This window comes from Emys orbicularis, chromosome 1 (genome assembly GCF_028017835.1).
Source record: "Emys orbicularis isolate rEmyOrb1 chromosome 1, rEmyOrb1.hap1, whole genome shotgun sequence".
NCBI lineage: Eukaryota > Metazoa > Chordata > Testudines > Emydidae > Emys > Emys orbicularis.
In genome coordinates, this window is record NC_088683.1 from 105,464,378 (window position 1) to 105,527,967 (window position 63,590).

At 42.9% G+C, this 63,590-nt stretch overlaps 1 protein-coding gene across 1 annotated transcript; it reads left to right on the forward strand.

Moving 5' to 3' along the window:
* Window positions 1-899: 899 nt before the first annotated feature.
* PAH (phenylalanine hydroxylase) lies at window positions 900-55,320 on the forward strand. Its single transcript, XM_065402738.1, has 13 exons — window positions 900-935; window positions 10,724-10,831; window positions 26,358-26,541; window positions 36,050-36,138; window positions 38,280-38,347; window positions 41,389-41,585; window positions 42,009-42,144; window positions 44,694-44,763; window positions 48,151-48,207; window positions 49,785-49,880; window positions 51,609-51,742; window positions 54,486-54,601; window positions 55,277-55,320. The coding sequence occupies exons 1-13, from the start codon at window positions 915-917 to the stop codon at window positions 55,318-55,320; spliced, it is 1,320 nt and encodes a 439-aa protein (XP_065258810.1). The 5' UTR covers window positions 900-914.
* The last annotated feature ends 8,270 nt before the right edge of the window (window positions 55,321-63,590 follow it).

A 63,590-nucleotide genomic window follows, 5' to 3' on the forward strand; every position in this document is an offset into this window, starting at 1 on the left:
TTTAGGTATATAGGTCAAAATCAGCGTAATCAAAATGCACCTGAATATTGCTCCTGTTTTCTTGTATAGGGCCCTGGCTCTGCAGCATTTCCTCATCCCCCATTCTCATTGTTTCCCAGCTTGGTCCTGTGCTGTTCTATGCAGATCCCATTACCAATCACAGCCCTCCTCCATGATTCTCTTGTCATATTGATCCATCTCACATAGTCCCTTCTCAGTACTTCAACACCCTAGCACTCTGATACTCCTGTGCCCTTCATGTCAGCTTTCACAGTTCTCTTCCTATATCCTCTCTTTGTGGCCTTTCTCTATGTTCAGGGTATCTCCCTAGACACACTTGCTTACTAAAGTAGATCCAACTGTAAACAGAAAATGCTGTAAATTCCGTATAATGTCAAACAGTGTCTAATGCTCACACAAGCCAGGGATCATCAATGTACGGATCAGAAACTGCTTAACAAAAGATGAAGCCCTTTGCACAACTAAAATGAACATAGCATACAATATTAACCAAAAGGAAGGGATTTTAATTCAAACCATGCCATCTGTCCATGTTGGTCACAGATAGATACCATATGCTAGAGTGACTAACAGGACACTCCTGGAGAGGCTTGAATTCTGCTGCTCTCACTGCACACATGTGAATTGTTTGAGACTCTGGTGCCAGAATTTGGCAGGGGGTGGAAAGGGGCGTGTAGGGAAGACGCCCCCTCTAACCACACACAGCTGGAGAAGGAGGGGGGGGGGAAGCGTGAGGAGGGGTTGGACCTGCCTTTCATGCTAAACTTTAAATACCTTTGCACCGCACAGATCTGTCAAACCTAGTAAGGTCAGAAGGCTTTCTCTACAGAGAGAAGAGTGCATTGCAGCCTGAGTATTACTAGCTTTAAAGCCTGGATACAGAGGTTTGCAAAATGAATGGAGATCCTTTTCAGGTAAGTAGTGTGGTATAGGCAGGTGTATCTGGTCTGGCAGGTGAAATGATGCTGCTATTTGGGGAGGATGGATGGCTTTTGCTCCTCTGATTTTGTACTGTGTTTGTGAGACACGGCATATTATTATTCACTTATGGTATGTGAGGAAACAAGGCTACTGTATCAGTAGTTGTGGTGCCTAGTCTGCTCCCTTTTGGACAGTGAATGCACTTTTCTGCTGTAAATTATATTTATATGTGTGCAGTAGTAACAAAAATCAAACAGTAAAACAGAGATGAAGGAGAGCCATTATAGCAACATCCTAAGACCACCGCCAATGTATTTATGTATATATGGCAAATAGAATAAGAAAAGAAGTGACCAGAAAGAAACTGGAGATCTCAAAATATGTGTTAGAAGAAGACAGTGCCTATTATGATAGCCAATTTCTTTACTGGTTTTGAGGGATTATTTTGTTAAATTCTGGGTTTTTATTGTCTCTCGCTACTTTTTTTTAAAGTTCTGATTGTTGCAGCTATTTTGAATCCGTTGCTTCCGAAAGTAGATGACAATCTGCTGAAGCACATGCCATTAAGCTGTGGGAAATATTTTTACTGTAGGAACAAGTGAGAGAAGTAGTCCATGATCAGTGGTATAGGTACATTATTGGGGCCAAATTCTGTACTTATTTGCCCTAGTGCAACTGTATCAAGGTCAGAGAGGAACTGCCAAGAAAATGAAAAGGTGCAGCAATTTAAAAACGGAAATTCACAGAAGATCAAGGCAGGGTACAATTTTCAATAGTACTCAAGTGACTTAAAAGTCTAACTCCCATTTTTTTCAAAAGTGCTTGAGGAGCATAAGTGTGTGTCTACACTGCAATTAAACACTCCTGGCCAGCCTGTGCCAACTGACTTGGGCTGGCGGGGCTGTAAAATTGCAATGTAGACATTTGGGCTCTGGCTGGCACCTAGGCACTGGGAACCTCTCCCTTTGTGGGGTCTCAGAGCTCATGCTGCAGCCTGAACTCAAATATCTGCACTGCAAATTTACAGCCCCACAAGCCCAAGTCATCTGAGTCGGGCCAGCCGCGGGTGTTTAGTTGCAGTGTTGACGAACCTAAGTCTCCTTGAAAGTCAATGGGATTTAGGCTCATAAGTGCCTGAGTCACTTTTGAAAATGAAACTTAGACTCCTAAGTCACTTAGGTATGTTTGAAAAATTGAACTTGTGTCATGTTTTGAAGTAGGAATATATTTCCATTTATAAATATTCCAACTCTGGAGTTTGGTAACGTTGGGTGAAATCCTGGCCCCGGTGAAGTCAAAGGCAAAACTTCAATTGTGTTCCGTAGGGTTGGGATTTTACTCTTCATTCTTAATTTAATGAACTCTAAAATGTCTGATAATGAATGGCAGATTTCAAAATGAGTCATATTTTTCCTCTGAGATGTGCATTGTGGATCTCCAAATTTTGGAACATCATGTGTGCCTGAAAGGCCAACAGCAGCCTCTAAGCAAAACATTCAACCTATTGGTATTACACTTTCTTGCAAAATACTTGGGTCCAAACAACAACATGCTGTCTGCATTAGGGGTGGTGGCTTGGTCCAAAATGGTATTTAAGCCAACCATCTTGTTTTTATTTTACTGTCTTAAAAGGACAGAATGGGGAGAAAATTGCTGAACTTAATTTATTCTAGAGCTCTTTTGGATTGTCCTTAGTCTCCACAGATGCAAATTAATTAGGACTGGTTACCTGTGTGGAGTGTTTTTTTTTTTTTTTTTTTTTTTTTTTTTTTACACAGGTAACAATAATTTAAGGCTCCAAATGCAAAATCTTCTCCCCAGGACCATCCAGTGGATTTGTGGCATGCTCTTAGGGACTTGATCTCATAAGCCCATGAGGCATATAGACAGTCATTTGTGACAGGTTTAATATAATTCAACTATTATTCATATTAATTAAAGGAAAACAAAGTTGCTGTGCTTAGCTATCTGAGAATTCAAAAGATAGGAAATACTCGTTAGCATGAATAAACTGTGCAAAGTATAAGAAAACGAAGTGCTCATACTTACATTAATACACACACATTAATATATTTTTAGGAGCATCTTTCCTAATAGGACCCAGTGTTGAGAGAGCAATATGGAACATAATTGTTTCACACTTACACCTAGAATGAGGAACAAGCTTTCTAGTTTTCAATCTTTCAGACACTTAGGAATGTGCTTAACTTTATGTATGTAAATGGTTCCACTGAGTTCAGTGAGATGACTCATGTGCATAGAGTTAAGCATGTGTCAAAGTGGGCAACAAAATGGCAGATGAAAATCAGTGTTGATAAATGAAAATCAATAAACATTGGAAAACACAATCCCAACCATACATACAAAATGATGGGGTCTAAATTAGCTGTTACCACTCAAGAAAGAGATCTTGGAGTCATTGTGGATAGTTTTCTGAAAACATCCACTCAATGTGCAGCGACAGTCAAAAAAAGCTAACAGAATGTTAGGAACCATGAGGAAAGGGATCGATAATAGGACAGAAAATATCATATTGCCGCTCTATAAATTCATGGTATGCCCACATCTTGAAAACTATGTACAAATCTGGTCTCCCCATATCAAAAAAAGATATATTAGAATTGGAAAAGGTACACAGAAGGGCAACAAAAATCATTAAGGGTATGGAACAGCTTCCCTATGAGAAGAGATTAAAAAGACTGGAACATTCTGGGTTGGGTGGGTCTCCCTCTCTTTTTGATTTTAAAAACAAACCAAAACTTCAAAAGGTCTCCTTTTCTTCTGAGAGCAGAACGGGAAAACTTTTGAAATCACTAAAGGTTCCATGAAACAGGAAAACAGTTTCCCACCCAGCTGTAATGAGGTTAGACTGAGGGCAGGGGCATAAGCGCCAACTTTCCCCAGCGCCGGTGGGTGCTCGCACCCCCTGGCCCCGCCCCGACTCCACCCTTTCCCTGCCCCCATTCCAACCCCTTTCCCAAAGTCCCTGCCCTGACTCCGCCCCCTCCCTGCCCCTATTGGACTCCTTCCCCAAATCCCCGCCCTGGCCCCGCCTCCTCCCCGAGCGCGCCGCGTTTCCCCTCCTCCCCCCTCCCTCCCAGGGCTTGCCATGCAAATCAGCTGTTTCGCAGCGCAAGCACTGGGAGCCAGGGGGGGAAAAGCGGGCACGCGGTGCGCTCAGGGGAGGAGGCAGAGCGGAGGCGGAGGTGAGCTGGGATGGGGAGCTGCTCGTGGGTGCTAAGCACCCACCAATTTTTCCTCGTGGGTGCTCCAGCCCTGGAGCACCCACGGAGTCGGCGCCTATGGGCGGGGGGTCTGGCTGGGGTGCAGGGGTGTGTGTGTGTGTGTGAGACAGAGAGAGATGTAAAAGGGTAGGGAAGGCTCAGAAAGGAGGAGAGAAGCCTTGGCTAGAAGTAGAGCACCCAGCAGCTTCAGCTGAGCACCCAGCACCTTCAGCTCCAATTTACTCTTGTTCCAAGGCTTCAGTTTTCTGGTTCCCCACCACTTCTTCCTGAGCCAGGGAGCTCTGCCAGTCTCTGGCCTCGCTAGTGAGGTCTTTCCCACAGGTCTCCTCCTGGCCTGGTCTCTAGACTCGCAACTTGTTCCTCCGGGTTAAGGGAGTCCACAGCTGACCTTCCTGGGGCTGAGTTGTGATTGAAGCAGGCTTTTCCAACCCACCAGAATCCAGGCCCTGAAAACAGCTACCCATCAGAATTTGCTATTCGTAGCAGCTTCTGGTACTACACTCAATTTTTGCTTCCACATCAGTATTAGTGACCTCCAAGCTTTCTCCCATAGGTCCCTCTTTCTAACAGATGGGGACCTCCTCTGTCAGATTGAGCTACTCTTCTCTCTCCCTCTCCCCCTGCTACACTTAACTTTAGCTGCACCCCCATGCACACATTTTGTGCCATCGGTAGTTCATGGGGTATCTGAAATATGGATATATGTAACAGGATTTTTAAAAATATAAGATACGGAATATATACACAAGTATATTACTTCATATGTCAGCATTAATTATAAACAAGCATACTTTTCTTTAAACAAGGGAACATAAGTTCATAGTTTGGGGCTAACTGCACTTCTGACCCCTCTCAATCTCCTTAAAGGCATCCTTTTTCGTTTTAGGCCTCTCACTATTACCTCTCTATGGGTGGAGACCTCTTCCTTCTTTCTCTAGGCTGGATGTGTTGGCTTGCAGACCCCTGCAATTCATTGTGATTATCTCAGCAGATCAGATCACAGGCCAACATCTGCACTTTGCCCTTCTCTGCACCTATTCCAGTCTGAATTCATCTCACTTGAACTTGGTTGACTAGAATTGTATATATTATTCCAGATGAGGTCTCACCAGTACCTTCTACAACAGCATTTTTTGAGTCTTCTCACATATGAACACTAAAATACAACTTCTATACATAGAGTATCATTTGTATTTTTAAGTGTGCAATTTCTTCAAAACTGAAATATTTACCTTTACAAAATCTGGCTTCAGTAGGTATGTCTAACAAAGTAATTATCTGATTATTTCATTAAATAAGTCACTGTTTTTCTTCCATACTTTTGTTAGGGTGTCTTCTGTGGTTTCAACATTGCTACTATCTCCATCTTCCAGATACATTTATGCAAACTAATAGTTTATAACTTATACATAATTAAGAACTAACAGTCAAAATTTGGCATTGCATACTTTGAGGATGAGTGCCCCACAGTTATGCCCATCCTGCTGTCTCTTGTGTAGAGGAACTTTTGTTGTCCAAACTTCCAGTTTCTTTATAGAGGAAGGATCTGAAATTCATAACACACATTAACTATCCAACCTCATATGTTGGTTTCATTACTAAGATGACTGGTAAAGATTTCAAAGCCTTGCCCCTTTTCTTAAATGAAGGGTTGTCCAAGTAATAACAAAATATTTAATGTTAAAAAAACTTTATTGATTTTTAGCAGAACAAAAAGTAAACTTTCCAGAATGAAAACCACCACTGAAATGGATCATATTAGAACTTTCTAGTGCATAAGAGGGGTTTCAAATAAGATAAAGTGTCCTTAGTGAATATGTGGGAAGTAAGATCTATGCATAAGTGATGAAATTAAAAAAATATAGACCAAAATAACAGCTGAGAAAGGAACTTCTCATTGGAAAATCAAAGGAAACTGAAGACAGAGTATCAGAGGCGTAGCCGTGTTAGCAGGGCTCCAGGCACCAGCCCACCAAGCATGTGCTTGGGGCGGCACCTGGAGGGGGGCGGTGCGGCGCAGCGCTCCGGCTGACTGGGCTCGCCGCCCTCCCCGCAGTGCTCCGGCCGCCGGGGAGAGCGGAGCCCCGGCCGGGCTCTCCGCCCTCCCGCCGGCGCTCTGGCCGCCAGGGAGAGCGGGGCCCCGGTCGGGCTCTCCGCCCTCCTCCCGGCGCTCCGGCCGCCAGCGGAGCCGCGGCGGGCTCACCGCCCTCCCCTGCTGCGCTCCCCGCCGGGGGCGGGAGGGGGGCGGCGGGAGGCTTTTTTGCTTGGGGCGGCAAAAAAGCCAGAGCCAGCCCTGCGTATTAGTCTGGATCTGTAAAAAGCAACAGAGAGTCCTGTGGCATCTTTAAGACTAACAGATGTATTGGCATAAGCTTTCGTGGGTGAATGCCCACTTCATCAGATGCATGACGAAGTGGGCATTCACCCACGAAAGCTTATGCTCCAGTACATCTGTTAGTCTTAAAGGTGCCACAGGACTCTCTGTTGCTTTTGAAGACAGTGAATTTATCATATGGGGGGGAATTAAAACTTTAGAAATAAAAATTGAAAATTACAATAACAAAGTGCTATGCTAACACTGTGAGATGTGATAATTTGAGAGAAGTCCAATTCAGGCAATCAGAATAAAGAGAAGACAAATTTGAGAAATGCTATAAAGCTATTTACAGACATGTTGCACTTATGAAAACTGACAAGGAATTCTTTGAAACATTAAAAAATGTATGAAAATGATGAATGTTTGTGGGGTGCGTGTGTGTAAGTAAACTATTCCACTGAATCAAGTCTCCTAGAGCTCAAATCCTCAAGGGTCTGGGCTCTAGGCTACACTATGCCTTTAACACCATGCCTTTAACATCATGAGGAGGGGGTGCTGATATTAGGTTGACCAGATAGCAAGTGTGAAAAATCGGGACAGGTGGTGGGGGGTAATAGGAGCCTGTATAAGAAAAAGCCCCGAATATCGGGACTGTCCCTATAAAATTGGGACATCTGGTCACCCTAGCTGATATGGACCATCCATAGAGGAACACAAGCCCCTCTGCCACCCACATCCTACTTTGGCAACCACTGCAGGTGGCTCACCCTATTTCCAGCAACCTTTAACCCCTCACTCTCCCAGAGTTTCCCCTTCCCTGCCACTGTCTGGCAACACAACTCCTCCTGCTTAAACCTTGGCTCATTCATCCTGTCCCCAGTGTTGCCTATCTGCTCCTCTTCCTCCACTCCTTCCATCCTCTTTACCCTCCTCTGTTTGTTTGGCTGCTGCACAAATTCTGCCCATCCTTCCTCATCCAATTTGCCTCCTTTCCCTCCCTCCCGCTTCCACCCCGGTACCCTCATTTTCAACAAGTAGCAAATTCTGAGGGCAGTTAAGGGCAAAATGAGCACAAGGGATTCAGGAGATGTCACTGAGATGCTCAAACTGCTTGAGCAGTGACATGCTCAGGAACATCAAGGTAGCTAATTCTGCTGGGTTAGCCAATGTAGTTAATTTTGACACAATAGCTCCCTTGTAATTCTCTTCTGCAGGCTATCTCCCCTCTCTCTCTTGGAGTCACTTAACAGCTGGGTTCGATTAAGTTAAGACGGTAGCTACCTGACGACTGAGACTCCTCTGGCTAATCTACTGCTCCCTTGAATACCTGTTTCCTTAAAGGAGCCTGTCCAGTATTCACTACCCCTAAAAGGGCACAGCCTACCCTGGTCACAGTATACTCCTTCCCACAAGCTCATGTACCACCAGTGTTACATAAGCCACAGTTTGGGAACCTCTGGTCTATTGCAACACGTCTGAGGTATAAAGACCTGCACACTGCAAAACAATTTTACCAATTTCCAAGAGTAGAAAACCCTCTGTTCCTAGTTTAAAAAAAAAAAAAAAAAAGACTTGATTCAACACATTAAAGTTAAGGGCCAAAGGGAATTTATTAGGGTTTGAGTACACGGTTGAAGTCACATGATCTAAAATGATCAGTTTTATAGTTACTGTGCAGGTTTTGCACCTCTGATTATATACCATGCCAACTCACAACTTCCTCCTTTGTCAGACATATTAATCTGAGCCTATTACGGAGATCTGTACAGGGTTCTAAATATTATTTTAATTGCACTGTTGCCTGGATCTGAAAATGTTTTAGAACACAGGCTTTTAAAGTTAAATGTCCTCTCCACTTGCCTGACGTTTGTGTAATGGATTTGTTTTTTCCCAAGAAAAGCTGACTTGCATACAGAACATCAAACTCATCTGGTGCTAATATTTTAGAATTGTTTCCTCATTGTTAAAATTTTTCCTCATTAAATCGCGCAGAATATTGACATTTTTCTTACACAAGTGCTTCTTGTGTGAATGGCTTTCATTAGTCTGCTGCCATACTGTCTACTACTGCTGTTTCCCTCAGGCTTCACAAGCTAAGTAGAGTTGGAAGGGGTCAGTATTTGTATGAGAAGCCTCCAGAAAACACACATATTGCGGGAAGTGGTGTTGATGATTCAATAGATGGCAATCTTTCCTTTACGCTGTAGTCTTTTAGCCTGTCTCTCTACACATGGTTTGTACCCACCCCTCCCCAAACCATCCAGACCCAGACCCCTCAATCACATGCTTATTTGCGCTATGATCCCATGCTCATTTGCGCAACTGGGGGGATGAGTTAAAGCTGGAACAGTTTGCCCTGGTACTGGTATTTTTCACATCCCATCCTAAACTATTACCTAATGTTGTTTGTGTGCTATGAAACAGCTACTGGTTTACCCCCTAATGGCGTGGTGAAGTGACCTCTCTATATCCCTTACTTACCATGCAATAGTGTCGTAATCTAAAGTTAGTTAATGATTGTAAGGTGTTTTGAAAGCCTCATCTGAAAGGTGCTATATTATTTGTATTACTGTAGCACCTAGCAGCCCCAGTCCTGGACCAGGACCCCACTGTGCTGGGCACCGTACAAACACAGAACAAAAAGACAGTCCCTGCTCCAAATAGCTTACAATCTATACCAGCCCTTCGCCCTCTGGAGACTCCCCATACTGGGAGAATCCTCTTTGTGCCATTTGAGCATCCCAAAGGGAGCGGCACCTGGCAGAAAATGTTCCCTCAGCCTCTGGTGATCAGTGCACAGTCTAATACAAGTACAAAAGCTGGTCTGGAGAAGTAACAATATTTTATTTTTAAAATGAACATTGTTCTGTGTATCACTGCACCAGAAAATATTGTCCCTCATGAGTCCTTCCCTTTTGACTTCAGGGGCAGTGTTGGAGGCCCAAGGAAAGCCAGATTCCCTTGCTGAACCAAAGGCTGCAGACTCTGCCTTTGCTATTAGCAAGGCCTCTATCCTGGCATTGTTTTTCTCTTACACCGAACTCTCATTGATTTTTAGTAGAAGTTCTGCATGAGGAAAGATATCTGGAGATGACCCCGAAAATACAGTTCTGAAGAATATCTTAGAGAGAGAAATGGAAGGGATGGTCTAGTGAATCGGGTGCTAGTCTGAGACTCCTGGGTTTATTTCTCTGCTCAGTCACAGGCTTCTTGTGTGTGCCCTTGGGCATGTCACTTAGTGTCAGATTTTTCCAAAGGCATTTAGGCACCTAAAGATACAGATAGGCACTTGGTTAGGTGCTTTCAAAAATCTCACTAAGTTAAGTGCTGAACTCCTATTTGATTTAAATACCTTTGAGGATCTGGGACTCTGTGCTTCAATTTCCCCCCTGTAAAACCAGGATAATATTACTTTCCTACCTCAGAGGCATTTTGTGAGGACAAATACATTAAAGATTGTGAGGTGCAATCTCCCCATGGTAATGGGGGCAAGGCACACCTTAGCTAGTGCATAGCAGAAATTGTGCTTAATTGTTTGAGGAAGAAAACTTAATATGTTATGAATGAATATAAATGAAAGCATATCTTACCATCTGTCACTATTCATTCAGCCTTTCACTGACTTTTTACATTTGCTGCACCATGTCTTTAATTTTGGTACCCACCCTGGGAGAAAGTCATCTCTGAAGTGCTATTTTGAGGGTGTAAGTGGTGCCTAGTCCTTGTGATGGCTCTATGCACTGCATGTGCATGTGTGTATGTAGTTCTGCTGAATCCTAAGGGGATGATTTAATGAAAGGAAAATCTAAAAGAAAGTCTTTTCGCAATATATAAGAAAAAAGAACGTTAAATCCTCAAGTGTGCATGAAGTGAGCTTGGTGTGTCTGAAAGGTGAAGTGGGACATTGTTGGGGACTTAATGACACTAATCGTGGTACTTCCTTGAAGGGGTGGCTCATCCCCAGCATATATCAGAGTAGCCACAATGCTGTTCTAATTTACATGAGCAGAAGCAGCTCCCTATGCTAACCCGGGATGGGAAGAGTACACTTTGGCTCTGCCGTGGCACACCCCCTATGCTGGGGTAATGCTCAGATGTCTGTTTAAGGCAGCAGTAAGTCCACTTTGAGTCACTGGAGGAGGGCAAAGAGGACTTACTGCAGAGCAGAATAGGGCCCTACCTGTATAGTTGAATTTAAAAGAGTTTGTTTATCTTTCAGGAGACTATGTACATTGAAGAAAACACATATAAAAATGATATGATCTCTTTGATTTTCTCGCTGAAAGAAAAGGTTGGGGCGTTGGCTAAAGTTCTGCGCATATTTGAGGTAAATATTTTGCTTTTCTCTATGTCTTTAAAATGTCAGCCCTTTCAGTGCTACCCCCTGTTTTCACATGCTCCTGACTTAAGGGCTGGGGGATGTTTCTTTTCTGGGCTCAAATTTTCCTTGTTTAGTTTCAGCTGAGAGATGACTTTTTAAAAAAAAGACCCTCAAAACCAACTCTTCAATCATTTTTTAACTTGTGCAAGGGTTAAAAAAAATCTGCTCCCCCCCATTCTTAGAAAATGATTTAGCAAACAAAATATGTACCCTAGAAGTGGTTGCATTTGACTAGCTTGTGGAGTGTGCCTGTGGATGTCTCCCTATATTTCATAACTATGAATGTATAGAGATTATAATAGGGCCTGATTCTTCACTTCCTTGCACCCTGTGTAGTCACTGAGTGCAGACTCTGTGTAAAATGTTATCGGATCAGAATGGCAGCATTTTACATCCACGTTGCACAGGTGTTTAGAGCTACACAAGATGTGAGGCAGTTGAGAATCGGGCCCAGGATATGTAAAAGAACTTTGGGATCCTGTGGGAAGAAAGGAGCTGCATTGCTGTTAAAACGTCATCCACGCACATTTCCCCAAATGTCATGGACAATGTTTAAAAAAGCCCATGGAATTCGTGACACCTTTGACAGCTTTAGTTGTGACACGTAGGGCTGTGGACATAACCCCAAGCAAATCCACTGGTTTCTTTGGTTTTTAGAACTTGAAACAATTGATTAATATTATTCGAGCAATTGTTTAGGCAGATTACTGTAATGAACTGCAGACTACATATTTTCTATTAGAAAATTGAATTGACTGGTAAATGAAAGGGTACTGTAGTGGCATAGTACAAATGGAAACAAAAAATGTCCCAAGACATCTTCAATTCATTAAGTGGAAGGGGCATACATAGCTATCAGAGCTACAGAGCTAGTGTCAGTCTGTGGATAGCAGTATGGCCCTTTGACGGTATTTCCACTTCATAGGGACATGCACGTCTGAGGGGTTGTTTACACATACGGTTAACTCCATGTGTGGACATTTGCACAGAGATACAGTGACTCTGCGCTGCTCCCAGGTGCCCATCTCAGCACACTTTGCCATGCTCCTGTTGATCCCTTCCATATCCCCGTCCTGTGGTAAGAATGGTAACAAGAGAATGATCAGCATGATCTTATATGAGGAAAGACTTGAGTCTGGAAGGGGGTGAGGCTATAATCAGCACTCTTCCCTGTGACCCCTCCCCCCTTCCCACCAAGGCCATGACCATTGAATACCAGAGAGACAGAGTCTGGACAGAGGGGATTTGACAGTGTCCGAGATAGGGGACATGATGACATTTACACTCAGCCTACCCAGCCCCCACTTTCAATAGGAGTTCAGCCAAAGGAGCAGGTTTTCCATTCTTTTCACCCCTTCCACCGGATGAAGCAGAGGGGATGAAAATGGCTTTGGTATTCAGGTTAGAAATGGCTCTGTTGGTCACATCTGTTTGACTCAATTGAGGGTGTACAGGGGACATATTTTCTTACTGGGGAGCCTGTCTGCAGGCACCATGTCTGGCCTGGTGGTGGTCCCTGGGCCCTTCTCAAAGGAGACTGCACATGGAAGAAATCTATGGATTTCTGGTTGTCTATGGGCATGTTTAAGCCTCATTAATCTGTTCAAAACTATGCCACATTTGTGCATGAAATAGGGCGGGGGGGAAGCCAACACAAAGGCTACAAAATATGGTTCAAAAGAAATTGTTCCATGGAACGGAGTCTGCATTCTATGAGTCTGTTGCCTACTAAAGCCAAGCCCAGCCCCCCACAGAGTTCTTCATATTGTGGTTCGAGGACCAGTGTGACGCATTTGGAGCGGCTCTGTAATAATTTATGACTACTGTGTGTTGGCCTGGCTGTTGGCATGTTTTCTGTGTGGCTATAGTGGGTTAAATCAACAGGAGAGAGAGTGTGTGTGTGTGGGGGGGGAGGGGAACAAACAGGAAAGAAAAGAATAACTCCTGATAACTCCCAAGAGTTTGTGGAGAGTGATAGCTTTGACATTGACCCTTATCTATTAGCTGTGGTGATTTTTGTCTCCTCTTCAGCCAACCTACAAAACCAGTTTGGACCAGGACAGGAAAAGGCCAACTGTCACAAGCTGACTAACCCCTTTGAGAGGGAGCAGGGTTCAGTGCATCTCTGATTACCTGCTGCTCAGCTGGGCTTAAGGGAAGGCACCTGGGGGCTGTAATACTTTGGTCTAATTTTGGTTGTTGCGATTAGTGCATGGGTACTGGTGGCCTGTGATATACAGAAGGTCAGGCTAGATGATGTGGTGGTCCCTTCTGGCCTTAAATTTTGTTTCACCTGGACCTTATAAAGGGAAAGACACCAGCAAGGAAAGGGCTGCCTGCTGACCCCTTCAGGCATAACATTAAAGAGACTGATTGGGGAGAAAAGGAAGAGCGTGAACCTTGCAAGAGGTAGCCAGACTCCTGAGCTTGAGAAGCTTGTCTCCAGGCGAGTCCTGAGAAGCATCTGGGGACAGGTGGCAGGATGTATAATATTAAGAAATGTGTTTTTAATCATAAGAAGTCATAGAATTGTAGGGCTAGAAGGGGCCTGGAGAGATCATCTAGTCCCTTTCCCCTGCACTGAGACAGGATGAAATAAACCTAGACCCCATTCCTGACAGGTGTTCGTTCTAACCTGTTCTTAACCTCCAATGGTGGGGATTGCACAACCTCCCTTGGTAACCTGTTCCAGTGCTTATCTATCCTTCTACTGTTTTTCTTAATAGCTAACCTAAGTCTTCCTTGCTGCAGATTAAGCAAATTATTTCTTGGCCTGCTTTCATTGGACATGGAGAACTGATCACCATCCTCTTTATAACAGCCCACAGCATGTTGGAAGACTGTTATCAGATCCCTGCTCAAGACAAATAAAACTGGACACGTTGAAACCTTTCCTCATAGGTCAGGTTTTCTCAACCTTTTATCGTTTCTGTTGCTTTCCTCTGGATTCTCGCCAATTTGTTCACATTTCGTAAACTGTGGTGCCCAGAGCTGGACACAGTAGTCCAGCTGAGGCCTCACCAGTGTTGTGTGGAGCAGAAGAACTACCTCCTGTGGTCTACCCATGACATACCTGTTGATATACACCAGAATATTAACCTATTTTGCAACTGCTTCACATTGTTGGCTCATGTTCCATGTGTGATCCATTATAACCCCCAGATCCTTTTCTGCAGTACAACTAGCTAGGCAGTTATTTCCCACTTTGTAGTTTGTGCATTTGATTCCCCCCCCCCCCAGTGCAGTAATTTACACTTGTCTTTAGTGAATTTCATCTTGTTGATTTCTCCAGTTTCTCCAATTCTCCAGTTTATCCAGGTTACTTTGGAGACTAATTCTGTCCTCTGAAGTGCTTGCAACCCCTCCCAGTTGATGTCATCCACAAATTGTATGAGTATACTCTCCACTCCATTATCCAAGTCTTTAATGAAAATATTGAGTAGTACTGGACCGAGGACAGATCCCTGTAGAACCCAACTAGGTATGTCCTCCCAGTTTGACAGCAAACCATTAATAACTACTCTTATGGCTTTTCAACCAGTTGGGCACCCACTTTACCATAATTTCATCCAGACCACAGGTCCCTCATTTAGAGAAGAAGCTTGTTCAAGGGAGAGGGAGCAGTCAGCAGGCATCATCTGGGGAAGGGTGGCAGGGAACATAATATGCTGAGACAAGACATTTGTCTCCAGAAGGAGAGTCTGGAGAGAGCTCACCTGGCCACAAAGGTGGTGGGGGAAGTGGGATATTTAAGCATTGACCAATATGGCTTAAAACAGTTCAAGGAAGAAGCGCTCAGGAATGGGTGAACTGGAAGAATTTTAAGGCGAGAGAGCTATTATTGCTGAACATAAAAGTTTAGAATAGGGTAAATTTTTCTGTTTGGGGGGGAATGATAATGTGAGATTGTATTAATAAATAAGGCTGGCTTGGGCACAAACACAGGTAAGCCTGTTGTAATTCTTATATGGAGTCTGTAGTGCCATGGCCACCACCTGCCTCTACTTCCCCTTCATCAGGGCCTTTAAGAATTCACAAAGTTGCTAGTCACCTTCTCAGCCCCAAATTCTTTAATTCACTCTCCACCAAGTTGGCAACAAAGCTTGTCAAAAACAGAACAAAGTCCAGAACAATCATCCATTCCAGAGCCACACAATCTCTTCTTAGGCTTCCGTAGCTTACTGGCAGGCTTCCTACCTCTGGTAGTCTCAGATACTTCTCTCAGTCACACTCTTCCCTTGCAGCTTCCTGCTGCCTTTTATATTTTAACGACCTGACTTGTCTCAGGGTCATTCATCTTGTAATCAGGGCTGGCTTGGCCCCAGGCTTTCTAGCCCACAGGGCAAGCCACCCTGTTATAGAGTCCCTAATTGGGGGGAGGAAGGGACACTGCAGAGCCACACTTTGTCAGAAGGATGAATGGCAGGGCAGGCATGTCCTATTATAGCCATGAACACAGGATATCAAAAGATCTTTGGCATGTTTAAAAAGGAACATTGCCTCAAGAGAGGGGAAAGTTGTTTGGGGGAACCAGACTGCAACCCAGGCACCTGCTGGAGGTGTCAGAGGAATTAGGCCTGCCTAGGTTACTGGCAGGGGGTGGTAAAGCCATTAGGTAACACAAGCATTAGTGTAGATGATCGTTTTAAAATCCGTTTTCTCAAAGCTTTGTTCCTACAGTTAAACAAATGAGACTTTGGTTTTAAGAAGGTGGCTTAGCCACTGTATACCCCACTGGTCAGACTCCTGAAGGGAAGAGCTGCAGAGGCTGATCCTATTCAAACCTGCTTGGTAAGCATGGTTGATACACAGGGTACTGAAGCCCAGAGCCCAGTCTAGGAATGGGAATATTGCAGAATTTCACCCCAGGGGAGGTAAGGGCATTAGGCCTGACACCTGAGGGGATGTACTCAGAGCAACCCAAAAGGGGCTAGAGGTGCAGCTAGCCCTGCAACTGTGACACCAAGTTTAAGGGAATCTCAATGTGCTTTTGGGGTGCACTGTATTTATTGTATACAAAGAGCTCTCAAGGTCATGTCTGTGACTGAGGGACTGTCCATAGGTGCTGTTGTGTAATTCTGTGCTTTGAAACTGAGCTCTTGTTTTAGTACAATTCTCACTTGTCTCCAGAAGTGCACTGCACCCCTCCTATTTATAGGAATTGGTGTTTTATCTGCTAGAATGTTACCACCAGAGTTGAATCATTTCTATGTAACTGCTTCTATGTGTTTGACTGCTTTAAATTCAAACCACGACTGGGTAGATCTGTTTTTGTCTTATTCCTGATTTATATTCTTTCAATCAGTTTTCAGAGTCAGGTCTGTGACTCTGAGAAGTGCAATCAGCTGACAATGATAACCATTCTGGTCCACAACAAAGGATGGGGTGCATGGGCAGGGTGACCATGTATCCCTTTAAACTAGGAATCTCTCGGTTTTCAGCAACAGGCATCGAGCCATGCTTTTAGAAGTGCTCAGCACGCACAACTGGGACCAGATTTTCCAAGAGATTTCGCTCCCATTTAGGCAGCAAAATAAATGGCCACATTTTCAGAAGACCTCAGGACATGGAGTGCAAGTGGGATGCTGAGCTCTCTTGAATATCTAGCCCTAGTGTTTTGTCCCATGCTTTGTAAGTTGTGGGACAAAACGTCAGGGCCAGATGGAACACTAGAATGGTGCCCTGAAGGAGTCATCGACCAGCTGAGCTGATGAACCAGGCAGCGGGCTGGCTGAGTGCATGTGTTCCTCAAGCATCATTTAGGACCCAGCCCTGCCACCGTTTGCTACCCGGCTCTACTTCCACACCCCAGAAGGTTTCCCAGTGAGCCCCCCAACCCATCCTCCCCTGCAGGGTGAGCCAAATCCTCATGGAGTCAGTGGCTCATTCTTAAACTGAGCTGTGAATCCAGCTCCACCGTTATAAGCAAGTGGTTACAAACCTAACCTGAGCCAGATTCGATGTATCCACCATCCCTACCCCAGAGGTGAGTACCAGACCATGGCAGTCCATTTGGGGGATGAAAGGAAGCCTGTTTCCCTGTCCTTATTTACTACAGTCCAAATCTAGTCCCCATTAAAGTAAAAGGGAGTATTTCCCTTAACTTCAGTAAGCAGTGGATTGGTGATGAGATTATGCCTGTAAGAACTGTTATTCGCCAGAATGTTTGTGGAAAGAGAAGTGCTGCAAATGTGCATGCAAATCTTCTTCAGGAACTGATATGGCTTCCATTAGTGTAACATCAGAGCAGCTCACAATCTTTAATGTCCTCACAACACTGCTGTATTTTCCAGAAGGGGAAAGGAACTGAGGCACAGAAAGAGAGACTAAGTGACTTTTCCAAGATCACACAGGAAATCTCTGGCAGAGTCCAGACTTCCTGTGTCCTAGGCTAGCATCCTAACCACTGGACCATTCCTCTTCTGTGACACCCATGTGTCTGTTCTCAAGTACTCATGTCTCTCTCTCTTGGAAGTTGGGATCTGAAAGCTGTTTGTGGGTTTGGGAGTCAACCAGTCAGGTAGCAGAAGTAGTACCTTGTGACTAAGGTGACCAATCACATACCATCAATAGCAGCTGATTCTGCCAGCCTTAGTCATGGTGAATAGTATTCATCCTGTTTTACTGATCTTAATGGGATTATGTGCAAAGCAAGGTACAGCCCATTGTAAGTAAGGGTGGCAGAATCTGCTTTTATGCTGTAAAGAAACATGTAGGACGTCACTAGTGGCTTTGATCACAGGAATGATTTTACAGTATGGTAGACCAAAAAAAAAAAAAAATCCCTGTGCAGAAAACCATGAATGGATTAAACACTGGCCATGTGAGGTAAGGAAAATCCTGCCCAGAGCCAGATGGATTAAAACCTTTACCAGTAAAACAATATTATTCATTTTTTTTTTTTTTTTTTAATGCTGACAGACTTGGTCGTCGGCAGGTTTGAACCTGGTTCTCTGGAACTTAGTGCATGAGCTAAAAGCCATATGCCTGTTAGCTAAGGCTGTAGAGCAGACTCATTAATTACTTTCTCTCTCTCTCTCAGTGGTCTTGATGCCACTAGCTGGGACGGAACACCACATCCAGGAGGTGTGTGGGTTACAATATGATGCAAATTGTTACCTCGCTTTCAAATAGGAATCACTCTGATTTTGTTGCGTAATGTTCTTTTCAAATAGCAGAACTTTGCCCTAAGGGCCAGGCTCTGATAGCCTTGCTTGCGCAGTGCAGCACCTTTGATTTACATGGCTGTACTCCTGCAGTAAGTTGTTACATCATGTGAGTAAAGATACTTGAACCTGGCCCAGAAGTAAATGGTAACATTGAGTCAGACCCTTTGCCTTCTGAGCCAACAAAGATGACTGTGGTAATTTTTTTTTTTTCTGTTTAGGGAGCTAACTTTGTGTTCAACAAATAATGACCACTTTGAAGTTTATCTCTTTGACCATCATGAATGTACTGGGCTTTTGCTGAATTTTGGATTGTTTCCAAAACAAGAGGAAAAGCATACAGGTTACGCAGGCACAGGCATGTTTTGCAAAGCAATTTGTCCCTAGAATTTAACTCAGTACATTAGTGGGATAAATAAGACCTCTCCCCCTTCAGCGCACACACAACTCCCTGTGTATACCTATTTCCACTACAACATGCACCAGCTATAAACACTTCCTTTGCTGCCCTGATTTGGACACTGCGGAGGGGTCATTTCATAGCTTTTAACTTCAAGACAGAAAGCACTGTTATGTACTGGGATAGCGCTAACGAGAGCTATGCAAATTATTGAGGTTTTTTCCCCAAAAAATTAAAAAAAAAAAAAGGGGGGGGAGGGTTCCCTCGGTGATACAAAAGACGAAAAAATATTAGTTTCTGGTAAGATGAAATGTTTCATTTCAATGTTGGGCATTTTTAATTGCTTTTTCATTTTATTAAAAGCAAAGGACATTTGGAAATACCATTCACAAAACCACAGGAGGACGAGGTAGGCTCAGTTGTGACCTTGCCCTAGGTCCTGAGCAAGGGGCAGTGGATAGCTCCTTTCTCTCAGGAGCAGGCAAGGAACCAGACTGTGACTCAAAGTAACTATCTGGTTCCTGGTTCTGCCTTGCTCCAGGGGGAGAGAAATCTGCACTAGCCTTACATGGAAGGCAGATTACTTCCCAGGGCATGCCGGCTCAGTTTAGCTGGCTGCCACATGAATGGGCCGGGCAGTAGGGAGAAGGGGCAGAGCCCTGTGTGCTTTGTACAAAGCTGTATGTTTCATGGTCATTTAATTTGTATTTAATACATTCAGCAAACTCTGATCTCATGGGCTTTGGCACTTAGACACTGCTGTGATAAGTGCCTGAGAACAGAGGGTCTCAAGATGGTTGTCACAACTCCCAAGAGGTGTCAGGAGGTTGTGACCACTCTGCCCTTTCCCCACTACTGAATGGAAGGGGTCCTGGCAGATCTCAGCTAGACAAGAGGGGTGTCATGGAGGGGTGAGGGTGAGGTCCCAGTATGGGAAAGGGGGTTGCAGTATAGAGACAATTGAGAATCCATGCCTTAAACAAACAGAGCCTAAATGAACTCTCCCTGACCTAAAAGAAAGTCTCTCTCCATTGACTTTGAGGAAGATATTCAAAGGCACTAGGCTCCTAACTCCCATTGACTTTCAATGGGAATCAACTGCTTAACTGTCATGTGTGTTTTTTGAAAACCTTCCCTTTTAATGGGACTCGAATCTTGCCCACAGTTAGCCAGGGGTAAAAACCGCAGCACATAATTGTATATAAAGTTGGTAAGAAAGAGCATGGAAATGTTCACTCTGGGAGTTTTTACTCAGTGTTTGCCTGAAAATTCAGTAGTTATGCAGCCACATTGTAGGAATGTTGTGATAGGTCTGAGGTCGCTTAGTGACAAAGGCCATGGAAACAAGCTACAGATGGATTTTTATAGCTGTCTTTGGTTTTTAAGAATCGAGTACAGGGGCGTGTAGCTCACAGAGGGAAGACACAAATGCACTGTTGGAAACAGTAGCCTAGAACTATCACTCCCCCTTAAGGCTTCCTAATATATTTGTGAAAAACACATGTGAAAATGTAACCTCTTCAATGATGTTTTGTTAAAAGACTTGTTAATGATGGGCCAACGTCTACTACCAGTGATACCTGCAGTATTGCCAATTCCAATCATTCAAAAATCATGAGACTGATTTCCTTCCCCCCGTCCCCAAATCATGACTTTGTCTTCAAAATCATGAGACTTTTAAAAATCATAAAAGTTGGGTTCTTTTCATTTGATGGTTTGAACCCTTAGGATACACCTGGGTCATGTTTTCAGGCTTTTTTCCTGCTACCCTGAGGCTAGATGCTTACTTTTTTTTCTCTCTCTGCAAAACAATAACTGTGGTGAGACTCAGGCTAAAATAATGGGAACTGGCACCCCCACTGAAGACTGGAGGGTTACATAGCGCAAACTGAGAGTGATCATTGACCCTAATGGTGAAATCTGTTACCTCGTGATAATGATGAACTTATAAATGGCAAGTGTAGTGTCTTTAAATAAATGCAAGGCAGACAGCTATATGCTTACAAGCATCTCTGCAACTGAACAATTCTGACAGGGGATTCACTCATGCTGAAGCCTCTTTCAGTTGGCCAAATAGTCACAAAGGTGCTGCAAAGGAGCCATAAATCCCACGTAAGGAAGGCCCCTATGCAGCAGGTTTTCCACAGCAGGCTGAAGGCAGGAGGAGGGCCTGCTGAGGTAGGAGGGGGACTGGCCAGGATGTGCCCACCCCCTGGGGATTCTGCACAGATGCAATAGGCAAGAGGAGCAATTGCAGTAAGGGCACAAGTTAAAGAAATAATACACCCCAGGAGGTGTGTTGTGTTGTGTTGTTTGTTTGTTTGTTTTTTGCCTTCTGGTTTCTGAGCTTTTAGAGGACACTCACGTCGCGTTTACAAGCTTTCATCTGCAACCAGGAGGGCTAAAAACATACTTTAAAAAAAAAACACTAAACCCCAAATTCTCCTTTTGGCTCCAGGAGCTGGAGCTTTAAGTAAAACATCAAATATCATGAGACTAACAATAAAATTGCAAGAACTGGCAACACAGACTGCATCCTACTGAGTTCTGAATCATATAAAATATAATTACAATACCATCGGTAGACACCAGGTGGAGAAGTTGTACCAAAATGAAATTGGGTGCTGACTAGAAACTCAAGTAACAGAGCTGCTGTAAATATCTTAAAGTGAAGATGTTTATTACCAATACAAAACATCTGAAAACATAATTATGCAAAACTATCAATTGGGAGGGGTCAATTTCTGTGACTGAATTTCTGTTTCTAAAACAGTGATTGTAACTTACACTTATATGGCTCCAAAAGGATCCCAAAGCACTCTTTACAAAATGACAACAATATATATTTATATAATAGACACATAATTTTCTTTGCCCATTGCTGAGATGCAGGCATCTCTTGAATGAAAGGCAAAAATTGTTTGAGAGCATATAACACTATATCCTAGAGTCTGTTTTGCATTATACAAGATTTTTGGACAGGAAGTGAAGAATGCCCTCCACAGAGCTCTTCTTCAGACTGAAGGAAGCTTGTCTCTTTCACCAACAGAAGTTGGTCCAATAAAAGATATTACCTTCCCCAACTCTTCTTACTCAAACCTGGGGCCAACATGGTTACAACAACTATGGAAGAAACTGTCATATAAGGACAGTTTTTCTGTATTGTGTTCCTCTGAGCAAACTACTGATTGTAATAGAAATGCACATAAGAAATACAGATCAGTTCTGTTTACAATGTAATCAGTAAAGGATGTTTTTGTAGTTAAGAGCACTGGTTTTAATAGAAATGAAAATAAAATCGTGTGTGTGTGTGTGATGAGATAGATAGATATATATTGCTAAGGATAGGTAAAGTTACATAATTCATGATGGGATATATACAGTTCAAAAGCTACACATTCAATTCCCCCCTCCCCCCCGATGATGGTTTGAAATAAAGGCATTGCTTTCTGCCTTCAGCTTGTAATTCAGGGTGAATTTTGACCCTGAGTAATTTAAGCACCATGAGCCTTTAATGCAGCAGAATTTCAGATCGTTTGGACCGCATTTGCATTCTGCCCCAGAGTCTCTGCTATGCCTAGTATCTGCTGGGCATGGAGCAGATTGGTGGAGAGAGGGCTACCAGACAGCTGGCTGCCCCTCTGTGTTTCTGAGGTTGGTTCATGCCTGGCCCTGTACAGTTTAGGGCATTGTAGAGCCTGATTTAAACTCTGCCAGGTAAGCGTAATTACTGTTCCCCCTTCCATCACCTCTGTACAGACCATATGTCAGGAACAGATGGGGAGTGGAGTAGGAGCTGGCTGTGCCAGATTTGCACAAGCCAAGGACTGAAGAATTATCAGATGGCCAAATATGACCAATTTCTGGCCTCTACTCCTGGATCAGTGGAGAAGCGGGAGAGAACCTGGTCTCACTTATACAGATGCAAATTCAGAATAGCTTCTCTGATTTCAGTGGAGTTATTCCAGAATTACATTGGTGTAAAGGAGGTGGACATTTGACTTGGTGAGTATACATCCTCTTTTAGTCTGACCAAAAGAAACCAGCATGAGTCTCTTCTGCCTCCCCGGTGACCTAGAAACAATCTGCTGTACAACACGATAGCAAATCAATAGGTATTTCCTCTGTATTTGTGCATTAGTGTGCAGCTGGATGAGTAGAACTTGAGAGGACAGGTGACTATAATAAGCAAAATAGCTCCTTTTGCTTTTTACATCAGGCCAGCTTGCACCGGGACCAGTGTGGGTAGATAAAATAGGGAGAAGGTACAAAACAGCCCTCCCACCCTAGTCCTGCATGTTGGCACCAGGTCCCTTTGCATTTCAAGACCCTGCACCCCAGGCCCAAGACTTTCCAAAGGGAGTGAAGCAAGCATAGCAGAGCTGACCTGTCACAAGAGTGGCACGCATGCTGGCTGCCTGCTCCATTGTTTGTTCTCCAAGGTCTCCTGGACAAATCATTGCTGTGTGGCCCCTGTTGTATTCATTTAGAAGATGAAACATACAGGCCAAAGGTGTTAATGCAACTCAGTCACTGTTTAACATTGAACTTTGTTTAACATTGTTTAGGGTTTGGTATGCAGAGACCTCAGCCTGCTTAGCACCATGGCAAACCCACCATTAAACATCCTTTTTAACCTTTTATACAGAAAAGAAGGGGAAAACAGTTAAAGCATTTGAAATGTAAGGCTTTTATTTTAACAGCATCCCTTGCTCCCTTTCCCTTTTTAGAAGGAGACCCCCCCCCATGTTTGACAGTCTCTTAAATGGTATCAAAGATGGTAATGACTGTCCTCGGGGGGGGGGGGGGGGAAGGGGGAAGAGAAGAAGTTAGTTGACATGAGCTGAAGCTGCTGCCGTTGTTAAAGTCTGATCCCATTTCATCTCAGGTGGTGTTTGGGATTCAGCTGGAGTTGGTACAGGTGGTGATGTCATCTGGGTCTCTCTCTCTGGCCGGTTTGCTCAGGACATCTCTCAGGATAATGAAGATCCTGAGTCCCAGAAACAGTGGGAGAGGCAGCCATGATCATGAAGCTTACTTGTAGCATACATCTGTTCTTCTCTTTTCCCTCCAAAGTCTCTTTCTTTAAGGACCTACAAAGGTAATGGAGGGAATAGCCCATCCCTTCATTATTTTGTCCACCAATTAGGCCTAATATCTGACGCCAATTTTGATTAATTAATTTCCAGTTCCACATCTTCTATTTTTACCAAGCATGATTTTAACATAGTCCTTGAGTTTTAGCAGGAGTTTTTTAGACTAAATCAGTTTTTCTTCTACCTTTTGCACCTGTTCCCATCAACATTTATTACTATAGGCTATTGTGACATTTTATGAACTTTTACATACTTTTTACAGTTGAGCCTACAATGAGGGTAAATTTGTAGTCCCAATTATTACAATACCCCTCTGTCCCTCCCCCCTGCCAATCAGTACAGTCTGTGGGCTTCATTCTCCACTCCCTTGTTCTTTGTTTTGTTATTTATTACAGTAGTATCTAGGACCTTCCCCCCCGTCCCCCAACATGGGCCTATTGTGCTAGGTGCTGTACAACCTCAGAACAACAAGTCCTTGTGCAATCATTTACACCTGTGCACAGTGAACGTAAAATGTTACTGTCAGTGTGAATAGAGCATTCTGGTTTGGTGGCATTTTACCACCATTTTGCACAGTTGTCTGTGACTACACAAGGTTCCAGGCAGTGAAGAATAAGGCCTAATGGTCCAGATTCTGCTCCTGGTGTAAATCCTCAGTATTGCATTGACCTCATTGGATTTATTGTGGATTTACAATGGCCCAGCTGACAGCAAACTACAGCCCGCTGTCTCTGGTCTCTGTCAAAAAAAAATCTAGTTTCAAGTAATTTTAACTTCTAAGTCTTGAGCACTGTAATGATCTCTTACCATCTAGCTAAAAAGCAAATACAAAGTAAGGTCTGTGTGCTCCACAGAACTTTATGGCTCTAAAACAAATTGTCCCTAGGGCTTAGCACAGTTAAACACATTCTCTGCATTCAGACAGCACAACTGGGGAGTATCTTTCAGGAGCAGACATTGGTGAATGTGCTTTGGAACTTTTCAACTTACTGTACTGGTATTTAGCAAAACAACTTAAGGTAATCAGTGGCTTGCAGACACAGACACAGAAGAGCACCATGCACACTTCTTCCTTTCCTACCAGATTCTGAACTGCCTTTTGTAGCAAGGTGAATGAGGTCATTTCTGTGTTGCTGATGGCCAGCTGCCTCACTGCACTATGCAGCACAAAGGGGAGCAAAACCAAGGAGCAGACAGGCCCAAACCTGAATTTTCTCTGTCTTCATGGGTCTCAGCTTCCTTTTGGGAGGCAGAATTTCATTATGGGCCTCATCCTATAGCAACAACGGCTGCAGTGGGAGTATGCCTGAAGAAGAAATGCAGGCCTAGAGCCTACATTTCGAGCTGGTTGACATTTTTTGTTCAAAGGTTTTCTCAAGTAAACATGGTGCGTTTTTTTTTTTTAATCAAAATTTCATTGGGAGAGACCCTGCTTTTGACTACATTTTTCTGGTTTTCCTCAAGAAATCAAACCATGCACATTCTGGAGTTTTGATGAAAACCAGAAGAGTTGTGGAGAAAAATGTAGTCCAAAACAAAAAATGTCTTCAAACTTTTTCCATGGGAGAGAACATTTTCTGACCAGCTCTACCTAAGATTCAGCCACCTCTCAGAGAGAGACAACAGTCCTGCTCACTGAACGGAGACACTGTGAAGTGTTTCAAAAACACTTTGGAATGTGTATCTTGAATGTTATTAATCAGATATTGTATCTATTTAGCTTGTTAAGTCAGTGGTTCCCGATGTGCATTTTGTTGTTGGTGCTCCCCTAGTGTCGGACTGGCAAATAGGGGCCTTTTCCTGTGCTGTTTCCTAGGACAGTTGCTGTCTCTTCTCCTTTGTTTCCATTATTTTTTCTCTCTTGTCCTATTCTGTTTCCATTTTCTCTTTTCCTTCTCATCTGTTTTTTCTTCTGTGATTTCTTTTTTTTTTAATTTATGTATTTTTTTTGGTGGGAGTGGCTTCCTATTCTTTTACTCTTTCCTGTTCTGTCTTGAGTTTTGTTACCCCTTCCAGTTTCCCCATTCACCTGAATGCTACGTGCTGTTCTGGGTGGCTTGCAGCGGCACTTTGGAGCGATGCGACATGTGCTTCCATGGCTGAGCTGAGTGTTGCAGGAACAGAGATGCTTGAGTTTGCAGCAGCTGACACTTGAGCTGCTCCCCTGGCTGGCTGCAATGCAGGAGCAAAGAGAGTAGGTAGGCAGGTTTAAAGGAATTGTCCATTGCTTATCCCTACAGTCACAGCAGTAAGCTTGCAGTAGGGTCTGAGGCAAGGAAACTGCATGCACAGAACGAGGGCATATAATGGCTTTTCATTTTCCGCCCCTTGAGATATGGATCACAAGATACCCCGCTTCTGGCTTTTCCAAACCTCATTTCATTGTCATCGCAAATAACTTAAATGTATTTGTTTATTCTCGCTTCTTTATTCTTCATGGGAGGAATTCTTGAATCCTGTGTTGATTCTGAGTAAATGCTCTTCTCCACATAGGCATATTCAGAGCCTGCGTGCAGCTTTTTTACAAAGCCTATGCACCACTTAAATCCAACTTAAGCCCTACTTTGAGGGAATTAGTTGTGCGCAGGCCCTGCATTGACTCTGCACGGTGGGTGGGTAGGGGGGTAGGGGGAGAAATTTCAGTTGTATAGGGGTGAAATTCACCCCTATACAACTGCTCCATCTGGTGGAGATTATTGTGGTGTAGAGGGCCTTGTATGGACCATTCACCAACAGGTGAATTTCAGCATGCTGTGATTCCACTTACAGCATATAGTATCAAAATTCAACCTATTATTCCTTTCTCATAGGAAAAAAGTATAAACCTGATCCATATTGAGTCCAGACCTTCCCGAGTCAACAAAGATGAGTATGAATTCTTCATAAACCTGGATAGGAGGAATACTCCTCTTCTCATGGATATCATCAAGACTTTGAGAAACGAAATTGGAGTGACTGTTCATGAGCTTTCACGTAAAAAGAAGAAAGATGCTGGTAAGAAAATATTGACTGTGCTAATATTGACTATAAAATTGTGTTATCTGCCTAAACCACTCAGCCTTTTTGAACTACTTCTATTCCCTTAAGTAAAGCAGTTTTCTGGTTGACCTCTGTACCTGTGTTTCCCCTTCCACCTTTATAGTCCTGTCTCCCATTCCAAAAAGTTGTAGGCATGGTCATTTTCTGCAAATGAACAGTTCCCTTGCTGTTCAAATAGGCTATATTTTCATACACAGCTTTCAGCAATCTACCAAATTCATCTAGTGTTATCTTTTGCTCCTTACACACACAAACAATACGAAGAGACCACACGGGCACAGGTGAGTTCCAAATGACTGCGTTTGCTAAAGATACGCAAACATGCCAAGCCTAGCTACAGGCACACTGCCGCTGTGATCAGGGCCGGCTCCAGGCACCAGCGAAAGAAGCAGGTGCCTGGGGCGGCCAATAGAAAGGGGCGGCACTCCGTCCGTTATTGGGGCGGCACGTCCGGGTCTTTGGCGGCGGGTCCTTCACTCCCTCTCTTCCTCTTTGGTAGCACTTCAGCGGCAGCTCAATCGGCGCTTGGGGCGGCAAAAAAGCTGGAGCCTGCCCTGGCTGTGACTGATTTCCAGTGGCTTCTAGAACACAGCAAGCACCATTGGATAGCTCAAAAAGTATTTAAAGGGATATTACTCTATTCCAATAAACATTACCTAGATTCAAACTTTTTTTTTTTTAATGATGGTCTTTGCTTGACATGCACAATGGCTTTAGTCTTGTCAACCTCCAACAAGTTACGTAAAGCCCAGATTCAGCAAGCTACTTAAGCATATAACTAACTTTAAGCACATGAGTAATTCTACTGAAATCTATGGGACTATTCATGTGTTAAGCACATGATTCATTTTAAACTGCTTTGCTGGAGCAATGCCAGCATGCTCAGCACCTGATTGAATCGAGCCCTTAATGTGCATTTTTGGTAATGAATGCCATCTAGAGAAAGATGGTCTTTCACCTCCCTAAGGAGGGCTGGCTCCTCTAAGTCACTAAGGAGGGCTTTAGAACAGTGGCCTAGGGACATTCGCGACTGCCTGCCCTTTATGCTCCCTTGATGAAGAACTTGCATCACTTTCCAAAGCTGCTTTGTCTTGATCACCCTTACAGGGGAACAGTCAGGTGAAGACAGGCAGTTTGTTAACATTGAAATAGGATAATGCAGATTGTTTGTTTGTTTGAATCCACAGCGGAGCCCTTCTTGGTCACCCTTCATAGTAAGGGTCCACTTAGAAATAGTTTATAAAGAGTTAATTACCATAAGAGGTGTTATGATTATCAGCATCTTACAGATATGAGTAGTTTGATCTATGGATGGTTTATAAATCCATCAGTAGAAGGTATGCCAGATGGTTATAAGCTACCAGTTGACCTATTGGACTCTATAACAATTGACTTACCAGTTCTTAGAACATCTGCTGGTCATTTATTAACTCTTTGTTAAATGGACCCTTCATGCAAAGTGTGATCATATTTTCAATTGTGTTTAATGCACACAAGTTGCTGATAAAGGACCAAGTAACAAAATAATGAATGAAGTGTTGATTGTCATGGCTAACTCCAATACCCCTCATTGCCACCCCCAAAACACCCTAAAACTTGGTTAATAACAATGAACTAAATCCTGCAGCCCTTACTAAGGCCAATGAGGCACAGTCCAGCACTACACTTGGTGTGAAGCAATGTAACCCGTGGGGAAGTAGAGGGAGAAATTCTGCTTCAAGGAAGTATATTTCTTCTCTGATTTCCCTGGCAGGGATCTATTACTGCACCCCTTCAGAGTGTGGAAATCATTTCCCCATCTCTTCCACACTGGTCCTTCTCTGCAGGCTGATCAGCCTCCAATCTCTCTCCATCCCCTTCTGGAGCACTGTGCACCCCTTGGTGGATGGAGGGAGCAGGCTGTATCCTTCTTCAAGCTCAGGGGCAGCAGCTGTGTCTGACCCTTATGCAGGTTGGATGATGAGTGGGGAGGGGAGAGGAAGCCTTCTTGTGCACTTCCTCCCCCACAATGCACCTACGTAAGAGTCAGGCACAATCTTCCCCCTCATAGGCATAATCTCGCCCCCATAATCTCACTCAAATCTTTTGGGTCCAATCGCACCCCTCCCCCAACCCATGAAATCAGGGAGTTTTTTCTACCCATTTCAGTGGGAGCAGGCTCAACCTATCCTCACGCAGGCAAAACTCCCAGCAATGTTGATGGTAGTTTTGCCTTTTTAGGGAACTAGGGCATGATCCTGGGAGGTGCTGAGTACCCTCCATTCTTCTTATTGAAGTCAGTGAGAGTTGAGAGTGCTCAGCACCTCACAGGATTGGGGCCCGGGTAAAGACATGGCCCAGAAGATTCATGTAAAGAAACCACAACACCCACTTTATTAATACCTAAATACCTCTTCAGATACCAGATGTGATTTTAATAGGATTTCAGCTAGGATTGTCTTCAAATGCTTTTGGTCTGGTTCTTCCTCTTCCTTCCTTGGAACAACATAAAAGGGCATTAATATCTGCCCGAGATAAATCCTGGTAATCCGTTTACCATCTCCTTTGTGCCTGACCCATGACATTACATTTGGGGGAAAGAAACCTCCAACAAATACTCTCTGGGGTCAGTTTCCTCCATACAAGTGACAAGAGAGAAAGGGTTATGCCTGGGCAGGGAGCTATTAGCACTACTGTTGAGATTCCCTCCGAGACCTCTTTCCACTCCGCTTCCTAAGAACTCAGTTCGACTCCTGCCTTTGTCACTCGGGTATCTTTACTGGACACACAGCAGTGCTATGCTGAGCTGATCAGACTCAGATACAGGGTACATCACAGCTCCAAAGTTACACAGAAACTTCCTCCCTTTCTATACATTACACATCTCATTGCATTTACTATACATTGCAGCGCACATTTTTGGATCGGCTTGGTTACTTTGCAGGAACCAATCTCTGTGCAGCATGCGCTGTCCACATGCTGACCACCATTCGACTTCCTCTTTACCTCCTCTCTATATTCTTAACTTCCCTTGTTATCTAGTTCATAGTAAACAGTCCCTGTGTGTTTCCCCTCTTATCTTAGTTGTCTCGGACATTCTGTCTTCTTAGCCTACTGACCTATTTACTTACTTTATTTAGCACAAACATTCTGTTTTCAACCTTATGATTAATTTCCTTCCCTAATCTTCTCTTCCAAAAAAAGAGGCCTCCCTCCAGGAGTTATTTACTCCAGGCCAGGCCTCAGCTACACTTACTATAACAGATGTTCTCTCTTTGTCACGCGTCCTCTTTCTGAATTATATTTTCAGAAGAAAGCTACAGACCCTGGAAAGATTTTGCTGAGCAGCCGTGATTAAAGGTTTTGTAGGCACTGATTCGAGCACAGGGTAGAGCTCAAAATGTCGACAACAAAAAGACCACAGGAGAAATCATGGCTCCATTGAAGTCAGTAGCAAAAATCCTATTGATTTAATCAGGGCTAGGATTTCACTTCATGTTTCATGTTCATCAAAAGGTCTTCTTGAGCCAGATTAATCTCTATTGACTTCAGAGCAGCAGAGATTAATTCGATCCCTTCTGATTGAAGGAATGACTGTTTTTGTTTGTTAGTGGAAGCAATTTATCATCAGAGAGAGAGAAGATCAAATGAATCATTTTATTTTTATTTTTTCTGTCCTTGATTCCCTTTTCAGTTTCAATAGTTGCCATTAGTGGAAGGGCCCACCATGAGTTTAAATCTCAGAAGGGTTGTGCCCTAAAAGTCAGACTAAGGCAGGGGCGCTGGAACAATGTGTATAGTGGGGGTGCTGAGAGTCATTGAACCAAACTGTAAATCCTGTATCTGATGGAAACCACTTCAAGCCAGGGGGTGCAGCAGCACCCCTAGTTCCAGCACCTGTGGACTAAGGCTGCTTAGGGAGCAAAGCATACACAGGTTCAGAGTGAAATGAGAGACCAAGCTGAAGACATAATGGCTGAATTTGTCCCTTAAACAAATATGACAGTGTTAATAAATAACTAGCATTGCCATGACAATGTCTACATTGACTTGCCCTTTAAAATCATCACTCATAGATCTTAACATTGGAATCTTAACATCAGAATCTGCTGATGTTCTTTTTTTAAAATATAAAACTAAACAAAATATCACCCCCCCCACACACACACACACACTAGCAAGCCAATGTGGACACAGGCCTTTTTCATTGCCAAGGAAAATATTCTCCTTGTGAGACACATCTGTGTCAAGAAAGAAGCAACTTACTTAAGCTAAGGCAATAGTGCCAATTCCTTATCCACCATCTATAGATGGGATTTGATTTTTCTTTGCTAAGGATTATGGGTTCAGTTCATCTGTGCACTTTACATGAATTCAGTGCAGGGTCACAGGGGGTAGCAAAGGTGGTTTTGTTTTATTTCCCTATGTTGCTTCTTGGTGACCAATGTGCCATCTAGGCTAGTGAAATCCTCTTTCCTCAATTGATCTAGGTATGACAGTCTGGACTTTTTATCGGCTTGCGCTTAAATAGTTTTTGTTCATTTTGCCTGATGTTTGAGTGCCACTAGGACTTGGTCCAGCAAAGCACCCGAGCAATGAAGAGAAGGAAGAACCACAAGAATGATTTAAGGATTGGAAAATATGCTGTACAGTGAGCGCTCTATCGATTTAGGCCAGGTCTACACTTAAAAATTAGATAAACTTAGCTACATCACTCAAGGCTGTGAAAAATTTTGTTCCCTGAGCACCGTAATTAGGTCAACCTAACTCCCGGTATAGACATGGCTAGGTTGATGGAAGGATTCTTGTGTCAGCCTAACTAATGCCTCTCAGAGAGGTGGATTTATTATATTGGACTGAATTTGACAGAAGGAGTTTTTAATGTAGGAAGCATCCAGTGGCTGTAGTGTAGACATACCCATAGCATATTGAAGAAAAGGCCAAGAGGTGAATTGATCATAGTCTGTAAGTACAGGAAGAAGACCTTGGATCTTTAGAGGGGTCTTTAATCTAGCAGATGAAGGCATAACAAGATTGAATGGATGGAAGTTGAAAGTAGGTGAATTCAAACTAGAAATAAGCTCACACTTTGAACAGTGAGGGTGATTATCAGTTGGAATGTGTAGTGGATTGACCATCACTTGAAATCTTTACATCAAGGCTAGATATCTTCCTAAAAAAAAGTAAGTTCTAGTTCAACCACAGGTTATTGGGATTGATGCAGGAATCACTGAGTGAAATTCTATGGTCTGTGCTATGCCAGAGGTCAGACTAGATGGTCACAGTGGTCCCTTCTGGCCTTAAAATCTATGAACCCTGTGCTTAACTTGAAGCATGTTTTGATGTTTTACCAGGTCTGGGGCTTTAGTGTACTGATGATTTTTCATTTGGGCTCAGTTATCATTTTTACTCTTTTTTCCCCCCCAAGCTCTCTTAATTGTAGGACAAAAGATATTATATTTCCCCCTATTCAAGCAATGAATAAAAGCTTTAGATCAATAATATAACTGTAGCTTAGCAAATGCTAGCAAAATGTCATCATTCTGAAGGTAACTTTAGCTCTTCACATGAGCGATGTGCTGAAGTGTTTCATCTGGCCAAATGCCTTTTGTGGAATTAGAGTTATTTGTTGCGAAAACACAGTGCATCTCTTCATGACTCTTTTGGGAAACAAGTTGAGTATTTGCAGACCCCTAGGAGCCCAGGAATAAAATAATTAAATATTAGTCTATTTCAGTGGCGGGAAACAGAGACAATTTATTGCATTTCTGAGACCGGCTGGAGGCTGAGGTTCTGTAAGAGCCTTGTTTGCTAAACCCTGGGGCAGGCCAAAGCATTTGGATCTGTTTAAAAAGGTCTAAACCTGTGCCTCGAACAGCTATAAATTTAATAGACCTGGCTTTGACCCTCCTCACAATGGTCAGAATGTAGGAGCTCTGCAGAAACTCCTAACTGCTTCCGTTTTGTTGCCCCACATATAAATAGCTTATTAGCATCCTATTAAGCATTTGACCCCATGTTAATTTGGTCACCACTTGGGTGTCCAGTACATGCCCATAAATGCTGCTGTTTCACTTACAGACAAATCAATATTTATTACTGATCAGCCCATGTTCTCTCTTGAAGTCTTCTTCACAGAGGCTCCCTGTTGCAACAGCTTGCTCTGGCAATTCATTAACCGCAGTGCAGACAGCCAGCATGTCTGGTTAACTAGCCCCCGCGAAAACATGTCAGCAAACAAAATATTTGACAAATTCATTGAGAGCCTAATTTGATTTGATATTTTTAAACTGTTGCTAGCATTGTTGGGGAAGGTCTTTCTGAACTGCATTGCCAGACAATATACCCCAGCAGCTCTCTCACATCACTAATTGCTCTGATTCCTACTGTATGTATAGGGCAGAGGGGCTAAATCCCATGCTGTGCTCAGCACCCTCAATTCCCATTGACTTGGATGCTGAGAACACTAAGAGCCTTCTGCTGCCGCCCCTTTGTACCAGTGAGGTCGGTGCAAATGGACCATAGGGCAGGTATAAAGCCTCTCTCATCAGGGATCTCCCCTACTACAGATCCACTCCACCAGCTCTGAGCTGAATCCACATGAGCCCCAGGCACAGACGGTGTTCTGAGGTGGTGGTGGTGGTGGTGGGGTAACAGGAGGTGAGGTGAAGTTAGGCCAGAGGAGGGAGGGGAGTAGTGGAAGGCGGTGTGACTAGGGTGGACTTGTGTCCTGGTGATCCTGGGGCCACTGATGCAAGGGTACAAGTTTGGGGAGCCCTGAGGGCTGCTCTAATCTTCACAACGCTCCACACTGGCCACCCCAGCAGCTCAAATAAGGGAGAAACAAACCACCTCCCTTCTGTCCCTATGCTGGTGCCAGCCCAGGAATGAATCTGCCCCCTGGTTTGTAAATCACCCATTTGTCGAACTCTTTGGTAATAAAAGTTTATTGGATACTATTTTTTGTCTAATTCAGCCACATTTGGAACAGAAATTACTTGAACCTAAATCTTTCTAGTTCAGAGGAATACCTCTTCCTCTTCAAAATCCCTAACAGCCCATCCTCTCAGCACACGCTGAAATCCATCACAGGGCATAGCAGGCTTCACAGTCACTAGTGGGCCTTCAGCTGTGTTCAGATCTGATGAGTTTTAGAGCTTCCCTGGGAATGGCAATATGTTGTTGCAATAATTAATAATGTACATGTAGCTTCAAAGTAGCACTTTTCCTCCCAAAATCTCAAAGCGCTTTACAGACTGTTGTCACCCCAATTTTACAGATGGGGAAACTGAGGCATAGCATGGTGATGTGATTCACATGAAAGGTCACTGACAGAGCTGGGAACAGAACCCAGGTTTCCTGACCATAAAGCCACTAGCTTAGTTGCCTAGGCAATAGATGTAGAAGATAATGGCATCCTCCAGGGTTGTTGTATGAGGTTTGCCTTCTTTTAGTGTGTATGCTGACAGTGACTTTTGTATCAAGTAAAAACATTATTTCATAACTAAGTCCCATTTGCTTACTTAATCTGAGGGGGTGGAGATTACTGACAGAAACTAGTCAAATATTTCTAAAGAAACAATGGAGCTATGGTTAAAAAACAAATCTATCCAGTCGTGAAAGATTTTGATGCTACTTCTGCTGCCATCTAGTGACTAACTTCTTAGGTCTGATTAAAGTTAGTAGCATGGGGCTCCAAAGACCGTTTCTTTCTGCAATACAAAGCCACATTCACTTTCATTAAAGGGAAAAAAAACAAAAAAACACTGCACTAAAAAGAGTCTGTTTTGATGTTTAGAAACTGTTTGCGGCAGGAATTCTAAAAGCACAAAGACAGTACACAACTCTCACATTAGTGTGCATAACACTGCCCTGGCACAGATGGACATGTCACGGAAGCATGCCACCCAGTAGTCATAAATGCAGACTGCATTTCTGGGGCCTATGTGAAATGAGCTAGTGGTCTGACTCCAATTCTGATGTGCAGGTGTCCACATTACTTAAACCCTACCCCATAAATGCCTTCTTTATTGTCAGTCTCAGCAGAGAGACCACGGGCTGAATAGGCCTGGAGACAGAATGATCCTCTCATCCCTTCGGTGGTCCATGCGGCTCAGGGTTGGGGAACATCAGCGGGGCACTGTGGGAGGGATTGCGCTGCAGCTGGCTGTGCACCCTGGAGGATTTATACGGGACTTCTCTTTCCAGAGCTGTTGGTGCAGAACTTTTCGGGCAGCTGAGATTAACTAAAAACCAAAATGTTAAACAAAATAAAATTGATTCACTCAGCAGCAGTGTCCTCGTTAGGGCAGAAAGCAGGTCATGGGAAGCGTTTCAAGGCACTCGCTGGAGGAATGGTGCACCTTTATGACAAGAAAGAGGCTAAATTCATATAAGTCACGGTGCAGTTCAGCTGGAAGAGAGAACACTGAGAGCACTTGGGCTTGAACTCTCCACTTTAAACTCCGGGGCCCTCTGGGATGAGTGACCCCCATTGATATCAATGGCAGTTACTTGTACCCTACATGAAGAGAGTACGGCGCATCAATGCAGAGTGCGAACCCCATGTGACATCCAAGCTGAGAGCAGTGTTGTTGTCACCACAAGAGCTGTAATGACCCCTCTCCTATTATAGTAGTTGCTCTCAAGAGAGATTTGGGTGCCATTTTTCCATCTCTGATCCAAATAAAAAGAAATGGAGCCTGATTCTCTATTGCCCTGCACCTCATGTAGTTCTCACATTCATGCAGTGTGAGTACAAGCTGGGTGCAAAAGACTCTGAAATCAGTGTTGGTAGCTTTTTACACCTACTGTGCACCGATGCAAATGCATATGTGAGTCCCAGGGCAATGGACAATCAGACCTGTTCCTGCTGTTTGAAATGGCTCCTTATGCATTATTGCGATGTCTGCTAATTGATACAACACTAATCAGATGCATCAGAGTGCTGTTTAATTTGTATACTGCTTCACGTCGTAAGCCAGGCAAAGTGGCAGAGATTAGGAATTGAATGAGCCTTTCATGGAGCTGATTATTCCATATCTACCTGCTGCAAGGTTTCTTGCCCCTTCCCCTGAAGCGGATGACTCTGGCTACTGTCAGAGACCGGATACTAGACTAGATGGAACTTGAGTCTGATCCAGTCTGGTAATTCCTATGTTCTGATAATTCAAGAAATATCAATAATCAAGCAATAAATAATAACAATCACAAGCAAACTTAATGCCAGGAGCTGGATTTACTCCAGCTGCTTTGCATTGCTCCAACAATGCAAAACATCCATAAACCCAACTTAACTGGCTCATGAAACTGGGTTGTATTGCATCACTGGTGCAGTGCAACACTTCCGAAAAGTACCAGTGATTCTAGCCTGGTGTTTATCCTCCTTTATATTTATATCAAAGAAATGGAAAGAGTTAGATGAGACCCCAAGATAAGCTAAAATGAAAAGAGGCTAATTTGTATTTTCTTTTCTGTTTTGTAGTGCCGTGGTTCCCGAGAACTATCCAGGAGCTTGACAGATTTGCCAATCAGATCCTAAGCTATGGAGCTGAACTGGATGCAGACCACCCTGTAAGAAATAAGTCCTATCTTTAAACAAAGAACAACTTTATAGTAATTGGGATTCTCATGTACACATGTTTTATACCAGGGTAACTCTAGTGGTCCAGGGAGGCACAAAGGCAGTTCCCATAATTAGGGTTGTTTGAGAATCAATCCCTGACATAAATTAGATCAGTCTGGAGGCTGCTCTAACTTATGCAAATGCCAGCAGCCCCAAGCATTATGGCAGCTGGGGATCTTCAGAGCACACAGTCATCACAGGCACACTCACTTTCTCTCAACTACACTTATGCAAAGGATTCTGGGATACGGTGTCTTGACGAACAATTTTTTAGCCACAGAAAGTTGACAATCACCATATTCCAGCATGGGGATATTAAGAGCTTTTTTTTCCTTTTATAATGAACGTATAGTTGATTGACACCTACATATTATTTGTTGAATGCCAATGTGGCATTTATGATGCAAGCCCCAATAAAAGAAGTGGTCCCTGCTCCAAGGGGCTTGCAATTTAAATAATGAAAGTGCATTTGTTTGTGCTAGTGAGCACATGAATCCTTAAGTGTTTTAAAGACTTTTCTTGATGCAAAAGTACTTTCTATCCCCACCCCCTCCCATACAATAACTTATTTTCATGTCAAAACACACGCAGTTACATGCAGCACAACAAAAATTGCTGCTATTAGTTTAATTGAGACAGGCTGATTATAAATAAATTACACGCAGTGTAGCAAAAATTGCTGCTATTAGTTTAATTGAGATGGGGTGATTAGTCATTCACTACCTATTGCTTAATTCAAAGTCCGTTGTGTATCATGTACAATGATTCATGATATTCAGTGCGGTCATATGAAAAACAGAATGAAAGAAGATGCAATTACTTCAGCAAACTGAATCAATAGCCTTCTCATTTGTTGCACTAGCATACGAGCATGTCATAAAACGATGTTGTTCTTGAAAGCAAAAAAAAAAAAAGAAAGAAAACTCAGGTATTGAAATGAATGAAGCAGCTCAGTTCTAACTGGTAGAACTCATTAGTTAGTGATCAGTTTCCTCTATGTTCTCATAAAATCAAAGCACAACTAGGCATATGGTATAGTAAGAAAGGATAGTAGAATTTAGGATGCAGCCAGGAGGAAAAACTAGGAGTCACTCAGTTGCTGTCATTTAGGTAGACGTGGGAGCTAAAAATAGGATAAATGTTCTATTATACCATTCTATTCTATAACATATAACTTTTCAAATCACCTGACCCCTTTTTGTGTATAATACTTTGATCTAATACAACTATGTTGGATACCAGTTGTCCCCAGATCCAGTTTCATCTTGTACTGTGCTGGGGTTAACCAAATTACCATTATTATTTGTATATTGGAGTAGTAGTTAGAGGTCTCAACTGAAACAGGGGTCCCATTGTGCTAAGCACTGTACATACACATAGTGCGAGACAGTCCCTGCCCTGAAGAGCTCACAGTCTAAACAGACAAGACAGAGAAAGGACGGGAGTATGCAGCATTGTAGCTGTGTCAGTCCCAGGATATGAGAGAGATGAGGGGGTGAGGGAATCCCTTTTATTCAACCCACTTCTGTTGGTGGGAGAGACAAGCTTTTGAGCTTCCGCAGAGCTCATCTTCAGGTGAGGCCTAATCCTCACTGGCTAGATGAACCTTGTGAGAAATAAGTGTATAAGAGGTGAGCTTTTTAGCTTGAATGTGTGGGGGAGCCATGCATCGGGGTGCACACCCCCAGTGTGGTAATGAGTGAAGCTCTACTCTTTGTGAGCCCCCTGCTGGGCAGCGTGCAGAGAACGGGAGGAGGCAGGACATGAGTAAGGCTGGAAATTGCTGCTAAATGGATCCTCTTGTCTCTCTCCCACACACCCTCTGGTGGGAGGATGTGAACAGCCTGCATACGCTATTTCAGCAAAGCAGTCATTCAGCCTGGGAAGAATCGGTCTTCTCTGCTTGCTCTTGTGCACTTGGTGTCCACCCTGTGGGCTGGGATCTCAATTTTAGCCTAAGATCACTTTCCTGCTCCCTCTGAATTCAGTGTCAAAGCTCCCAGTGTCTTCAGGGGGAGCAGGATTAAGGCCTGAACCCTGCATTGTTCCCACTAAGCAAGAGGAGTACATTTTAATTGTTTCCTCCTAGGGTTTCAAAGATCCTGTTTACCGGGCCCGCAGAAAGGAGTTTGCTGACATCGCCTACAACTACAGACAGTGAGTGTGCACCACACGGACAAGAGAGACACCAGTCACACAAGTGAATGCTTCCCAACCTGTCACTGCCCTTTCATCACGGCAACAACAAATTCTTGACAGGGATTTCCTTTTTGCTGTTGGCTCCTTCTTTCTTGGCGTGTGTTTAAATCTTCCTGTAAATGCATTTATCCCAAATTACAGCAAAACAAAAGTAAATTGCTCAAGGCAGACATTCAAATGAGGACATGTCCCCCCACCACACTCCAGCACCAAGCTTTGTTGTCTAATTGTACAACAGTATCACATGCTACTACAAAGACCTGAGCACTGAATAATGCAGCTTCTGGTATTCTCCATATTAAACAGTGGAGAGGGGGAGAGTGTATATAATTTACATTAAAGGAGCTGCACACACTATTAAAATAATGAATAACGTATGGTCCTCTTGTTAATCCAGTACTTATTACTCTACTTTTATCATGTCTGATCCAGCTGCATTGAGCAATTTAGGTTCTCATTTCACAAGCAAAATAAACAAATGAAGCAGATCCACTTCTCTAGGATGGACTTCGTTTTGTTTTCTGCTTTTTATTCACGGTCAAATTTGAATGACAATAGGAACTAAAACTCTCCGCCAAAGTCATTCACGCTTTTATATTATACCTAACGGGCCCAATCCTTGCAGTCAATGGTAAGTCTCTCTTTGACTTCAAAGGATCAGATCATGTCTTTCATGATTTTTAAACCATTATTATTATTTTATTTTATTAATTTTACTTTGGGCCCCACTGTGCAGGCTGATGTACAAACACAGAACAGAAAGACAGTGCCTGCCCCAAAGAGCTTACAGTCTAAGCTACAAGACAAAAGATCCAACTTGACTGTTTAATTGCTTGAAAGGAGTCAAAGAAATCAGAGAGGAACCTGCTTGCTGGCTAGAAAGTTTGGGTGAGCCTCTATGGCCAGTTTCTGATCTTAGTTACAGAAGTGCATCTCCACTTACAGGAGTACGTGGAATTGTAGACTTTGTAACTGACAGCAGAATTTGTCCCTTACTTTGCAGACTTCAACCAAACTTTATATAAAAATAATAGAACAAGTATCAAGAATAGCCATTACCAAACCAGAAACAAGTTAGGAGGATGAGACCCACAACAGTATTACTAAATTGTCCATATTGGGAGATAGACCAGGCTGGGATTTTATGTGTTTACTTCGTATTCTATCAGGAGTTCATAAGCTCCATGCTTTCAAATAATAGAATAATAATAGAACAGTGACAAGCTGGCAAAGAAATTTGGCTTTTTTTGATTCTTCACAAAGTGGAAGGGGTACCGTGTAGAACCCTCTGGCACCACCCTGGGCCATCCATCCAGCCACCCAGTAGCCGTACCCTCAGACCCTGAGCCCTGCAGAGATGCCCTGTTGCAGGTTCTGCAGAGGGGTGAGAAACAGTTCTATGGAGGCAGCTGAGTTCCCAGCTGTGTAAAAAGGGGGCAGATCCAGGCCCAGAGGATCCCCGGTGAACTTGGAGCTTGTTGGGGGTGATGGGAAGGTTGGGCCTTTAAAGGGTAACTATGAAATTCAGGTGCCATTACCTCTAAAAATCAGCTACAAGAAGTGGGACAGCCATGTAATGAGCAGATTCACACTCTCTTGTCCTCTTTTCCTTTGATCTCTTCCCCCGCCCGTCACTTTCCCCTTGCACGTCTTTTCTGCCCATATCTGCTGCTTGTTTGACTCTCTTCTCTCCTTTTTCTTTTTTCATTTTACTCTTATCCTTCCCCAGCGTGAATTCCTACTTCCCTGCCTTCTCTCTCCCTTGCTTTTGGCTCCCTTTTCTCGTGCCTCCTTCCCTCGTCCCTGCCCTCTTGATCTCTGGGACCTTTTGATTGATATTTGAAAGTGAGCTAAGCCTCGGCTTCCTTCTCCAGCCCTGTGAAAGTGGCCCAAAGATTAATTAGGACCAGTGAGTGCTGTAGGAACAGCAGTGGTCCCCCAGCATTCTTAATAATTCAAGAGCATGTTTAAAGCTCCATAGATCAAGGAGGACTGATGCACACAGGCAGAAAATTACAGAGTTACTGGGGAGCTGCCCCCAGGCCGAAGTTAAAATGAGAGAGTGGGAGGCGGTGGGGTATCACTGGAGTTTAACAATGAATCTCTGGGCTTGGAAAGCCCTAGCATTATTCCAGGAGTGCTGCTAACCCTATTAAGTTGCTTAAAACCCATTGATTTTTAAAAGCTGGGGATTCACCTATGGCCCTTTTCTTTATTGCTAAGGAATCTTCCTCCCTCCGTTTAATTCCAAGGGAATAGGGAATGCAGGGCCAAAGTCATGGTTCATGGTGCCTACCTCTTGTTAACATCAGCATGAGCTGCATGAACACATGATTGAGGGGGAATTTGACCCGGGGGTTATTCATTTTAAAAAAAAAAATCAAATTTACCAAAATCTGCATTTAGTGATAATTAGGAACATCTCCACGATACTTAAACCAGTAAGAGCTGTGCATCTTCAGAACTGAAGTTTTCCTGACCACAGTAGGAACGTCAAAACAAATCAATCGGCGTGAAATGCAACAACCTTCTGCACTTCAATAAAGGAAAATCAATGAAATTCAGCAGTCAGTGAATTTTACTAGCAGATCATCATCATCAGCAAAATAAACACGGTTTACTTTTGCGACAGTAGAACCAAAAGGCTGCAACTGAGATCAGGGCCCCATTGTGCCAGGCAGTGAACAAATACAGGGGAAGAGACAGCCTCTGCCCTTCAGAGTGTACAATCTAAATGACAGCATAGCTCAACTGAATTCAGTAGAGTTATCCCAGATGTACACAAATGCGAGTGAGAGGAGGATCAGGCCCCTTGTGCATCACATTGTTTTCTCTCTTGCTGTATATAAGAAGAGGGATTTTCGTCACCCGCACCAACTCCTGTCCAGCTCCGGGTGGGAGTACAAGCACAGATGCCAGTGACACAAGCCGCTTCTTTATATTGCTGGTTTAAGGTGTATCCATTTCACTGTGGATTCAAAATGCTTTTTGCTTTACAGCGGGCAGCCTATTCCTAAAGTGACTTACACAGAGGAAGAAAAGAAAACGTGGGGCACAGTCTTCAGGGAGCTGAAGACTCTCTATCCAACTCATGCTTGCTATGAACACAACCACGTGTTCCCACTACTGGAAAAATACTGTGGCTACCAGGAGGATAATATTCCACAACTTGAAGATGTTTCAAAATTCTTGCAAAGTATGTTTGTGTTAAAATAGCCCAATAGAGAGGAAGGCTGGTCCAGCTGTTAGGGTGTTAGCCTGAGACTTGAGAACCCTAGGGGAAATTTCCTGCTCTGCCACAGACTTTGTGTGACCTTAGGAAAGTCACTTACTTACTCCCTGCCTTAGTGCCCCACCTGCGAAATAGGGATAATAGCACTCCCCTACCTTACAGGCGTGTGTCAAGGATGCATTCAAGAGTGTGAGGCGTAGAGATACTGTGGTGATGGTGGCCATGTAAGTACCTTAGGCAGATAGGGAGTTCTCCACTATTTGGTACCCAAGCTTATAATTAAGAGAGAAAACTGATGCAAAGTTCTGTCCAGTTCCCAGGACCCAAAGGAGAGGCATAAACCAAGTCCAATAGACATTTTAAAATGGAATCTTTTTCTCCCTAAAGCCTGCACCGGATTCCGCTTACGCCCTGTCGCTGGCCTGCTGTCTTCTCGGGATTTCCTGGCTGGTTTGGCATTCAGAGTGTTTCACTCTACACAGTACATCCGCCATGGATCTAAACCAATGTACACACCAGAACCGTAAGTACTTTGGCACTGAAGGTAGACAGGGCTGCATAAGCTGCAGAGGTTAACTATGCAGTTGGGTTAGTAAATAATAACTGCAGTTAATACTATTGTTAATAATTAGGGCCCTACCAAGTTCACGGTCCATTTTGGTCAATTTCATGCTCATGGGATTTAAAAAATCATAAATTTCATGGTTCCAGCTATTTAAATCTGAAATTCCACAGTGTTGTAATTGTAGGGGTCCTGACCCTAAAAGGAGTTGTGGTGGGGTCGCAAGGTTATAGTAGGGGGGGTTGTGGTACCGCTACCCTTACTTCTGCGCTGCTGCTGGCGGCAGCACTGCCTTCAGAGCTGGGCGCCTGGCCAACAGCCGCTGCTATCCGGCCACCCAGCTCTGAAGGCAGTGCAGAAGTAAGGGTGGCAAAACCGTGACCCCTGCAACTCCCTTTTAGGTCAGGACCCCCAATTTGAGAAACGCTGGTCTCCCCTGTGAAATCTGTATAGTATAGGGTAAAAGCACACAAAAGACCAGATTTCACGGCCCATGACACATTTTTCATGGCCATGAACTTGGTAGGGCCCTATTGATAATATACCCATCCTCATGGTAAAGCACTACACTGTACCATATTGAGGTATCCCCATTATATTGTTGCTCTCATCTGAACATTTTAGAAGGGATTTCTTGTCTCCTTAGCGAGAGAGTGTAGCTCTGTCTCTGTAAGCTGTCCCTTCCTCTGCTAGCCCTTCTTGAACTGATCAGCTTCACTAACTGACTGTCATAGATCTTTTATTCTTCCTTCTTGCCACATTTATGTTCCGTTATGCCTTTCTCTCCTCCTTTCATCTTCATCTTTAATTCTCTCTCTCTCTCCATTTTTCCTTTGATCTTGTTAACTCTACCTTGTGTTTATTTTCTTTCTCCTCTTTCTCTTTTTCTTTAAAATTAATCTGTTCTTTTTTCCATTTCTCCTTTCCCCCTTATTTCTTTACTTCCTACCCCTCTCTTCACTTCCTCCTTTCCATCCATTTTTCCCTCACATCATTCTTCTTTCTTCCCTCTCTCTTGTTTCTTCTCATTCTAGGTGAAATTTGTTAAACCATTTTGTGCAGTGGGTGTTATCCTCCCACACAGCCCCATGTGCAAATTGAAGGCAAATTCACAGTCCCTCAAGAGCCATTACTCCAGTCCCTGGTCTGCAATAGTGGATGCAAACCTTGTGCTCCCCTTTCACAGGGGCTTGGGGCCACTGACACATCATAACTGGCCACCTCCCTGTCCCTAGCCTGCACTACTCCACTTCCCTCCATGCTGATCTATCTGGAGCCCTGCTCTCTGTGCACAACTTACCGTGTTCCCCTGCATGTCCATTCTGTAGCTGCCTACCCTCTGCACAGCAGAGTTGTATTGAGTGTCTTCCGCAGCCCCTGTGCTGCCTCCTCCCTCTTTCCTTGTTCCTTCCTATTCTATTTTTCTCCCCCACCCAATCCTTTATGCCAGGGATATGGCAAAGCTGCACAACCCCTCACCACTTCCTCTCTGCCTTTCCAACTACCAGCAATCCCTTGCCCAGCTCTCCCTGAAGCACGTGCTCTGGCCATCTGGGAGCTTTAAGCACAAGAATTGCTGCTTTGGCAAACCGCCATATCTGTAGGAGTGTGAAGGAGAGTCTGCCAGCGGGAGGCTGCAGCAGCCCAAGAAGTGAGTGGCACAGGTCAAAGCGGACTTGGCCAGGCAGATTCCAAAGTGCAGCCCCTCAACAGCCTGGTCAGCTTGCTTCCTGTGAGGCCACATGATAAGCTAAAGCTGCCCCCTACTCCCATGGCTGAAAAGTCCACATGAGGGTAGCAGCTCCAACACAGCATCTTCTGCAGGGTGAATTCCCTCTGGGCTGCAGGGGCCCAGGGTGGTGCAGGAAGGTATCGTTTACACCTACAGGTGTTGGCTCCGGTGAACCTGGCCCAGGAATTCAAAGAAAGTTATGTTCCTCCTGTGCAAAGGGCTGGCACAAAGCCTCTGCACTTATTTTGTGGGACTTAAGTGGTGCATAGGTCTTGAGCTGCTTCTCTCTGCAGGGCTGAATATACAGGGTATATTTTACTTAGGGCCAAGATTTGCTTTACTGTTCTCTTCTTCAGCTGTTAGCAGTGATTATTGTTGACAAAGTGAAAAGGGAGAAGGGTCCGGTGGTTAGGGCACAAGCCTAGGATTTGGGAGATCTGCTCCCAATTCTCTGCTCCACCACAAAGTGCCTGTGTGACCTTGGGCAAGTCACTTAGTTTCCCTGGGCCTTAGCGCCTCTTCTGTGAAATATGGGAAACAGCACTTCCCTTCCTCACAGGGCTGTTGTGAGCATAAATTTGTTATAAATTGTGAGAGACCCAGATGGCATAGTAGCGTGGGCTCCAGAAGTACCTGAGATAGAAATGCCTTTCCCTCTGGATCTTGGGCATTTCTCTCTAATGTGATTTCTCCTCTGTACACATGGAGAGACTCTGACACTAATGTGTCTAAACATTTTTCTGAAATAAAGTTAATTCATACAGCTTATTTTCTCTAGTGATGTTTGCCATGAGCTCCTAGGACATGTACCTCTGTTTGCTGACATTAGCTTTGCTCAATTTTCCCAGGTAAGTGCATACATTACTCTATCATTGTAACTTAAGATGCCAGAAACTGGATAATTCAGGAAATTAGTAAAGGGTTATGGAGCTTTCAACTTCTAGCTTATTGTTTGAAATCTAGTTGAGGTCAGGTGAGTCAGTTTCACATGTAAAAACAAGTATTTATTATCTGTCTGCTGTTCAGCAATCTGTGTGAAAAGGTCTAGTTCTTTATGGACAGGTAAACATAATATTAATTGGCAGCTGCATTGGCAGATTCAACAAAGTTGCTAAGAACTGAATGGGCATAGAAAACACACTCTCCTGTCTCCCAGAAGTGATCCCATCAGTCAGAGTTGAAGCACATTGGCCGATCTGTTATGCAAAGTATGCAATGTGATTTAAAATTTTGCTGTACATATATTTAAGTAGAACCTGTTTTATTTATTGTTTAAAAAATTAGACTCAGTTCACGCAAAAAACCCTAGTGTATACAAAATATAGATTTCATTTTTGTGTAGTTTTGGTTTTTTAGTCCATATCCCTTGTAACAGGCTGATAGTGTTTGCCTAACACCCTCTTAGCAGGTGTTAATCCTGTTTAGAAAGGATTAGATGACATCTGAGTCAGATGACTAGTTACCCCACTCTGATATACAGGAGCTGGAGTGACTTGGGTGGAGAGTAGCTGAGGTGAGGTAAGATTGGAACCCTCAGAGCCGTCAAACCTGGTGGAGAAAATTTGAGCTGCTACTTTGTATTGTATGTTGTTAATTTTTAATTTCTCTGTTAATCACACCAAACCTCGGGAAGGGATTGAGCTTTTGGCTATGCCCTCACTGCACCAAAGGGTGTGTTTGTACATCAAGATAGCTAATTCAGTGTAAATTCTAGCTGAAACAAGGCACAGATAGTCTTTACCTTGGTGTAGTAAGTGGAGATCAACCCTGTTACCCCCAACCCCCCACATGTGCACCCCCCCCGGGGTTTACCTCAACTAGCTACATCGAGGCAAAAGCAACCTCTGGCTTGTCTCCAGCTAGGGTTTTACATCAAGATGGCCCTCTTTTTTGCAGTGAGGACATAGTCTTTGACTCTGCAGCATGCAGTCTGTGTTTTAGAGCAAGTTAGCTATACACATTCTTGAGTTGGGCTTGTATTTTTTTTTCTGCACTTTGGGTATTTTACACCCATGTGGATGGCTTTGTAATTCATATTCACATTTAGCTCCTGAGATAAGAGTAGGTTCTTTTCACACTGTGTCCCTAGCTTCTGGAACCATTTCATATGAGCTTATGGGGAAGCACTTTTTAGGTGACAAATGTGAGGAACTGTCCCAGATTGAGGTGTCATTAGAGAAGGTTTTGGAACAAATTGATAAACTAAACAGTAGTAAGTCACCAGGACCAGATGGTATTCACCCAAGAGTTCTGAAGGAACTCAAATATGAAATTGTAGAACTACTAACTGTAGTCTGTAACCTATCATTTAAGTCCGCTTCTCCAGTCATTTGCTATAGGATAGCTAATGTGACACCAATTTTTTAAAAGGACTCCAGAGGTGACCCCAGGCAAACTGAAGCCTGACTTCAGTACCAGGCAAATTGGTTGAAAGTATAGTAAAGAACAAAATTGTCAGACGCATAGATGAACATAATTTGTTGGGGAATAGTCAGCATGGTTTTTGTAAAGGGAAATCATGCCTCACCAATTTCTAGAATTCTTTGAGGGGGTCAACAAGCATGTGGACAAGGGGGATCCAGTGGATATAGTATATTTAGATTTTCAGAAAGGCTTTGACAAGGTCCCTTACCGAAGGCTCTTAAGCAAGGTAAGCAGTCATGGGATAAGAGGGAAGGTCCTCTCATGGATTGGTTACTGGTTAAAAGATAGAAAACAAAGGGTAGGAATAAATGGTCAGTTTTCAGAATGGAGAGAGACAAATAGTGGTGTCCCCAAGTACTTGGCCCAGTCCTATTTAACATATTCATAAATGATCTGGAAAAAGGGGTAAACGGTGAGGTGGCAAAATTTGCAGATGATACAAAACTACTCAAGATAGTTAAGTCCCAGGCAGACTGCGAAGAGTTACAAAAGAATCTGTCAAAACTGGGTGACTGGGCAACAAAATGGCAGATGAAATTCACTGTTGATAAATGCAAAGCAATGCACATTGGAAAACATAATCCCAACTATACATATAAAATGATGGGGTCCTAATTAGCTGTTATCACTCAAGAAAGAGATCTTGGAGTCATTGTGGATAGTTCTCTGAAAACATCCACTCAATGTGCAGTGGCAGTCAAAAAATCTAACAGAATGTTGGGAATCATTAAGAAAGGGATAGATAATAAGACAGAAAATAACATATTGCCTCTATATAAATCCATGGTATGCCCACATCTTGAATACTGTGTGCAGATGTGGTCACCCCATCTCAAAAAAGATATATTGGTATTGGAAAACGTTCAGAAAAAGGCAACAAAAATGATTAGGGGTATGGAACGACTGCTCTATGAGGAGAGATTAATAAGACTGGGACTTTTCAGCTTGGAAAAGAGACGACTAAGGGGGGATATGATAGCGGTCTATAAAATCATGACTGGTGTGGAAAAGGTAAATAAGGAAGTGTTATTTACTCCTTCTCATAACACAAGAACTAGGGGCCACCAAATGAAATTAAAAGGCAGCAGGTTTAAAACAAACAAAAGGAATTAGCTTTTCACACAGCGCACAGTCAACCTGTGGAACTCCTTGCCAGAGTATATTGTGAAGGCCAAGACTATAGCAGGGTTCAAAAAAGAACTAGATAAATTCTTGGAGGATAGGTCCATCAATAGCTATTAACCAGGATGGGCAGGAATGGTGTCCGTAGCCTCTGTTTGCCAGAAGCTGGGAATGGGCGACAGGGGATGAATCACTTGATGATTACCTGTTCTGTTCATTCCCTCTGGGGCACCTGGCATTGGCCACTGTTGGAAGATAGGATACTGGGCTAGATGAACCTTTGGTCTGACCCAGTATGGCCGTTCTTATGTTCACTTTCCATCAGGGTCCACCAGAACAATGATAAATATTTAAAGTATCTGCTTTGTGATTGACTTATCATCTTTTTATTGTAAGGCTCTGCTGATTGCTTACTATCGGCCTGATCCAAACCCTATTGAAGTCAGTGGAAATGGGCTACATGCCAGGTCCAATGGGTCACACCACGCAAATGACATTTAGACAGAGCCCCTCATTAACTTCCATAGGGACTTCTGGTTAACAATTTCTGATGCACTAGGGTAAGGTGCTCTGTTAACACTTATGTGTGGTGGTACTAGATGGTAATTAAAAAGTGAACAATGAAATAACGCATATAAGAAGCAATGTTTGCACTAAACAGCTTGAAGAACAATGATTTATTGTTGCAGGAAATTGGACTTGCATCCTTGGGAGCGCCAGATGAATATATTGAGAAACTTGCTACGGTAATTTAATACATTAGGATGGGATTCTGCAAAGCTCTCAGGCCCGGATCTTAAAAAATATTTAGGCACCTGATTCCCATGGATTACAATGAGTGAAGTGCCTCAATACCTTTTGAAGATCTGGGGCGGAGGGCTGGCCTAATTCTGCTTCCACTGAAGTCAGTGGTGGAATTCCCATTGACTTTAATGGAAGCAGAATTAGGCCAATGATAAGCACTTTGGAAAATCCCACCTGTAAACAATTGCCTTCATGGATAATAAGAATGCTTAACCTGTCAGAGCCTTATTGACTTCACAGTTGTGATTAAACATGAAGGGCCAGAGTATAGTTGCTCTAGCTGGACCCTTTCCTGTAAGGAGATACTGCAGTTACTTCATTTCTCCTGCAAATGTGCAGGAAGAGGCAGTTTTGACAGCCGTTCTACCTGCCAAGGACTCTGCTTTTCCACCCTGTGATATAAATAACTCCCTCTGATGTCAATGGGAGTTACTCATATCCTACTGTGGGAGAGCTGAGATGCAGAGCTTTATGAACTCCAGCTGAAAGTCAAGCTGTGTTCTTTCTAGCTCAGGTAGCATAAGTAGGTTTGGCAGAATTCCATTTTTATTTATTTTTTTATAAATTTGACTGCTAATATTGATGTTTGTTTTTAAGCATTTTAGACATTTAAATTTTCACAGTTGCACAAAATTTTGTTTTTTAAAACTTTTTCGTTTTTTATCTATTTAAATTTTCACAGATGTGGGAAATAATGGGGGGGCAGACAATATTTACTGAATGACAGTAGTAGACATTAAGATTGAAAAATTTAAAGCTTCAGAACTGTTACAACACAAATGGTTAATGTCACATGTCAAAATATACAAAGTAAATATTCTTAAATCAAACTCTAGTAAGTTCTCTGGAAGCTTTTTTCTTACTTCACCAATCTGTAAATTTCAATTGTTATCTTTGAAAATATTTTTTCTTTGCTTTGTGCATGTCCACTGAAATTGATGTTTACCAACATTTACTGATTAAAAATCTACTCCTGCCAAGGCTAACCATAAGCAATTGTCAGAGTTCTGCTACAATTTAGTCTCTTTTGCTCTCCCTTGCCTCTGTAATAGCTTGGTGCCCTACATGTGAAGCAGGAAACATAATTTGTGTCACTAAGGGAACAAAACTCAACCTCTGTCAATGATTGACAACCTGTATTACAAGCCATTTCTCTCTCATGTAGCTTTTATTGGCTCTGTTCTGCCAAAAAATATAAAGGCTGTAACAAATAACTATTCTGTCAGGAAAGTAAGCAGATCTGAATACACACATGGCTATTTTGACGGCTTAAGTAGGATGTAAGTGAAACATAGACCTTCTGCTGACCCTCTTCAAAGGGGTGAATTTCACTGAACGAGAGCAGATCTGTTCAGTAAAAAGGAACCATTTTAAAACAGTCACTATTTAAACCATAGCTACACTTTAAATAAAAACGTTCTCTAGCAAATGTAAGTTCCAAATACTTAAAAATCAGTGCCACACGGTCAGATATTTTTTGCCTAGAGAATCATCTATTTCTGTCTAATTTTGATGTTAGGTCTATTGGTTTACGGTGGAATTTGGACTCTGTAAAGAAGGTGATGCAATAAAGGCCTATGGTGCTGGGCTGCTGTCTTCATTTGGCGAGTTGCAGGTTTGTTGCCAATAACACGTCATAATAGCTACATGATTTGTCTTCCTTTTTTATTTAATTACGTGTTTCTTATGTAAATGTTACTGTATCTTCACCTAGTACTGTGCATCCAGATTGAATTAAATGGAGTACTATAATTCAATGCAGCCAAATGTTAAGACATACATCTAGAAAGAAAGAATGCAGGCCATACTTACAGGGTAGAGGACGGGGAAATGACTCTGAAAAAGACTTGGGGGTCATGGTGGACAATCAGCTGAACATGAGCTCCCAGTGTGATGCTGTGGACAAAAAGGCTAAAGCGATGCTTGGAGTCTTGAATAGGAGTAAGGAGATTATATTACCTCTGTGCTGGGCACTGGTGAAACTGTTAATGAAATTCTGTATTCAGTTCAATTCAAGAAGGATGTCGATAAATTGGGGAGGGTTCAGAGAAGAGTCATGAGAATGATTAAAGTATTGTAAAACATGCTTTATAGCAGAGGGTCCCAAAGTGGGGGGCATGGAGGAACGTCTGGGGGTGCAGCAGGACCTGGGCCACCCCCTCCCAGGAGGGAGTGCCACTCAGCCCCTCCCCGCCCCCAGCTCTGCTCTGGTCCTGCCCCCAGCCACATCCCTGGCTCCCAGCCCTGTGCTTGGCCCCATCCCCAACCTCACTGTGGTTCCGCTCCTGCCCCGCGCCAGCCCCCAGTGTGAGGCTCTAGGCACGGCTCCATTCCTGGTCTGGGGCCAAGGCTGGGAGCAAGTCGAGGAGTGGAGCTGTACCTGGCCGCCGGCCTGTCTGCCGGCCCCCACCGCAGCCCAGCTGCGGCTCTATTCCTGCCCCCTCCCCCAGCCTCGGCCCCTGTCCGTGGCCCCACTCCTGGCCCCAGACCCACCCCCCAGCTTGGCCCCAGCCTCGGTCCTCTTACCCCATCTGTGTCTCACCCCTCCTGGAGCTGCGGCCCCGCTCCTGGCCCCAGACCCACCCCCAGCTCGGCCCCAGCCTCGGCCCTCTTACCCCATCTGTGTCTCCCCCCTCCTGGAGCTGCGGCCCCGCTCCTGGCCCCAGTGGAGGCATAGGGGGTGCAGACGGGGCAAAGGGGACATAACTCTGAAAGTTTGGGGACCACTGCTTTACAGTGATAGACTCAAGAAACTCAGTCTATTTAGCTTATCAAAGAGACGGTTAAGGGGTGAGTTGACAGTCTTTAAGTATTGACAGGGAGAACAAATATTTGATAGTGGGCTGTTCAATCTAGCAGAGAAAGGTGTAACACAATCCAATGCCTGGAAATTGAAGTTAGACAAATTCAGACTGGAAATATGGCACAAAATTCAACAGTGAAGGTAGTTAACCATTGGAACAACTCACCAAGGACAGTGATGGATTCACCATCATTAGCAACTAGTATATCAAGATTGGATGTTTTTGCTAAAAAAATTGGCTCTAATTCAAACAGATTTGGGGAAGTTCCATGGCCTGTGTTAAACGGGAGGGCTGGCCTTAGAATCTATGACTCTGTTATTTTGCATAGAAGTCATATTTCATAAATGTATCATTATATTCATTTAGGGCCTGCTTCTCCTCACTTTGAACTCAATGGTCAAATTCCTTTTGTCTTCAATGGGAGGAAGAGCAGGTCCTGAATAACTGAATGTGTGCATGTCTGAGTAACATTGTCCTCCTCCGTTATTCAAACAAAACCACTTTTTAATTGAAAGAAATCTCTCACTCTTTCCATGCAGTACTGTTTATCAGATAAGCCTGAAATTCAATCCCTTAACCTGGAGAAGACTGCAGTCCAGAAATACCCCGTCACTGAGTTCCAGCCTGTTTACTATGTTGCTGAAAGTTTTAAAAATGCAAAGGAAAAAGTAAGGTAAAATAATCCTCTCCATTATAGGCAATATCTTACACACACACACATACCTCCCCAAGGCCTTTGTGGACCCCTGCAGCTGAGGAACATGTTCTCTGAATTCTTGAAGTTTAAGACTTCTGGTCTGGCTTTTGAAAGCTTCTCTGAGCTTTTGCTCTGCATAAGGGGACTGTTTGAATGTGTTCTGTCGTCAGCTTGATAGCCCTGAAGGCTGAAGTCTTCAGTTTTTCTCAGAAGTGATGCTACTCTGCCAATCACATCCTGGGGAAATCCCTTCTAGGGATGAGAGAGTAATTCAGTCTCTATGCCCAGTCAAGTCTTGGCTTCTTGTAGTTGAGGCTAACAACAAAATCCTTGGGCTATGTTCTCCTTTCATAACAACTATTCTTTTCCGGTTCTGCTCAGTAGCTTCATCTGCTGCTCAAATCTTTCCCCCTTTTATTCCTCAATGGAAACCCTTAATAATAAAAATAACTATTATTATTTATGTTACACCTCATGTATCTATTTCCAACTTGGGCTTTACATTGAAATAAGGTTGGGTCACTGCCTGTCTTGTAACCATGGGTTCCTTACAATGCTTTACTGTTGTAGCTTCCAAACTGAGCCACTCACAAAGAGCTACCAGCATGAAGGTCACACCCTGAGTGTGTGTGTGCATATCTACAGCCTTGATCCACCAGCTCTGACCCCAGCAACCTGTCAGCAACACCCCAGTCACACTCTGGCTTCCACCAGTCTTGGTTACTACTTTCAGGGTGACCCCAACACACGTCCAGTTCCAAATTTTCCCAAAAGCATCTATTCTGCACTGTCCAGCCCTCTCCTGGACAGTTCAGATATTAAAGATCCATTGCCCCTGTAAAGGGTCAGTATTCAACAGTTTGCTACTTTAACTGGTTACCAAACAGTTCAATTTAAACACAGCACCGAATTGCTTCAGCTTAAAAATAAAACAAGTTTATTAACAAAACAAGATAGGATTTTGAGTGAATTCAAGTATCAGGTACTATGGTTACAAGAGAAATAAAAATAAAACTCTCTTACACTTGATAATAAATAAAATAAAACTTAACAAGCTAGACTTGGTTCAAGGTAAAATCCTCACACACGTTCCCAGCAATATGGCTGACCAAATTCTCAGGTTGGGATCTCCCCTCAAAGTCAATGATCTGGTTCTTTTGTCACCTTAGGTGAGAAAGAGAGAGATACCTTGGGGTTTCCTGCCCCTTTCTTTTATAGTCCAGTTAACCTTTGAAGTAGATTCTTCTGAGGGTTACCCCTCAAGACAAAGTTTATTCAAATAGTAAAGAAGGTGACATGAAGTCTGGTGGTGAAGGAGGCTCAATGTTCTTTCTTCTCACCCGTGTTTGCTGAAATGCTAATTTGCTTTGTCGCCTGCCATCTCCTCTCCCTGCTGTTTTGAGGACCTTGTTTAATACTTATATGTATTACTGAGGTAAACACACATTTCTTTGTTCAGGATACTTCTGCCTGGGCATAACTGTGTGTTTTTGAACATGTGCCAATATTATACAGGGGGATTTCATAACTTTACATATGATGTTACTACATGCATTTCACCATGATATTATTGATCAGTGAGTTATTAGTTTTCAAATGACACCTCAAGGCATATTTTGTACAAAAACTATTAGAACAGTGTGTAGGATGTGAATACAAGGGAGATTTTGGTCACAGACTGCCTTAGTTTTTTTAGTCATCATTCTGTGTCTGAGCTAAGGTTTCCTACTTCTAGTGAAGCCCTTGAGACTCTTGCTGAGATCTAGGAGGAACATTCTTTTTCCTAGAATGCTGACACTTGCCCAGAAGGACCTGGACTGATACCAGCAACCTTTGTCTTATAGACCACTGACTAGCCATCACATGATAATATGTTTAGGCCACGGTTCTGTGTGGAGCTCCACATGAACACAGAGGAGCAGCCCATAAAGAGCTTCGGGTGGGATTGTGGCTTCAGTCACTACTATCATGGCCTGAATTCAATCTGGAGTTTCTTCTTCTTCTTTCATATGGCTTGGATAGATAGCAACGACTACAAATTTATGTCTAGATTTGATTGCCAGCACATTGCCACAGCAGTGAACTGGTGTTTGCCTTTGGAGCTGGGTTGCCTGGACAGCATTGCGGAAGCCATGGCCCAGGGAGCAGAGGTCGCCACCTGGAAAGGATAGAGGAAAACACCTATGCCCAGAAATATGCATGGCTGAACATAATCATCAACAAATGTTATGTCAATATTCAACTATGAGCCATAACCGTGTGCATTTGTGGGGGTTGGGAATGAAGGACTTTCAGGGTGATAGAATAAATTAACACAGGAGTTGCTGCTGTAGAATTTGGCCCAGCTGTACTGCAGAGTACATGAGGCCCTTGGTCTTGGTAGCCTATTACCTAGCCCTTAAGTCTCCCACTTTTTCTCTCTCAAACTTTTGAAGTAACCAGAACTGTAGGTGACTTGAGAAGCACAGACATTTTCCAAGGCAAGTTATTAATTTGGTAAAACCTCGGTGAGAGAGCTTTGGCAAATGACAGGTGTTCTGCCACAATTATGGGACCAGATCTTCAGCTCCAGCATATAAGTGCCAGTAGATCTTCAGTTACTTTACCACATTGGTTTCCCTATCCTTCACATCAATAAAAGTTCCTTCCAACTTAAAGGAGCAGGTTACTTAAAAAGAAACAGTTGTTTTCATAAAAGTTTTTGTCTTTTCTCCTTCAGGAGATTTGCTTCAACAATCCCTCGACCTTTCTCCGTTCGCTACAATCCGTACACCCAGAGAATTGAAGTCTTGGACAACGCAAAGCAGTTGAAGAATTTAGCTGAGTCCATCAGCAGTAAGCAATTGCAGTTTTGTTATAATAGGTTCCTCAAAAGCTAGGACTTGAATGAGGAGAAGTGTTTTTCTCCTGCCTCCATTAAAGACCTGATTCTCACTCCAGTGGGAATTTGGTCAGGTCCTAGGTATTTCCTTTATGGTGTATAAAAACTGCTTCCTAATTTCACCTATCCCCCAAAGTAGTTTGCCCACTTTATTGTTTGCTTTTTATATTGGAAATATCACATCTTGATGTTCTTCCTTTTGCTGGAGGACTTTGGCAAAGTTTGAAGGACTGGTTGGTGATATCACAGGAGAATGAAACCAGAGTTGTGGCTCTCTCTGCCTCCAGTAAGGAAAAGGGGATATTCACAGCCTTAGGCTGTTTGGATTTTCTTTCATCATTTCAGGATGAGCAGTTCTTTCCAATTGACTGACTGGCCTGCTCAGAGCCAGCATCCCTGATCTTACACAGCATCTATGGTTGATAACACTCCAGATATAAGGGCTGATCCTGCTGTCCGTACTCAGGCAAAACTTCCATTGAAGTTAATGTGCCCAGTCTATCACCCGCCTCTTTGGTCTCATTCTTTCCGGGCATGAAAATATGGCTGTGCTGTAGTTCCATTGAAATGTATTAAACAGGCTGTAAGTCTAACAGGACAAACACTGATTTTTGCTATTTCATATGCAGGTGAGATGGGAACTCTTTGCAGTGCCCTCAAGAAGATAGAATGAAGGTTTTCTCAGCATCCTCTCTTCCAAGAGCTACTGGCTGAAGTGACTATACGCAAATGCCAATAATATTCTAGCTATTTCACATTATCACTCTATTGAATGTGTGAATGCTTAAGATATATATGTATACACACACACACACACACACACATACACATATTACTTAATTACTATAGCTTAGCAACAAGAGAGGCTTCTGTGGGTGACTCTGTGCTCTCTTTGGTTGCATATCATAATTCTATTTAAAATTCACCCCAGCCTGGGTGACTATCCATGGCCTGCACATCTTTTCTGTCTGAATCCTGGAGGCTGGCAGAAGAGGGAATCCTCCATTCACCAGCCTGTGGAGTTACTGCAGCCCTGGTACTGCATTGCCCCCATGTCCCAGTGACAATGTGGCAGTGGCTAGCAGCAGATTCACCCACCCTGCCACATCCCTCCTACACTCCCATACCCCCCAGCCTGCAACCATGCCGGGTTCCCCTGGAGAGCTAAGCTCTGTATCCCTAGCCTGTACACAGGCTCTACATGTCCTCACAAACCCTGTCCCTTACATAGCAAATCTGCACCTCTTCCACCACACATGGGGCACTCTGCACGAAGAGGCCAAGGTTTGCCACCTTCACATGGGGCTTAAGTGGTACCTTGTGTGGGTCCTCTGCACTGGGATGAATTTTGCTGTAAAAGTTTTTGTTCTTCAAAAGTGACTTCAGATTTAGTCAAAGAGTAGATGCTCTGCTGTTACTAGTGGAGAATGTGTTTTCAGTATGTTTCTGACTCATTAGTGAAGATTTCTCCTCCAGTGTTAAAATACTGTGTTCACACCATGTGCAATGTGTTCCCACAGCATTTAGTCCAGGGACTAAATTTGCTATGTCACAGATTGGACATTTGAACCATCCAGAGCAAATCAGTGTTTCCCATTAACAATTTTCCCATTCACAAGTTTCAACGTGTGATGACAGGTTTCAGAGTGGTAGCCGTGTTAGTCTGTATCAGCAAAAAGAACGAGGAGTCCTTGTGGTACCTTAGAGACTAACAAATTTATTTGAGCATAAGTTTTCGTGGGCTAAAACCCAAATAAATGTATTAGTCTCTAACATGTGATGAGAGGTTCTAAAGCTGCTGTGGGCTTTACAAAACTGATTTAAAAGTCCACAAAATGTAAAACCTATTATTGCACCACTTTTATATTTACATCTCGAAAAGCAATGGATCTTTCATTCAAACGTTGTCCTTTAAGAGGATACAAACTACAGTTGCCTCTATTATATTTATAGCGTATACTAATCTAAGGATACAGGGCCGCTCCAGGTTTTTTGCCGACCCAAGCAAAAAAAAAAAAAGCTGGAGTGCCGCCCCTTGAAAAGTGCCGCTCCAAGCACATGCTTGGAAGGCTGGTGCCTAGAGCTGGCCCTGTAAGGTTACCAGCTGGGACCTTTTTGAATAGAAGTATATTTATACAAAATGGCATCATTTTGGTGCTTTGAAGTATGACTTTTTATCACTGAGTCTTTTATTGTGTGGTAATGTCTGTGCAAACCTTTAATCCCTGGCACTTATTTCAAAAGTGAAAGAAGCCCATGTTCCTTCCCTTCTAGTATAGTGATGCCTCTACGGTGATTGTGTTCACAAAAGGACGATTCCACCCCAAGTTTGAAGTCTTTCAAAATAATCTGCTGCTGGCTTTCAAATCTTGTTGTGACTGCTGCTATGAATAACAGAAGAGCAGCATCCATGGTGCTGTTGGGAACACAGGATACATGGTTTCCTTTATACTTAAGTGGAATTATTAAACAACTTTCACATTTTGGGTCTGATTATGTCTCATTTACACAGGTGTAGTCTGGAGTGACTCCAGTTAAGTCGATGGAATTACATTGGTGTCAAACTAGTATTAAGTGAGGGGAGAGAACTGGCCCCCTCAGGATTTTAGAAATGGATGAAACAAACTGCAACTAGATTTTCTTACTAAAAAAAATAAGCTTATGCATTTATTTTTAAATATTTTAAGTTAGTTGCATTTAGAATACTAGTTTTAGTGGATAGCTCAAGAAAGAAATTAAAATTTGTAAAAAATCTTTTAATTTCTCTTCTGTCTGGTAAACATATCATTCTGCTTTGTAAACTAAATGCATGTAAATGTTTAGTAAGCCAGTATTAAAACAAATATTTACAAATATAGAGAGTACTTTTTAAGTGGTGTGTCAGACTAAATAAAAAAACAACTCAATAGTATTTTGCACTTCTGCAGCATCATTCATGCAAGAACATCAAAATGCTTTAAAACTATTAACTAAGAAGTCTCAGATCCGTGAAGTATTACCTGTATTTTACAGTCAGGGAAACTGAGGCATAGAAGGTTATTGGCATGTCCAGGATCTGCTATCGAGCCTGAGATAAAAATTCTGGATCGGCTCTGTCAATTTAGGCTAATATAGTGTTCCCATTATAGTGCTATCCAAGTACTTAGGATACTCAACTATGACTAAACTTCTGACCCCCAGTCCCATGCTATAACCTCTTCCTCCATGCTTCTTCCTTCAGTGCTTCTTGTAGAATAAGCTAAAATATCCATGGTGCCTTCATTCCTGACTAAGGTGATCAAAAAGTTGTGGTGAGACAGCTTTTGCAGTATCTAGTTGCCTCAGATCTCCTTGACCTTTTTCAGCTTGGGTACCAACCTGGTTACGAAACAGAGTCCACCTTAGTTGCATTGATAGAAGATCAGCTGTCCATGCTGATATTATTACAGTAGGTAGCTGTCTTTAATAGAGTTGATCATGATGGTGTTTGTTATTGTAAAGATGGGGAAATAGAGTGGGGAGGGAGACTTGAGATTTTACCTTGCTTGCTGCTGATGGTTTAATCTTAAAGTATACTGCTGCACTTAGCATGTACTGTATTTTTAAGTTATGTCAAAGGTGTATAGATAGAAGACCTGGTTAGCATTTAAATTAATCTAAATGAATAATAGTCATACCATATAAATTCATTATGAATAAAGTTGCAACAATAAATACAATATAAAAACCACTGTATGAATAGGATTTCTGCTGAAATGAGTTAGTTGCTTTTGGTTGATTTGTTTGTTTTTCCTAAAAGTGCCTATAGCTAATATGATTGGAGTGGCTTTTCATTCTTCTGTATACCCCGTTTCTTCTAAGCTCCATAAAGTAACACTAATAATGAGTTATATGTGCACATCAAGTAGTGACTAGATGCCGTATATAGTGCACTGTGATATTCTGTATTTTGAAGCATTTACTTTTCATCTTCAGTATGGGGGTTGGGATGTAATTATACATCTTTGAGTAGCGTCTCTTTAGCAGGTTTTTCTGTCTGCACAAATGCACAGTTGAGCCAACACTTACTTTGGTGTCTCACTGCATCCAAACCATTTAACTTCCTTACCATTTATTTTCATTAAACTGCATATGTTCACTGTTACTTTTTATGTCAACAGATTATCATGTTCTTCGCAGAGCTAAATAAATACAGTGTTAAGTACATATTAAGTGTATATTTCAGCAGTATTGGGCAATGTACTGATTGAGGCGCTGATCCTTGTATATGTCCTAAAAGCAATAGGTGAAAGTTTTGTTTTGTTTTGTTTTATGCAAATAAAATTGCTAACAATAAAACCCATTAACCAGATGTGATTTGTGTAACCTGGTTTACTATTATGGAGACATGCTAGCCATTCCATAGCCAAGGCTATGCCACAACTTTCCATTAAGCAAACAGGACCTTCCTGTCTTTAATATGTGCCCTTTAAAATATAAAGCATGGGCATAGCTCCTTTGTGACCTGACTTTCTTTTACTATGGAAACTAATTTAGGGCTCAGTCTTATGGTCTTTTATGCAGGCCAACTCTCGCTGACTTCCAAGGGAATTTTCCTGCAAAAGGACTATGGCCCATGTCCTCAAAGGAATTTGATTTGGAGTTAGGCACCTAACTACCTTAGAGGATCTGAGCCTATGTGTCTGAGACCCAAGTTTCCTTATAAGTTGAAACTGAGGTATTCAAAGAAAGGACTTTTTAAAGACTGTGTCAGCCCCACTAAAAGCTGAGTCCAGTGGAAACTTTGACCAGTGTTTGAGTTAAAGCTGCCAAGCCTGGTTGACACAGAAACATAGGATTTTCTTATCATAGATTCTTCAACAAGTGGCCATCACAATGCTTTATAAATGCTGCTTCCGGAAATAAAGAAAATAAATAGCTTTGACCAAAAATTCATCTCTTTCAGCAAGAGCAATCCAGAGGATTGCTTGAACGTATACTGAGAATTAGTTAAAGAAAATAAATTTGCAATCTGATATACTGGAGGGAGAGGGAAATGGGACTATCTACAATATCTCTGGCCAGCACTATAATAAAGTAAACCAAATTGCTTTTGCAAGTAAAGTGAGATGATGGTGATTCAAAGTAGGAATCATATACTCCTATGCTGTTAATTGGAGCAGGAAGGGGGGCGGGAAGGGAATCCTCCTTAATTAATCCTCCTTATTAAATGTGGATCTGTATAAAACACTCAGTCTGTGACTTTAAAACAACAAATTTATTTTGGAGCATCCATGTCTCAGGCTAGCAGCTCCCGAGAAGAATGAGCAGATTGCTGCCCCCAGCACCCCCCCCCCTCTCTCTCTCTCTCTCTCACACACACACACACACACACACACACACACACACACACACACTCTCTCTCTCTCTCTCTCTCTCTGCTTCTTGACTCCTGATATAGTATCTGCGGATGCCCTAAAATGGATGTAACCGGACAGATTTCCTAGATGCACACAAATCATCCATTTTCATGTTCAAATGACCAGTTGGATGCAGGTACAATCACATGTAATCACAAGCAGCCAACTGGTGAGTGCACACAAAACATATGTATTCAAATGTGCAAGCTGGACCTGAGTCAAACCCCAGTGGATTACTCTACTATGTGCAGGTATCTGAGTGCCTATGAGACTCAGGAGGAGTCTGGGTGAGGACTGCAGGACCAGACCTTTTAGAAAATGTAGCCTATTTGGGGAGCTATGGCTTCAAATATTGACCACTGAGGTTAGAAGTTATTTCCCTCTTAGCTGTAAGCTGTTGCAAGTTTGTCTGTATAATAATTTATTAAGATCTGGTACATTTTGTCCCTGTAAGGAGACCTGGAACTATAATATTTGTCACCTGACTAGTCCAGTTGTGGTAGGCAGCTACAAATACAGTGTAAGAGACACACCCTGCCATTAAGAGCTTACTGTCTAACCACCTGGAATTAATGTTACATAGGACAGTGTGGAATCAAGTCCATGGAATTATTTCTTGCCCTGGTCTTACATTGAGGCACCCCTAAAACACAGACACATGTTACAAAAGTTCAGCCATTCTTCTCTGAAATGTCACACATGTCACTGTTAATGCAGTGGTGCTTTCTTTTAATACTTCACAGAGTGATTTTTGGGGAAGCTGGGTTCAGAGCATGGATTGCAATGTTTGTATTAATGATATAGCCAGTAACTCTGTACCCTTAAAATTATTTGATCAAATACTTAACTATACCTGTAGCTATATAGTTAAAATGTATAAGGTCTATATTTATCGTATAGAGACAATGTGGGTGAGGTAATGTCTTTTAATATCTGAAGAAGATCTCTGTGGAGCTAGAAAGCTCCTCTCTCTCCCCAACAGAAATTGGTCCAGTTAAAGATATTACCCTCACCCACCTTGTCTCTGTAATACCATGGAACCAACACCTACGACACCACTGCAGGCAATATTTGTAGTATAGGCAGACAAATAATGTAATTCATCTTGGCACTGATTTCACGCCTCGCCTAGTCCAAAGCCCACTGAACTCAGTGTAAAGACTCTCACCTAAGTCAGTGGGCTTTGGAACAGGCCAGTCATGGTTACAATTAAACATATGGGCCATATTTTAAAAATACATTTACGGGGGGCAAATAATAGAAGTTTATGGTATAAAAGGAAGCATTTACCTGATCACAGTTTTCATCAGCTATATTTTAATGCTGGCGGTTTCGCTTATGCAATACGATTGCAAATTAATTTACCTGATGTACGTTTTGCAGTTATGACATTTGTATAAGACTTCATTGGATAACTTTGCATTTAATAACGTATTATAGGGTATAACTCATGTGCTTAACACGTTTCAAAACTGGTGGGGCTGTCAGCCAGACACCCACGGAAGCGGTTCGAATTTGTTCTTTTGCGCCTCAAGCAAATCAGAGGTGCCTTCACTCCAGTAAATACTTCGCTGGTTTTTCCTAACCCTTCAGAGCTCCGTTGGTAGTTTCCACTGCTAGCTTTTAGCCTAGCCTGCTGGAGCTCAAAAAGGGAATGAGCTGGTGAACCGCAGCCTAGGGGCTTCCGCATTCAGCTCAACAAAATGGCAGCAGGACGAGCAAAAGGAGAAGTGGTTTGTCCCTGTTAGGTTGACTGATGCTGTTGCTACTTTATAACCACGAAGATTGGGCGAGAAGGACGAGATTGTCCTTGTTAGTTTCCGCCCTGCATTACCTGAGTCTGAAGCTGGAGGTTGAGTATCCATTCGCTGGCAACTTTGTATTTCTTAATATGGTTTTGATTTATTTTATTTTATTTTGCAAGAGGAAAAAAATCCCAAGCAAATGGATGTTGCCGGACATTTTGACCTAATGATTTTGTAAGTGCTTGAATGAGAGTACAGGTGGTTGTATGGCAAATATTAATATTTACACCTTTTACAGTCCAGATTTAAAAGTAGCATATAAGGAGGTTGTTATCTTCAGAGAGACTCAATCCCCAGCCTGTCTTGACTGGCTTTCCACTCTGGGAAGGTTGTTATTAGGTTTACGCCGATAAAATTGTATTCTTTCCTATCTCGATCTGAACCTCTGCACTGTGTCACAGCAGATTTGGGTGTGATAAATTCGTGTCTTTGCTGATTCCTTTTTATATATTAGATTATATAGTAGGATTATAGAGTATATCTATAGATTATAGAGCGACATGATACATGTTTATATAGATGGCATTCTAGTTTATTTTACCAGCTAATCACACTTTCAGTTGCTGGTTTCAAAAAGTCACCAAGGAATTTCAGTTCCAGAAAATGTGGATTCTGGGAGTCCTGTTCTTTGTTAAATACCTGGTTTTAATTTCACTGTGGATGTAAATAATGCCGAATGAGGATTCCTACCGCACTCCCACTGAAAGCAAACCAGCTGACAGCCTCGGATCTCCTTGGATAATACTTGGAACTGCATAGAACTGTCTTTTCCCTCGTGGCTAGCTCAGAAACAATCTAAGCTCAGAAGACTCGTGTTAATTACAAATAGGTGAAAACCTCACTATTTCGGCGCTAAATTTCTGCCTATGACTAGTTATTACTTTTGTGGGAAGGCGTTTCACTCTGGATCCTTATTCCCAAGCGACCAGCCAAAATCAGAACCAAACTGACCGAGTTAGCCAACAAACTACCCTAGAAATCCAGGCAGTTAAGAGTTTGGACATTACAAGGGATCCAGGAGCAGGGTTGCTGCTTCCGGTCAAGACAGGAGAGTTTCAGCACCTGGGACAGCGGCCATCCCTGCCCTCATCTGACCCACAGGGAAGAAGGGGAATTCGGGGGGCTTATCGTAAATCATGTGTCGTTGTAGCATCCTTCCTGGAATCAAGGGAGGATGATTTTATAAAGCTGTAGAGCGTTTGGTGGTACATTTGCATGGAATAATTTCTATACAACAATGTTTAATTATTTACTCTTGTTATTCAGTGACAGTTTGGCCCAAAGGTTTGTCCAGTAAAATTGTATCATTGAGACGTTAGCCTCGACTGCTAAAAAAATGAGAGTTAAACTGGTCATGTGTACGTTTGATTATGTTATATTTCGCTGGGCTAAAATGTAGCAGCTTGGCGTCGCTCTGGCAATCGAAATACAGCTTTAAAAGCTGGGAAATGAACTGACAGCAACACAAAGGTGTGTGTCCATGTCCCAAATTGCAGAGTGATGGGAGGAAGAATACCCCAAAAAATCGAAGAATCAAAACAAAACATAAAATGCCACGGACTTGAAATTGGTTTAAAAATCACGAACTGTACTAGTGGAAATGCTGGCAGAATTTAATTACGGATCCATAAACACAGCCACACCCGGGACAATAGTTTTCTGGAAACCTTAGTATTGTATATAGAATATATTGACGGTCATCGTTCACCGAAATCAATAAAATGGAACAAGTGTCCTGCGTCTCTGGAGTTGCATGCACT

What these genes read in the sequence shown, in the direction of transcription:
- PAH (XM_065402738.1), top strand. Translation starts at nt 915, where the DNA reads ATGAATGGAGATCCTTTTCAG. An exon ending in TGAATGGAGATCCTTTTCAG is followed by an intron (nt 936 to 10,723) that starts GTAAGTAGTGTG and finishes TTTATCTTTCAG; the next exon opens with GAGACTATGTACATTGAAGA. An exon ending in CCAATGTACACACCAGAACC is followed by an intron (nt 42,145 to 44,693) that starts GTAAGTACTTTG and finishes TATTTTCTCTAG; the next exon opens with TGATGTTTGCCATGAGCTCC.